The sequence below is a fragment of the Phalangium opilio genome, unplaced genomic scaffold (genome assembly GCF_054372755.1).
Source record: "Phalangium opilio isolate 3A_F unplaced genomic scaffold, DU_Popi_V2 ptg000230l_1, whole genome shotgun sequence".
Classification (NCBI taxonomy): Eukaryota; Metazoa; Arthropoda; class Arachnida; order Opiliones; family Phalangiidae; genus Phalangium; species Phalangium opilio.
Window position 1 is genome coordinate 113,699 of NW_028324221.1, and position 72,089 is coordinate 185,787.

Below are 72,089 nucleotides of genomic sequence, written 5' to 3' on the forward strand. Positions count from 1 at the left end.
CGGTCCATTGGGACAAGAATGCATGCGCATATACACCCGATGGAACTAAAATGAATTTAATTCCCGGGAGCGCAAAGATTGCTTCTTTGCAAGTAAACAATTTCTTTGACTTATAATAAAATAATGGTCAACAGTAATGTTTTGGAAAAGGCATATTATTTGATAAGTCAATGATGCTAAACATCAATATTTTGGAAAAGGTGTAACATTGTTAAATGATTTATAAAATATTACTAAACTAACTTAACGAAACCTAACCTAATCTATCAGTAATGATTTCGAAAAGACATATTATTTGAGAAGTCAATGAATAAATATTTTGGAAAAGGCGTAACATTATTAAATGATTTATAAAATATTATTTGAGAAGTCAATGAAGCTTAACATCAATATTTTGGAAAAGGCTTGACATTGTTAAATGATTCATAAAATATTACTAACCTAACTTAACCAAACCTAACCTAAAAAACCAAAATGAAATACCCCAGCTATAACATCCAATATGTAATTGAACCTAACAAAGCTATATTTCTCGTTGTGAAATCCTTAATACTGCTGAATTATAAATTCGCCTTCTAAATTCAGCACCTGCAAGGAAATTAAATTCGATTATTATCGATTATTCAGAATTATACTTATAATTCGATTTTAGTAAACTCACCTTCCTGATTGAGATTCGAACGAAGATTTTCTGCGTGAAGATCCGACGCTTTACTACTAGACCTTGGTGCTACGCAGACCACTTCGACATCAAATAAACTAATATACTAATATACTAGCTTGGAACTTTCGGCTGAAGGGAATTCGTTCCAATGGGATTCGATTGAATGGGAAAATATTCCCTGTTTAATGGAAAACCGCCATTGGGCTAGATTTTAAAATACTGGCTAGAAATTTTCGGACGAATAGGATTCGTTCCAATGGTATTCGGTTGAATGGGTCTTATTTTAGTGAAACATTGTTCTACAACGCAATAGCTCTCATATATTTCTGATTGAAGAGAAAACCGTTACAAAGCAATGGAAAAGTAGTAACAAAAATTTCTTCGCATGCTCAAACATTCATATTCAGAGAGTGAGACAGTAAATATGCTTGCCATAATTTCACATTTACGACTATGTCAGACTTTCCATGCATGTAATAAATAATTATCATAATTGCGCCAACAAGGAGTAAGTATTTCACTCGGAAAAGGATAAAAAGATCTGCGTGTTGGTGATATTCGCCAAAGGCTTCATTACCGTTAACCATCTGCACAAGTTCATAATTACTCCTACTTAAAGCAGAAAATTACACTTTACATAGCCCGCTCCTTTTTATCTTTATCGCAAAGGAATTGATTAGTTTTCACGTGAGATTCGCTGACTCTTACATAATCGACATGACTAGGTTACCTTCGATATACATAAATATAAATTTAATAAAACCATTTATGGCTTTGCATTCTGGGAAAACGTTAGTACTGTAACAGTTCCGCATAAAGTTTTTTCACTTGACACATGCAAAAACTTACAACTTTCCTAAATCATAGTATTTGTTCATGTCTTCGTACAAAACATTGATTATTTTTGACCTATTCGCTTGGAGAGTAACAACAGGATTTGCTTTCTTGATCAATTTTTCAATACGTCTTCGGAGTTTTGGAATTTTATAATTTATCGCGATTTTTCCGATCAACGAGCATGCATTCGTTTCTGTGTTGCATGCACAACATACATCATTGGTAGAAGATGTGCCCAAAATATTATAATTATAAGCAATTAATCATGGGATATAATATCGTATTTATGGGACCAGGGAAAAGCCAAGAACAAAACATGTTCCATCCTATACAACATTTCTCTGAACACGATAGTGTCATTTTTAAATAAAATAGTGGAAAAATTATGTGAAATTGCGTTTTGCAGATGAAACTTAAAAGAAATGTATTGCATGTGGTTTTTAACCTGGAACTTGAGTATGGTGGATTAATCATATAAATGTAGTCTCTTCTAATTTAGAAATGTACACTACAGTGTTCATAGCGAAAACAGAACATGCATGAATGTGAAATTTGTGGAAAATATATATTATCGTTTATAAAAAATGTTTGATGCTTATTTTCCCAAGTCCTTGAAATTTTGAAACGCTAACAATTTAAATTCAATAGATCAAAATACTTACCTAGTTTTGTGATTATTTGCTGATGAAACTTCTACCACTTCAATTTCCCTAAAAACGTTCAGCTGAGATTCAGTACGAGGAAGCCCATTCTCAAGATAATTGACGATCTAGGGCTATGACGCCCTACAGCTCCAATCTAACGAACATAAATTAATAAAAAATATACGCTGATAATAAAGTAATAGACAGGGATTGGTGGATTACTTTCCCTCCATTCGAGTTAAATTTTTAGAAACTTACGTAGTTTGAATTTAAATAGGGGAAGAGTGGGCTGGGCAACTACTTCAGTAGGAAGGGAGTTCCAGATGGGAACAGTCCTCCTGAAGAAGGAATGCTTCATAGGGTTTTAGCGCGATAGCTCTATTTTACTGCTTACTTTCACGCTATTTCTCTTTTACACGTTTTTCAACAAAGTTGCTTAGCATAATGAAGTCATTGACGAAAGTTAATGAGATAAGATTTTAAAGCCACAGTCACGGATTAGTGTAACAATTAATATGAAAACGGATTTTTTTAAAAAACTTTACAATATTAAAGTACACTTAAAAACCATGATGCCATTTTCCCCCCCCCCCCAAATTGATTTTAAAAAAATTTTAAAGGTTTTTGCGTTCCGTGTGGCTGAGTGAAGTGTTAAAAATTCGTACTAAATATAACAAGTTGGGAAAACCAAAATTTTACCTCTCCGAGTCAAGAGGTCTACTACTACAAGCTTATTTCCCTAGATATGGAATTATTTCTCTTTTTTGAAGTAAAAATTTACGAATTATTGAAGCAGTATTCCAAGCATTGCGAATATACAGTAAAGCAGACGACATTTTACATCAAATAAGGATAAATCTTGGACACATGGAAATCAGTCAATGAGGAAAAGAACAGACTGGTGTCCGTGTGGGATGGACAAAGACCAGAAGATGGTGGTGTGAGATCTCTAGTAGAGGAGCCATTTCCGTGACTGTGAAAGCAGTTCGGAAACTGCGAACGCGGTCACGTGGGTGTAACAACAGACACACACGATCGTTACAGAACCTCTCCGTGACATACGTCACTCGGAGAGGTAAAAATTTGTTATTCGGCATTTTATGTTACTATTTGACAAAATTTATTGGGACATGATCATTAATGTTCACGTGTATTTTTCTCTCAAGGTAGATATATATGTACAAGTTCTTTTTAAAGAAAAGGCAGCTTGTTACACGCAACTTTGAATATTCCATTCCAGGTAAGGTTGGTTTTAATTGCGGTCGGTACACTTGGTTTATAGGCATGTAGGTTAGTAAAAGTGGCCGCCTGTTGATTCTAGGGATGCACCGATATGGGTACAGCCGATATATCGGAAATTCGTAGCCGATATATCGGCCGATATTATCGGCCCATACAAAAATATTTCTCCCTGAATATCGTTATCAAGAATAGAATCAACATTTCTAGGACCATTTACGTTTTTACTCAGTTTTATTAGCGACATGTGTCAATTCTCTTTCGTTTAATGTGGTACCGATACATATTTTAGCCTTAACCCCCTTTCTTAAAAAATGGTGTGGTCTAAGTTCCTTGGGTTTTAGCAAAAATGCAGCTCCTTTCTTTTTTCAACAAGAGGTAGCGTTATAAGAAAACTTGTGGACCACAAGTGAAAAGTTCAAAGTGTACATTAGTGACACCAAACGCATTAGAGAGCGTCAGTGTCGACTTAGATTGTTTGTGGCAGTTTTGGAAACTAGAGAAATTACTTTCTCATAGTTGTGAACAACGGAATAAAACTGAGATTGTGGAAAACCTGGAATTATTAAAGGGAAATGTTAAATTGTGGGAATAAATTTGTGTGATGTACTTCAATTAGTATTCATTGAGGACCATATAACTTGTCAAGTTTTTCCCGAAAATATCGGTGCACATGAAGCTGATATTGGCCGATACCGATATGAAAAAAGATATGCTGATATATAGGTGCAACTCTAGTTGGTTCAAATATTTCGCCTTGGACGAGTTTTAATTGGTTCCTGTGTCTGCGAAGGTGAAATCTGTTTGTAGAAATATTAGTGAGGATGCTTATGCCGAAGGTCTCAAAATTTGCTATAAATGGACGTTATTCCAAAAATGAAAATTAAAATTTAAGGTCTATTTTTTGGTCTGTAAAAGAAATAAAAGATTTACAATTTTTTTACAAATTTGCGTCTGTCAACTTTGAAGATATGAAAATAAACATATATTTCTATTCTTTGCATGTGGAACAGAGATAGTACGTTTCATTTTTGTAGCTTGAAAAATTTTCACTTTGGTCATATAACCATCTTCTACAACTAACGCACATGACGTAATGACTTGTTTTACCAAACCCAGGACAAAAATCGGCATCACATTTGATGACGCCCTTTTTATGGTACTTTAGAAGCCACGTACTCACTTCATTTTCGGTTTTGGCTTGATTGCATTTTAATTTATTCCATAGCCGTAGCCATGTCGATGTCGTTTGTGGAATTGAAATGCCCTCTTTCGCCTTATTTCTAGGAATTTCTTTAATATCATGAAACTTTAACGAGTTAACATGAAAGGCCCATTTTTTGCCAATCAAAGAGGATGACGGCGCTTCAGTTTTTTGAGTTTTCAAAAAAGAAAAGAAATAATACAAAACGTAGACACCATAGTCGTTGGTACTTGCCTGTTGAGTAGGACCATCCACGCTAATTTAAAAACCCACGATTGAAACTTAATTTAGCCATGTGTAATGTAAGAATAACAAAGGTTAATAGCCTTTTCATGTGTTTAATAAGCTCGTTCGGATCTGTGTGCAGGCCATCTAAGACGCAAATTTTCTTTTCTCGTGAATTAATAAGCCCTAAAAACCAGGGCCTTCCCGACGTATTTGTAATATCTAAGGGAAACAGAACAGCCAGAACATCTTTATTGGCGGCTTCATTATGCTCTAAATATTGGAATGCTGACTTATAGTAACCTTGACTGGTGCTAATTTTTGACACCAAGCCATGTAGGGCTTTGTGCAAAGTTACAAACATTCCACTTTCAATAACCAATACCTGATTTTCAGCATGATGGGCTTTCACCAAATTAGCCATACAATTATGTATTAGGAAACCAATAACTGGTTCGTTTAGCTTCAGAGTTTTTTTTTTGCTCATTTTCATAAAAATCTTCACATCTAACGAACTTGGCAGCATTTTCGTAATCTAAAGGTATTTCACTACCGTCATAGTTAGCGCATTTCAAGGAAGAGCCGCAACTTACCAAATCTGAGGAAATGCTTGATATGATTTCTGAGTCAATAATGTTATGAAGGAAAGCTTGCCCGTGGTCAATGATTGGCTCTTTTTCTTTTACTAACGTTTCAACATTTTCGTTTTTCAAGTACAGGGGATTTTTCGCATTTCGAGGAACAGCCGGAACTTGCCAAATCTGAGGAACTGTTTGATATGATTTGTGTGTCAGCTTCTCGAACATTAGACTTCTTAAGCTTGTCTATAAGGTTATAAAGGTAAACATTTCCAGACCCAAAAATCGTCGGTTGCTCTAACACAGGCATATCTATTAAACTTTCATTTGGAGTCTCTATGGTTGCATGACATTCCAATTGAAGTAGAAAATTTTCTTCAGTTGCTGGAAAGGTTTCATACGTTTTATCATCAGTTATTTCGCTTGCTTCGTTTTTGGACTCTACGCAACACAAATATATAATGCTCTTCGCTTCGGTTAAGTTTGAACTTTCATTTGGTAATTGGGCGACTGAACTGCTCACTTAAGTGACTATTTGATTAATATTATTTTCGTGTGGAATGCTCAAAAATTCATCATTAATCAGCTGTTCATCATGGCTATCAAGCTCCATTTCGTCGTGAAGCAATTGATCCTTTTCAGCGTGTGTTAAAGAAAAATCAATTGTTTTCAAACCTTCCAGGTCATTACCAGTATTTTCCACGACATAAGTAGAATCGGGAGCTGCACTAAATGAATAGTCATAATCTTCTCTTCTTGGCCTCTTGCGACCACTCGAAATTTTTGGTTTTAACAGCGTCGTAGAATTGATCGCTTGTTTTCCCACTTCTCCAAGTAATCGCTTTACTGCAAATGTATGGAAACAACCCAAGTGCAAGAATCTTTGGTTAATTCGACAGCGTGAAAAACCTTGTCGTTAAGGTTTCCAACAATGTGACATTGGTTTTGGTTCATACGTTATTAACTGTTTTTCTATGCACAAGGATGCTAATGCGTTATTTCCAATATTGGTTGTTTAAGATGATTTCCTTTTCTTAAGGCTCGTTTACACAAGTGCGAGGTTCTCTAGCTGAAGCGGAAAGTAGGTTCCGAAGTATGATGTCGTATCTCGCGCAAAAAATTGGTTTCGGCGTAAGCTTGTTCTCTACGCGAGGCCTATCGTTCACATAGGCGCTTCAAGTTAGCGTGCTTTTGCGAGAAGCCGAGAACGTAAACATGCAAAATGGCGGCGGGACTAGAAACGACCTTATCATTTAATATAATATTAATTGCCTGTCATTTTAATTTCCCTGGCAATGGCTTCCGATTTTAAGTTTTGCAAGTCCCTGTCTCGATAATTAATGTTGGACTTGTCCCAAATCTCCTACTAATCCCGAATTATATTTATTAAATGTAACTTTCTTTCTTGTCCTTTTTTCTATTTTTGGCTTTTAAAATATTTTCATGTTCGTTTTTTCTTCAAAGACATCGTTCTTTCTATTCTGTAAAATTTAACTCTCAAAATCAAGCGTGAATGACTAGCAGACAAAGACAAAATAACCACCGACCATGCGCCGACTAAACAAATGCTTGTCATTGGATAGCAAAAGTCACATGATATTCCGATTAAGCTGAACTCGTTCGAGAAAATCTGCCAGAGCAGATCGCGAGCTTATTCGGAAAATCAGCTTCATCTCTAGGCAAAAGCTCGTTCAAGTGATATTCTCGCGGGCATGTGAACGGTCACGCGAGAAACAGAAACACGGGTCAGCTTCATCTCTCATCTTTAAGCTTCATATTCTCGCGCTTGTGTAAACGAGCCTTTAGTATCATTATCTGAGCAGGATCTTAATTGATCAATTACATCTTTGACGGTTCAGTGAATTTTTGTGGCAATATTTTTAAAGCCGGGTTTTGGTTGCCTTCAAGTTCTGGATTTCTTAGATTTGTTTTTAAAAAATACGAACCTATACTTGAATATGCTCGGTTTATTTCTTTCAGTTTTGATAATTGATAGTTCACTATGGCAACTACAACCTCATTTACACTTAATTATTTATTATCAATATATGCTTTGAAGTTTGCGTTGAGGATTTCACTGACATTATTTGTTGGAACACAATTCCAGAAAGCTGCAAATCTCTTTGTTACAGCTTTTATGCATCCTTTGCGCAAAGCTGTTTTAATGTCTTTGTCGGCGTATTTCTCAAATTCTTTACTCCAAGTTACTTTACATGTGTCATATAATTCATCGAATTCTTCTACTGTCTCACAATTTATCAAGACATTTAGAAACTCTGAGTACACCTTTTTATCTTCAGCACTGGCATTCGTATTAGCCGGCCAATCGGTAATATTTCTCTTTGTATGGTTATGGCAGAAGAGAAGGTTTTTTTCGGCCAATTTCACAACTTCCTGAAATGGCTTGTATCAACCCAGCTTCTCTGTCACAAATAATAGGAACATTTTGACCATATTGATCCAGCTCCAATGAAGGAGCTACAAAGATTTGGAAAAAATGACTGTGCATTGCCATGAATTTGCGATCATGTACCATAGCAAAGACAGGAATTAAAGGGTTTCCAACAGTTTCGGTGTTTTTCATTGCTAAAAAGGAAACATAAAAATTTCCCACTTCAAAAGTTGTGTCATAGGACATCACCTGTTCCAAGTTTGGATCATCAGCTGATGCTCTTAACAAGCGAGAGCTCTAACATTTCTGGAATGGTCAAAATTACGCGAAAAGTACTGTAACCTATTTTCAATATCATTCCATGAAATGATCCGTTTGCTAGTTCAATTAAATTGCAATACGGATCATCTGATATTTTTCTCTCTCTTTCGACATTGTATTTGAAATTATTATTATGAAGTAAACGCTTCGTAGTATTGCAACGCAAAGGACCTTTCTCAAAAGTTCTAGTTATAGCCTTAGAGGTACAGTGAGAGTTTGATATTTATTCATCTGATGAAGATCCAGAATCACTTGCTTCTCCCAAGCTTTCGTCCATGTCTAGTGTTTTGTTAACATTAGATATACCCTTTTTCTCAATGGGTCTTTGAGCTTTTGAGACTGATGGCTCAACGTTTTCTGTAGTGGTTAGCTTTGCTAGGCCATCCATGGTGTTTTAGGTACCCAGCTTGTCACTGGGTTCAATTTTTTGTATCGGAGTGTTTGGCTTTGCTAAACCATCCTTGTTGTTCTTGGTACCCAGCTTGTCACTGGGTCCAATTTTTTTATCGGAGTGGTTAGCTTTGCTAGACCATCCTTGTTGTTCTTGGTACCCAGCTTGTCACTGGGTCCAAGAAGTTTTGGCATTGTAATGTTTACCTTTGGTAGACCATCCATAGAGTCACTGAAACCTGAATTGTCAAGAAATTCAGGTATTTTAGTTTCTTTAGTAACAAACTCTGAAAATAAATTAAAATAACTCAATTAGAATGAAAAAAATATAGAACAAACCAGCGTCCAGTGGAGAAGTCCAAGACAAAATGGCGAACTCCACACACCAGTGACACCAGCTTGCTTGCAGCCGTAAGCCCATAATCGAGTTGGCTCTGGTCAACCGAGTGCTACGGGGTTCTTTGTGGTTAATCCATGAACTGACTTTTTGGTTTATTGTTCGTTGTATTAGCTTTTGGTTTGACTACGGCTGATGTATGCGGAAAGTGTGGTGCCGAAGATACCCCTATTGAACTCTGCTCGGGCAAAGCGAATACCTGGATCCAGTGTCATGACTGTTCTCAGTGGTTCCATGCAGAATGCCTTAATATCAGGCCTGCAAGTGTCGCACGCTTAGCCAGAACGGCTTGGAGGTGTCCCTCATGTGCTATGGCTGGCACCTGTAATAACGCCATAGCGCTGTCAAAAGTTACGGGTGGTATTACTGCCACCCCCTCTACTGTCATGAAAGGGGCTTTGGTCAATATTGGAAATCGCCAAATTGTTTTAAGCTCGTCTGCTGCCAACAATAGGGAAGGTTTCACTTTAGACTCTTTATTGAATTCCCTGGAGCTGAAATTGAGCGATTACCAGGATAACGTGATGGCAAAAATAGACAGCTTAGTGATGTATAATAAAGCGTTAGACTCTAAGCTGGATACTGGATTTGAAAAACTAGAAATGCGTCTAAACAAACGCCTGGATGCTAGGGAGGAATTTGTCTCAGTTTAGTTGGAGGAGCTGAGGGAGGCGAGTGCCATCCAGGCAAGTGTCACTGAGACTCTTCAGGAACAGTTAGCTGCCTTACAAACTGACATGCAGTCTATGAAAGACCAGGTTGAAGCTGCTGAGGGGGCAATGCCTCGTGCAGCCGGACCTCCGAATACCAATATTATCGCTTTTGGCTGCAGCACTGCTGAATTGGAATGTCCTAAACGGGCGGAAGATTGGCTCCGTAAACATTTAGAGCTGGGAGAGGACTCTCCTGTACAAGTGCTCAGCTCTGAACGTTTTGGACGAAACAAAGAACTCAGCAAGAGACCAATTAAAATCACCTGTGCCTCCACCCAAATGAAAACCCATGTACTAAAGCAGGCAAAGTTATTAAAGAAGAATGATGACGAGTTGACCCGTCAAATAGTGTTGAAGCCAGATAGGCAGGAGCGAATGCGGTCTTGGTACCTCTCACGCAACGTTGGTGCTACACAGCGTAAGCGTCCGGGCAATGGTGACCAGAATGTGGCTAACCCGCCAGGGGAAGGCCAGTTAAAAATCGCAATGATGCCTGTTTCTAGGGCAGCAGGCGCTGTTTTAGACTCTGTATATAGTGTAAATAGTGTATATAAATATAAACCAGTTTATTCCGTGGTATTGCATGATTTTTTGCCCTCTTTGGCCCAAAGTGCGCCCTTAACACCAGTGCAATTCAGACCTCTGGTCGAAGCTGTTTCTGAAGCTGTGGTTGCGGCACCAGATGATTTACGTCAGGGTATATCTGTATCTCACGGCCAAGTACACAAAAGGCGCCAAAAACGAATGACAAACAAGAGGGGGAAACGGCGTAGTCAAAGGACCAAGAAAACCTTTCGTTTTGGTTTCCTGAATATTCGGGGAGGTCGGTTCGAACAGAAATGGGCGGAACTTGGGAAATTGTTGATCACAGAAGACGATTCTGGTTGTAGCTGAAACTCACCTAAGAAATGGTGAGGAATCCTCTTTACCTGAGGGGTTTCAATGGATTGGTTTGAATAGAGTCCTGAAAGCAAAAATGGGTGGCGGCCTGGGCGTTATCTATCGCAAACGAGTTCGGTGGTACTAACTAAATGCTGTCAGGAGCATATGTGGTTCCAATGCTAGGATTACCCTGGTATAAGCTTCGCGATTGTATACTGTGCAACGGGTACAGCTAAATCGATTCAGGAGTGGAACTCGCGTATCTTTGATTGTCTCCAAAAACATGTCCTGGATGAAAAAGCGAAAGGAAACTTCATTTGTATAATGCGTGACTATAACGGGCATATTGCCGAGTTTGGAACGGAGGATGTTAACGGGAAACTCCTAAACAAATTTGTTGAAAGAAATGCACTCCACATTTGCAACTGTCTCCCCATCTGTGAGGGAATTTCTACTTGGCAAGGCCCGTGTTTAGTTTCCACGATTGATTTTGCGTTATGCTGCGACGTTCTTGTGGAGCGTATATCTTGTTTGAAAATTGACGTTTCAGGGCGCCTCAATATTGATAGTGATCACAATCTTATCACCATGGAGTTAATCGGTACCCACTTTCCACCCCCTTTACCACGGGCCAACACTGGTTCCAACCCTAATTTTTTTTGGAAGCTTGATGATGAGGCGAGTCTTGAAACCTTCTCTAGAGAAATGGAAAGCGGGCTGGGAGTCTTATGATTTATTTGAGGCAGATATCCACCAAGCTATGTCACTTACATTGCAACGACGCAGTGTCCCTACTTGTTATGTTTATTAATTAATAATGTTCTTATGTTATGTTTAATTAATAATGTTATGTCTAATTATAATATGTCCGAGATTAACTACAGCATTTAAATTTCCCGACAACTAAAATTACAAAATGAAAACACTTAGTCATTCTGATCTCGATATCTATTCTTGGGAAAATAACAAGGCTACCCATCCATACTTGGATCCAGGAAGTTGTCTGTGACAAGGCAGTTCGCGCCTAGACTCGGAGTAACAAACATGTATTATCTCAGTTCCTATTAAACAGTTTATCAATTGAAATTCCCAGATTATTAATCTTGTTTATCAACTCAAAATTAATATAGAAAGAGTAATTTACATATTACTTAAATAACTGGTATTGCAAAGTTTTCTAAACAAATAATTTACAATATCGTGTATTTGTGTGCTTGGTTTGCCTAAAATTGCAAATGACCCAATTTGGGTTACTGCAATAACCATATCTTTTGGGTTTGATACAACCCCATCCCAAACTACCAGGGAATGTTTATTCAACTACTACTGGGCTATTTTTTAACCAAATTGTAGTTAAAATTCAAATAGCCCAACTCATTGCACCCATGAGTTTTAAGCGTGTAGTTAATTTACGATCCCTTAGACATATTTATTTTAACGGGTAATTTTTCACATCCATTTTGTCTGTAGAAACAATATGCTTTAATAATTTCCCTTCTGAAGGTAAGCGGTCTAGCGCAAGGGCCCAAAATATTTAACATAAGGAGGCCCTTTCAGGGCCTTATTGTGCCTCTAACAGCGTTTATGGACCCCAAAAAGAAACGAAAAGTAGGCTATAGCCTGTGTGGCCTACCCCTGGCACTGCCACTGCAAACACGGCTCCATGGTTATGATAGTCGTCCGAAAAACTCGCAAAAACAAGTGTCATTGCATAATCAAACAACGGAAGACCGAAATAAACCTAGACTAAAATTACAAGCCTTTAACACGTGTAGATAAGAGACAGATTAAGTAAAGGGCGAAAATACGCCTTGTACAAGTCTGTAAGCTCAAGTTCACTTTATGTAATAGAGATATGAATTCGTATTCATATCTTTATTACAGGAAGCGAGCTTGATCTTATAGTGATGCTAAATAGCACAGGATTGAAAGTTTTGTGGAATTAATGATCACGTGCGCCCGAGGGGCTTCTAACTCGCGAATTCGGTGTACATCACTGGCTGAATTCAATGTGAATTCCAAAAACAAACTTCTGAATTCCACGAAGTATTCCATGTATTCAAGTGAATTCCAATGAATCAAGAATAGCCCTTTGAATTTAAGTGAATTCCCAAGAAATTTCATGAATTCAAGCGGAATTCCTGATCAAACTTTATGAATTCTTAAAAATCTTTGGCAAATTTACTGAATCCTCCGAAATAATTTGGTGAATTCTTTTGAATTCCAGCGTATTCCTAAATTTTTTAATGAATTCAATTGTATTCCCGAAAATTAGCATGCATTCATTTGAATTCAGAAAAATGAGCTCGAATTCTTTAAGAATGCATACGAATTCACTCAATTCCGCAATGAATTCTTTGATATTCATTATTTTTTTTCGTGTGTTCATCTTTTCAATGAGATATTTTTGTAAACGGTAGAGTATAAATGCCACTGGGCCCAGTTTAATTCATTAAAAGTATTGTTCAGTGTATTTGATTTGACAATAGCCCACTCGATCACGCACTCGACGACGCAAGCTGCTCGCGCTATAGAAGCCCGTTCAAAGAATTCTATTCACAAGTATAAGCGAGACTTTTGAAAAAAATAAAAAAAAGCTAAGTTCTAAGGGAAGACGTAGATTTTTTTGTCAGATCCTTGGTCCTATTGATCGAAATGACCTGATGTTTTAACGAGACGCGTGTTTTATTACACTTAATAGGATTAAAGCTTCTAGAGTTGATAGCATTTTTTTATAAAAAGTTATTTTCCAAAGTCAAAATGATGGGTTCAGGCCCATGACAGAGTATATCTTCGGATCTAATTTTCTAATATTTGTAAACGTGCAGAGGGGCAGATTACTCGAAAACCCTTGGGGTGATTCCCAGCCATTTGCCATTTTTCAAATGTTGTTCTTACTTGTTGGGCGCGACATTTAATTATTTTGGTCTTCTTTTACCAAACAAACAGGTTAGTATTAAGGGATAGAACTAATTTTAAAAGTACTTTCTTGCTGTGTCTCTTATTGGTCATCTGATACTTTCATCCAACTTTTTTCTGAAATATGTGATAAATACAGTTTTTAACTAAAATTTCGTTTACACAGTAAAGTTTACTTGGTGGAAAAGCAGCTCCAGGCCCATTGGGCCGAATCGCATTGGACCGTATGTCTCATTCAACCGAATCCCGTTGAACCGGATATAGCCAAAATGTGGTGTATTTATGATCTTAAAACTGTTAGTGCTATTTAACGATATATTTTAATGCCGTTTATACAAACGGAATTAAGGATTTTTTCTTTTGGTTTTATTAAACACCCTTGTTCTAATGCTTAAGTCTATCAATACACTTTCCAATATAAATAATGACACTGCGATGGTCAAATCACAAGTTTACTAGCAAGTCTCTATTGTAACCTAACCGAAGTTAAGCTAATCTAAAACGGTGTAAAAACCGTAAAAAAACCCAAAAGAGAGTTTTATTACCTTGAGTTTTTAGGGGCCAATTTAAAGTGTAAATTCGGTGTAAAATAAAACTATTAAAACACCGTTCGAAATTAAACATGAAAAATTATAATACTGCGGATTTCTTAGATTAGGTCTCATTTAATTTTCATTAATGTTTTAATATTAATAATTAAGTCAATACAAACAGTAAAAAATTATTGAAAAACGTAATTGTTAAACCTTTTTTAAAGACGATATTCATGAAAGAAAACAGTTTTATCCTTTAAATAAAATTAACAAAGAAATTGGTAATCTGGCGGTGTTGTACCTTCATAAAACTATGCTAAACGTGTTAGGCGATACTCTTAAAAAACGAGACTAGGTTAGGGACTGGCCTCACAGTAGGGCCAGCTTGAGAAGCCAAAGTGGGGCACTTGCTTTTGTGACATGTTTTATCATTATTTTGAGAAAAATTAGAGTACTAAATGGATTTATTTTTGTAAAATCTGTAGTGCAAATTAGATTAAACGAGTTTCTGGTGCTCGAAAAACTCATAGTGAAAAGAGATTATTAAATTTAACAAGAACGTCTTTATCTACTGCTTGAATATTATAGCCTCCAAAACTAATTTAATACCCTATGTATTTGTACGAATTGAAAACTTTCTGCCTTTTTCAGAAGTGTATAAACCCGTAAAAATGACAATATATGCAAAAACCCTCGCTTTAAGAGGTATGGTTCTGCATGCGAGAACTTACCTCCCTATAGGTGATGAAGTTATCTCAAGATGGAACCTGCTATGAATATAGCATTAATTGCTAATAATACTGCGGAATGGCGGATAATCAAAATTTAATTAACAGGAAAACCATACTCGATATTTGAGTTATGCCTCATGAGTGGTCAAAATGTAGCTACTATATTGTTTTTTACGTCATCGGTTTTGCTCTTAAGTCTAGGAAAAGTACTAGAATTTCTACTACTATCCTACCAAAAAATCTCCCACTCTTAAAGGTGTTACGCGACACTCTGAAAGGTGCTATGCCGCACCCTTTAAGGAGTTGCACAACACTAATATGAGAGTAAAAGTTCACTTTCAGTGCGATATAAGAGTTAAAAAGGTGTTAAATTACACCTCTGTTGCACAATTTTATACTTATCTTTGCCACCAATTGCTCAAATAAGTGTTATTAAACTCTTTCAGGGGTGTAAATGAACACCTGTAACGGTGTCAAATTTGGACCCATATAAACTACTTTTAAAGGTGTTAAAGCACATCCCATTTTCTTAGAGTGTATACAATAATAAAATATGTAGGTCTAGTTCAATTACTTTTTTACGTTATAGACACTTTTCCTTGCAAAAGTACAACAAATGCCATGTTATAAAATATACCAATATACCAATTAACATTTATCGCGAGATTTATTTATTTATCCATTCAAGAATTTGAAATATTTCAAATTTTAGTTGTGCATTTGAAATGACAAATGCTGAAATCTCTTCTCGGATTATTTCCAAGGCAAATGAGTCTTTCAAAATGAATTTTATTTGTATTTGCATACATACATCATAGGCCTGGCCAAAATATCATCCTTATTTATTTAATGATGTTAATTTGTCTTTGGCGTGGCTATTAGTTTACAATCAAGAGTCCTTCAATAAAACACAATTATATTTACTATATCAGCAATTCGATATTCATTTATGCTATAGCACTACACTTGCATGTACTTTAGAACTTGATTAACACTATTTAATATTTAGTTTAGCAATACGCACACTAATGCGTCTAAACTTTAGCTATTATGTGCAGTGTGAAGCAGAGTCCTGCACGGGCCGGGCTCAAGCCCGGGCCGAGCCGGGCTTTCCACTTTTGAAAATTGTATCGGGCCGGGCCGGGCCGGGCTTTCCACTTTTGAAAATTGTATCGGGCCGGGCTTTCCACTTTTGAAAATTGTAACGGGCCGGGCCGGGCCGAACTTGATTCTCATTAAATCCAAAGTTCAAATGAAAGATAATTTAAATGAGTATAAGCTTCTAAGAACCAATGTAACGAACTATTATCAAAAGAAGTGAATAATACACGACGCTAAATCAGATATGAATTCAAAACCTTGATTTTATGTAAAAAAATATAAAAATTACAACTGAAATACGTGTAACGGGCCGGGCCGGGCCGGACCTGTTCAATTCGTGCAATGTGTCGGGCGGGGCCGGACCGGGCTTGGTTAATGCATGTAACGGGCCGGGCCGGACCGGGCCGAAAAACCAACTATGTACTCGGGCTCGGGCCGGGTTTCGGGCTTATTCAAAATGCTAAAACCGGGCCGGGCTTGGGTCGGGCCTGAAAAACTCGGCCCGTGCAGGTCTCTGGTGTGAAGTGTTTCCTATTTTCGATTACAATAACTGTTTCTAATGCTAACTATGTAATTTACATTGTACGTTTAGAACAAGATGAGCCCGTCAAATTTATAATTTTGTGAAATTTCCATCAAGTGAAATTCGTATTATTTAAAAAAGCAAGAGCTTTCCTGGATTATACAAAAATTTCTTGGTTTGAACCAAGGCCGAAAAACAAACGATATGAGTGAGGTTTATCAATTGACTGAAGTTCAGATATTGCAATTTTTCTTTAATTATTATTATTATTATTAACTTAATCCTTAATCACAATTTATTTCTATCAACTGATTTTACCGTTAATCGATTTATTCCCTCTAAATTTATTCAAAAAATTGCATATCTTCGCTTTTTCAAGAACAATTCCATTCTCCGATAACATTATATCATGAAATTAATTATTTTGAAGGGAATACGTATTGAGGGATCAATAATGAATATTTGAAATATTCTGCTCACTCCCTAAAAAGAGAAATTAATTTGTAGTCATAGATTATTAAGGTTGGCAGGAAAGTCCAGAGAGTCACGTACCGTTTACAATGTGGAAAGATTTGGATCTGACCGCGTGTTTTGAGCGGGTTCTGATGACCCATACACTGCAAGCTCTGATAATTGCAAAATTTTATATACTAAGAATATTTTGGAAGGGGCGGGATTTAGTGTGCCCTCCTTCGCATAACTCGTTTAGAATGGAGTGGTTTATGTATTAATTCCGAAGGAAAAAGATATAAATATCATTGGTACTGAGAAGTTTTCTTTTCTATGGAATCTTTACCCTAACCTTTGTTATGCCTATATAATATTTTTTCAGTCCATGAAAAAAGCGCTACCTACTAAAAGAAACCACATGGGACATACATTGTTCCTATGTCTTAAGTAAACGGCATTGTTTTATTAATTTGTCCGTGCAAAATAAATTCTCTTCTTCTACTTATATTTATGGTTTAAACAATCCACTGTTGGTAACAAATAGTTAAAATCTAGGTTTAGGATATGTTTCTAGCAGGAAAGGAAGCAGACTACAAACAACAGAATTCCAAAAAGGAGCTGGAAATTAGCTTTTTTAATAATCTTTAAAAAGGAAAGACACTATAAAGACTATATTACAGTCTTTGCAGAGACTTACTTAGCTTTGACCGTAAAGCTGACCGAACACGTATCAACCATTTTGGCCAATGTCAATCACATTGGTAGTTGACGTTGATAAGTAGCGCGAAAACACAGTCCTCAACCTTATCAATATTGATGCTGTTTGTTGAGATGGCCATACACTGTTAAAAATAAGGGTTTGTTGAAGTTCTCAAAAAGGAATACTTTCAAAAAATAAACCCTTTGCTTAACAATTTATAACCCCAAGGGTATGAAAGGGTACTAAAAATATTTTTAAACCCTGTAAAAAATACCCTTTTTACATATAAACCCCGAAGGGTTTAAAATAGGGGTATTTTATTAATCTAATCCTTTTCTATCCCTTTAAGATTAATGGTATTATAAAGGTTTTATTAATTTTTAAACCTTTTCTAAGCTGTCTTTATTCCTTTATTTTAAAGGTCTACAAAACAACTTTTACAGTTAAAACTGTTTAAAATCCCTTTTCGATACAATACTTTGAAGGTATTTTAAAGGATTTTATTAATCTAATCCTTTCCTATACCTTTAAGATTAATGGTATAATCAAGGTTTTATTATTTTTTAAACCTTTTTCAAGCCGTCTTAAGTCTTTTATTTTAAATTCTAAAAAACAACTTTTACAGTTAAAACTGTTTAAAATCCTTTTCGATACAATACTTTTGATGGCATTTTAAAGGCTTTTATACATATAATCCTTTTTTAAAACATTTCAATTCCTTTATTTTCAAAGACATGATACAAAGGACAGTTACATGGGAAAAAGTCACGCTTTTGAAATTATATTTAAAACGATCTTTATTCCATTTTACGCGAAAAATGGATAATAATAAATACATTAACTTTCGATATTTTTATGGTCACCCGAAACTCAATCATTTAATTTTAAATTAAATTTAAATTTACATTAGAACTATGTGATATTAAAATCGGTTTATATCAAACGTAGCAAAGACACTGAGAAATGGTGGAGACAACACCGAATTCCTGAGCAGATAAACTAGCATCAAAAACCTACTTAAACCATTAAAAAACCAAAGATAAATTGTTTTCATTTTAACATACGAGCTCGAAGTGGCGAATGTGCATTGTATAGCAATACTCTACTCCCGACGCACAACCCCCCCCCATATTAGGGGTATCCACTCCTTTCTTGCTCCACGGCCTTCCACACCTCAAAATCCGGCCCCGATTATTTTCACACTATGCATATGTAAACGCTTTTGCCTTATTTAACAAATTTTCTCTAGAAATCTATAGAATGTTTTTGAGACTACAAAGTCCATACCTGTCCACCATCGCTTGGGCTCAGCTCAGCTCACGTTACTTTATAGAAATTGACAACGAGCTCACCTCAAGCTCAAAATTGAAACAATGTTTCCTTAGAGCTCAATGTGAGCTCAAGCTCAGTTAGTTTTTATAAATGAGCTCGCCTCGGGCTCGGGTTCATTCGCATAATTTTGATGGGCTAAGCTCGAGCTCAAGCTCTCTCTAATATCTTTCGCGGGCTCAGCTCGGGCTCAAAATTGATAGAATTTAAGGCTCACCTCGAGCTCGGGCTCATTCAATTTAGTAAGCTCAAGCTCGAGCTTGGTCTCATATTTCCGGAGAATATTTCTTCCAAACAGTGAAGATGTTGAAATAAATAATTTTGCAGCTATTTTTACGCGATAAATGCAAAACTACAATACATATTTACTATCCAAATGACTTGCACTACATTTGTATTAAAAAAAATTTCAAAACTTCATCTACCAATGAGTTACGCTAGTTTCTGTTGGCACTGAATACGGCGCTGAGCCAAGCTGAGCGCAGTCTCAAAACAGTGAGCGCCCTTTCAAAATGAGCTGTCTCATAGTTTTCAGTTGGCCTCGCTCGAGCTCAGGAAAGCCAAAACATTTGTAAGAGAGCTCAGCGCAAGCCCTCGTTGATTTTACAGTCGAACCTGGGCTCAGCTCAAGGCTCACTTTGTTTGTGACGTATTGTGAGCCCGGGCTCAAGCTCAGAAAACTTTTTCATAAACTTTCGGGCTCGGCTCGGGCTCGTGACTTAATCAATTATTTCGAAGAGCCTCGCTAAATTCGCGCTCGGGCTCGCTAAATTGAGGTGAGCGCGGACAGCTATGCTACAAACTACTTTTATCCCAAACAGCGGATCGCAAAGTTATGAAATATTTTCCTCTCAGATTGCAAGAGTCATGCATTACGTGGTAGTTCTCGTTTCCACACATTTTAAAACACCAGCTAGATTCCTCTGGTAGTGATATTTCGTAACAGTGCAAATCTGTATTAAAATGTGTTGCTTTATAAATTTGCCCCGCTAAATATACAAATCCGTTAACTGAAAATATAAACGCAATTTTCATGAATTCTGTTACGGTTTCTCCCTAGACGTTTTCAACTAAAAAGCAATACAGGGTATAAGTGACATTGTTGTATGTCACGGTTTTTAACGAATAAAGGGCATTTGGTAGATTTTGAGGGAATATTTCTTGTAGTTTTATAGGCAATTGCTTTTCATCTAAGAATTTTCCCATAGAGGTTTGTTTGGGAACTAGTAGTGTCGTTACAAATGCCGTCGTTTTTGCGTAAAGGAGAAAAACAAGTAAGCACAAATGAAGTAAACCGTTCCCGGAAAGTTACATACCTGAGATGGCCTGTCGAAGCAAGAAACGGACATTTGCAAACCATCTTCAACATTTTCCAAAATCGTATTCACGTCCACATGATTCCATACATAACGAAATTGCTTCACCTAGCCGCGGCTCTCATAAATGCTTATCATCCAGAGCTACACTACAACGGCAATTGGGAAGAAGCTGTGGATAAAATGGTGGCGTCTGAAAAGGTTGAACACCCTCTAAAACCATTGGTTGAAAGCGGAATTCTTCGCAGGCCATCGCAATGGCATAAGCTAGACGAATTGAACTTAGATGACTTTCCGGTACTAAGTGAAACAGACGTGAAAGACATCGTTATGAGTGAATTCAAAACCAGGCGAGCTGCGTCGTACGTAGCTTTGACAGTTGAAAATTCTGGTTCGTTCACCGTTGAGGTTTGTCGAGTGCACGTTGACCTCATCCGTGTTCGGGTGGCCAGTCAATTTTCAAGTTCAACCACCCATCAGGCTTTAATTCGATACGTCCCCAATGGTTTAGGCGTAGACTCTATAAAAGAATGGTACTGCACCTGCAAGGGCGGCTACTTGACCCTCGGCACGTGTTCTCACATTAGCAGCGTAATTTGGTACCTCGGCTATCGACGCCACGAAGAAAGGGGCAGCTGGTACCAGTCCTAGTTAAGTGCAGTTTGCGATGACGCTACCGCCTTAGAAACCCTACCTAACATAGTTTAAAATAGCATATTTGTATTGTAATTGCTTTTATCTATGATCATGTTTGTGTAAATCAATTGAAAAGTATTATTAGAATTAAGAATAAATCTACTACAGCAATCTTATTGGTATTATGTCTCTTAGGTATATTTGATCCACTAATTCTGGGGAACACAACATAGACTAAACAAAAAACCTAAATAGTTTTTTGTTTAGCCTTGAACGGTGGCGACAAAGCACAGAATTAGTGCTATTTTTGCGATGTTAAAATATATAATTCATCAAGATGTTATGTATATACCCGTGTAGTAGTTAATTTATAGTACCGCTTTCCAACAAACATCCAAGTGCTCTTCTCTTAGTTGCTGACAAAACCAAATCATGGTGGAAATGCCACGCTTAATCTGAGATAAACGCAACTGACTTGGAACTCTTACCTAATATGGTTTAATATATATAAATAAAGGGATTTTACTCATTCCTAAACTTGTAAATAATGTAAATTCAATGCTTATAGTGTACACAATATTTAGTATGTCCATGATAAAAAGTCTAATGATAATATAGCCTACGTGTTAAATATCACTTCTGGGAACATTGTTGGTATTATTACTCTTAGTTATTTTTTACCTACTATTAATGGGGGGAAAACAAAGACTATACAACCCAGCCTATATAGCTATATATATGTTCTTTGGGCAGCCCCTTGATTTCGCTTCATGCGCAATACATTGGTGCCGTGCGTGTTAAACATTTCTACAGGCGTTTGGTCTAAAAGAGCTGGAATTGGGCCAGATTTCTGGGACGTTTTTCTCGGTGTCCCTTTGCAGTTACAAAACGAAACTTTCCCAGAATTATTATTGATTTAGAGTTTAGATATGTTCCGACTTTCAAGTCATTTCAGGTGGGGGAAGACAGTCTACTCCGAGGTTTAATCGGCCTATTTTGCCTATCTTTAGCATTATGGAGCGAAACATAAAATGACCAACTCGTAGATTCTTGAGATTTATTGCCTCTTTTTTCAACAAAACGATGGAGACCCAAGCCACGTAGAATACGCATGTAGAAACACCGCAGCAGCGAACAAAAGTTTTTTAACATTAGCTCGCCCAAAATCCTAGGTAACACTGTATTGAAGTTTGAACATAGAATGAGTACCCAGAAGAAATTTTCTAATGTATAGTGCCTATAAAAACGACATTAGCAAATATTTTCTTTTTAAACGCTGTCAGCGATAAAAGTATGTAAATATTGAATATAAGAATACATGCAGACGTCTACTATTAAGAGGTACAATGCTTATAATTTGGAACCGTAGGTCTCAAAGACACCTAAACTAACTGTTACATTTGAATTTCGTACCTATTAGTACTTGTAATAACTTCCACTAGAGGACGCCATCCTCTTAACAAGGATGACGTCATCTAGGAGAGGAGTCCGTGGAAGGCTCGGCTAGCGGCCGGCACTCGGACTCGCGCAGTCATAGACTCCAGTTATGCAGTCGAATAAACCATATTAATTCTTAGAGCAATGTGTCATTTAATCACACTTAACACTAACCTAAGCCTTTCCTAACCCTAACCTAACCTGACCTATAAAACATACATTATTCTACAAAAGGCATGTGTTTATTGTTTATAAACCTTAATAAATAAAGCCTTTATTGTTCAAGGACCTTGAAAAAATACAGCATTTATTGAAAAAGGCCCCGGGTTTATTATTCAATGACTAAATATTAATCTCGGTTCGTACAATAAAAATAACAAATCTTATGCTATGGAATATTTGCAAATGAGCAATAATGTATTGGTAAATTTTTTAAAAATTGTGCAAACAGGCTTCAGAAAGGTTTTAAAGTGGTTCGTTGAAAAGTAAAACATGCTCTTTGTTAACACAATCTGAATCGACCAATAGAGTTATTTTGGATAATTTGAACAGCATTAACTTGTAGTCGTATTCATTCGGGTTTGATATAATCGGAAAGCCTTTAAGGTGTACATACATAACAGGAAAGGTAGTGAAGTTCCACTGAACACGACTATAATATTCATGTAAATCAGGCATTATGGTCCTGAAATAGGATGAATAGCTTGAAACAGTGGTAAATAATGGGTTTGATATGAGATGAAATGGTAAATAGTAACTTGAAATGGCGTAAATACGAACTTGAAATGAGGGTAAACAGGCACTTCAAATGGGTAAATTGGGTTTGAAAAATGATAATTAGGAGTTTGAAATTGAGCAAATAGGAAATTTAATTGGGGTAAATAAGGATTTGAAATGGAGTAAATAAGGATTTTAAATGGGTTAAATAAAGGTTTGCAATGGTGTTTATATTTGTAAACGGAGTGAACCGATGCACTATTTAAATTTCATATAACAATTGGTGGCTTCTTTCCACCTTTTATTTAATCTAATGGCATTTAAAAATACAGCTTCATTTTCAAGTTAGTTTAGCACTTTTTATTGTGGTATTGGAAGGTTTTATTTTATTTAATTTAGATTTCATTTGCCCACCTTCTAACAAATAGAGTTTTTTGAGTCATTGTTCCACCTTATATGGAAGTGTATGGTTTTTTTAAAAATTAAACACCAACGGTGTTATTTAAAGACATTTAGGTATAATTTTAGCACCTTTTATCGAATGATGTTTGTGGAACCCTTTTTTAAAAAACTCATTTTAGCTAAAGGTGTTAATAAAATATCGCTCTATTTTCACTTCATTTCAACACTCTGTCAAGGTGCACAAACAGTGAAGACTAAATTTTACACCACTACAACACCATTTTTGGTACCATAATGTTTTAGAGTGCATGTTAATTGCCATTAACAATGTGCTAGTTCCATGTTATTATAAACACAGTTAAAAGTAGGATTTATATTTTGCTCCATGAGTAAGTGCAATTACCCCAGATATATGGATTGCAAAAGCTGCTGTGGCCGCTGAAACACAACGTAAAATACATTTTAGAAAGTCGTTCTCTCAATATTCCTTGTATTTTATCTTTAACATGAATGCCTTGTTTTCGAGATTTTCAAAAGCGATTTATATTTTTGCAATTATTCCCACCACGAAAAATATGCATCATAACATTGTGAAATTAAACTATATCGACCGTTGTAACACAATTTAAACTGCTTTGAGGCAAAGGACAAGCGAACGCGTTCGATATTTCCTCCATCTTACTGACAACGGACGCAAGCTCATAGTTCAGCTCTACGAAAACTTCGAAAACTTCCTCCGTCATTAAGGTAACGTGAGAAGTAGTCTATAATGCACAGTCACAGATTTTGAATTTAACGTTTATTTTTCCAATATTTTGATAAAGAGTACCGTACCGCTAATCGCGAAAGTATATTAAGCTGATTCAAAGATTTGAATGTTAGTTAAACCGTTTCAAAACATCCATTTCGACGAAGCCAAAAAATTTCGTTCGCCAATACGATAAGTTCAAACACATCTTCAACTAAAACGTACTTTATTTGTCAATAATTTAAAATCGAAACATACTTCAAAAATTGTTATGCATTTTTTTGCTTTGCTATACGTTTTCAATCGAAAGTTTTCACAATAACTGGGAGAATACTTTAAGCACTTGCGCCGCATACCTGCTAATGATAAGTGGAATGTGAATTCGTAAAAGACGGTTCTTAAATGACAACTACTGCTAAATTTTTCGTTGCGGGTTTCATGCTCTATTATTTCTCTAATTAGACGCTGGCTGTCATATATAGCTTTTAGTGGTCTCTATTAAACTTAGTCGGATTAATTCCCCTTGTATGCCCCGAGAGACTAATGACCCCCCTGTTTACATCGCAAAAGCTTAGTAGGAGTGAAAAAATGCTCAACAAACAAGTGTTGAGAAGTAATAGTGGTTTTATTTGATTTAATCTGAATAAAAAGAAGTAGGAAAGAAGATTATTATTTCTGAAAAAGGTTTTTGTAATAGAACTGACGCACATTTTAACATAATTAATCACTATAACCAATTTAAATTAAATTTGCCGTAAACTTGAATATCTATAATTGTAGCTCTAAAACCTAGTCCAATTACCATTATTTTTCCATCGCCGAGGAATAAAAGCCAGGCACGTTCAAATTCCAAAGATATTTCCCTAGAAAATGCCCAAAGATGTTTCCATAGAAAATGCCCAAAGATATTTCCCTAGAAAATGCTCCAAGATATTTCCCTAGAAAATGCTCCAAGATGTTTCCCTAGAAAATACCTCAAGATGTTTCCCTAGAAAATTCCAAAGATATATCCCAAGAAAATTCCAAGGATAAATCCCTAGAAAATGCCCAAAGATATTTCCCTTGAAAATGCCCAAAGATATTTCCCTTGAATATGCCCAAAGATATTTCCCTTGAAAATGCCCAAAGATATTTCCAAAGATATATCCCAAGAAAATTCCAAAGATATATCCCAAGAAAATTCCAAAAAATATTTCCCTAGAAAATTGCAAAGATATTTCCAAAGATATTTCCCTAGAAAATGCCAAAAGATGTTTTCAAATGCCCAAAGTTATTTCCAAAGATATTTCCCTAGACATTTCCAAAAGATTTTTCCCTAGAAAATTCCAAATATTTTTCCCTAGAAATTTCCAAAAGATTTTACCCTAGAAAATTCCAAATATGTTTCCCAGGAAAATGCCAAAGATATTTCCCTAGAAAATGCTACAAGATGTTTCCCTAGAAAATGCTCCAAGATGTTTCCCTAGAAAATACTCCAAGATGTTTCCCTAGAAAATACCCCAAGATGTTTCCTTAGAAAATACTCCAAGATGTTTCCCTAGAAAATACCCCAAGATGTTTCCCTAGAAAATACCCAAAGATGTTTCCCAGGAAAATTCCAAAGATATTTCCCTAGAAAATTGCAAAGATATTTCCCTAGAAAATGCCCAAAGATGTTTCCCTAGAAAATGCCCAAAGATATATCCCAAGAAAATTCCAAAGATATTTCTCTTGAAAATTGCAAAGATATTTCCCAAGAAAATTCCCAAAGATATTTCCCTAGAAAATGCCCAAAGATATTTCCCAAGAAAATTCCCAAAGATGTTTCCCTAGAAAATGATCAAAGATATTTCCCAAGAAAATTCCCAAAGATATTTCCCTAGAAAATGCCCAAAGATATTTCCCTTCAAAATGGCCAAAGATGTTTCCCTAGAAAATGCCCAAAGATATTTCCAAAGATATTTACCTTGAAAATTCCAAAGATAATTCCCTAGAAAATTGCAAAGATATTTCCCAAGAAAATTCCCAAAAATATTTCCCTAGAAAATTCCCAAAAATATTTCCCTAGAAAATTCCCAAAGATATTTCCCTAGAAAATGCCCAAAGATATTTCCCTTGAAAATGCCCAAAGATGTTTCCCTTGAAAATGCCCAAAGATATTTACAAAGATATTTACCTTGAAAATTCCAAAGATAATTCCCTAGAAAATTCCAAAGATATTTCCCAAGAAAAATCCCAAAAATATTTCCCTAGAAAATGCCCAAAGATATATCCCCTTGAAAATGCCCAAAGATGTTTCCCTTGAAAATGCCCAAAGATGTTTCCCTTGAAAATGCCCAAAGATATTTCCAAAGATATTTACCTTGAAAATTCCAAAGATAATTCCCTAGAAAATTGCAAAAATATTTCCCAAGAAAATTCCCAAAAATATTTCCTTAGAAAATTCTCAAAAATATTTCCCTAGAAAATTCCCAAAGATATTTCCCTAGAAAATGCCCAAAGATATTTCCCTAGAAAATGCCCCAAGAAATTTCCCTTAAAAAAAGCCCAAAGATATTTACCTTGAAAATTCCAAAGATAATTCCCTAGAAAATTCCAAAGATAATTCCCTAGAAAATTCCAAAGATAATTCCCTAGAAAATTCCAAAGATAATTCCCTAGAAAATTCCAAAGATAATTCCCAAGAAAATTCCCAAAAATATTTCCCTAGAAAATGTCCAAAAATATTTCCCTAGAAAATGTCCAAAGATATTTCCCTTGAAAATGCCCAAAGATGTTTCCCTAGAAAATGCCCAAAGATATTTCCAAAGATATTTACCTTGAAAATTGCAAAGATATTTCCCAAGAAAATTCCCAAAAATATTTCCCTAGAAAATTCCCAAAAATATTTCCCTAGAAAATTCCCAAAGATATTTCCCTAGAAAATGCCCAATGATATTTCCCTAGAAAATGCCCAAAGATATTTCCCTAGAAAATGCCCAAAGATATTTCCCTAGAAAATGCCCAAAGATATTTCCTTAGAAAATGCCCAAAGATATTTCCCTTGAAAATGCCCAAAGATGTTTCCCTAGAAAATGCCCAAAGATATTTACCTTGAAAATTCCAAAGACAATTCCCTATCAAATTCCAAAGATATTTCCCTAGAAAATGCCCAAAGATGTTTCCATAGAAAATGCCCAAAGATATTTCCCTAGAAAATGCTCCAAGATGTTTCCCTAGAAAATGCTCCAAGATGTTTCCCTAGAAAATATCTCAAGATGTTTCCCTAGAAAATTCCAAAGATATATCCCAAGAAAATTCCAAGGATAAATCCCTAGAAAATGCCCAAAGATATTTCCCTTGAAAATGCCCAAAGATATTTCCCTTGAATATGCCCAAAGATATTTCCCTTGAAAATGCCCAAAGATATTTCCAAAGATATATCCCAAGAAAATTCCAAAAAATATTTCCCTAGAAAATTGCAAAGATATTTCCAAAGATATTTCCCTAGAAAATGCAAAAAGATGTTTTCAAATGCCCAAAGTTATTTCCAAAGATATTTCCCTAGACATTTCCAAAAGATTTTACCCTAGAAAATTCCAAATATGTTTCCCAGGAAAATTCCAAAGATATTTCCATAGAAAATGCCCTAAGAAATTTCCCTTGAAAATGCCCAAAGATGTTTCCCTAGAAAATGCCCAAAGATGTTTCCCTAGAAAATGCCCAAAGATATTTCCCTAGAAAATGCCCAAAGATATTTCCCTAGAAAATGCCCAAAGATATTTACCTTGAAAATTCCAAAGATAATTCCCTAGAAAATTCCAAAGATAATTCCCTAGAAAATTCCAAAGATAATTCCCTAGAAAATTGCAAAGATATTTCCCAAGAAAATTCCCAAAAATATTTCCCTAGAAAATGCCCAAAGATATTTCCCTTGAAAATGCCCAAAGATGTTTCCCTAGAAAATGCCCAAAGATATTTCCAAAGATATTTACCTTAAAATTGCAAAGATATTTCCCAAGAAAATTCCCAAAAATATTTCCCTAGAAAATTCCCAAAGATATTTCCCTAGAAAATGCCCAAAGATATTTCCCTAGAAAATGCCCAAAGATATTTCCCTAGAAAATGCCCAAAGATATTTCCCTAGAAAATGCCCAAAGATATTTCCCTAGAAAATGCCCAAAGATATTTCCCTTGAAAATGCCCAAAGATATTTCCCTAGAAAATGCCCAAAGATATTTACCTTGAAAATTCCAAAGACAATTCCCTAGAAAATTGCAAAGATATTTCCCAAGAAATTGCCCAAAGATGTTTTCAAATGCCCAAACTTATTTCCAAAGATATTTCCCTAGAAATTTCCAAAAGATTTTTCCCTAGAAAATTCCAAATATGTTTCCCAGGAAATTTCCAAAGATATTTCCCTAGAAAATGCTCCAAGATGTTTCCCTAGAAAATACCCCAAGATGTTTCCCTAGAAAATACCCCAAGATGTTTCCCTAGAAAATACCCAAAGATGTTTCCCTAGAAAATGCTCCAAGATGTTTCCCTAGAAAATACCCCAAGATGTTTCCCTAGAAAATACCCCAAGATGTTTCCCTAGAAAATGCCCAAAGATGTTACCCTAGAAAATGCCCAAAGATATTTCCAAAGACATATCCCTAGAAAATGCCCAAAGATATTTCCCTTGAAAAGGCCCAAAGTTATTTCCCGAGAAAATGCCCAAAGATATTTACCTAGAATATTGCAAAGATAATTCCATAGAAAATTGCAAAGATATTTCCCAAGAAAATTCCCAAAAATATTTCCCTAGAAAATTGCAAAGATAATTCCTAGGGCTGTGCCAATAGTGGTTTTCCAAACCGAGTCGAATACGAATCGAATAGTAAATCTCCTATTCGAAATGCGAATCGATTACTCGTTCGAACGAATATTACTCGTTTTCCAAAAAATCTAATTCGAGTATTCGTTTTTTTCAAAACGAATACTCGAAAGTTCGATTACTCGGTTTTTGTTGACGAATATTCGATTCCAAACGATTAATAGTTTTTTTAATACATATAGCAGTTTAATGAAAGTCAGGGATATGTAGAGAAAACGGAACTTCGCTTAATAATTTAAAGAAATATAATTTTACATATTTAAATAACAATTTAAATATGTAATACAGAAAAATAATAAGAATTGAACTAGCACTTATCTTAAGACCTTAAAAATTTACTTTTCAGTTACAAGTTTGTTACTTATTTTGTACTTTCAAAATAGAAATTTATGTTCAAAATGAAAATATTATGCAGTAAACTGAATAGTGAAATTGTTTGAAACAGGAGGGTAACTTAGCTTCTCCACGAAAAAAAGAAAAATACAGTAATGGAATGGAAAATAGAAATGCAGTAATCTTGCTCATGTTATTTTTAAAAAAGTTAAGGAGCGTAACTTAGCTGCTTAAAAAAATAATAGAATGGAAAAAATTAAATAAAGTAATAGTTTCTTCACTCACAACTAAGGCCCTTATAAGAGATTTTACTATTAATTCTTCTTGAAAATGTTGTACTGATTGCGAACCAAATTTTTATGGAGAAATACAAGCTTCTCAACATTTTCAGGAAGCAATGATTTCCTCCCATCAACGATGTTTTCAAACGTTGAAAATATTTTTTCGCTTGCAACAGAACTTGCTGGAATTAAGAGGTACAACCTGGCCATTTCAGCAAGCTTTGGGTATTTTTCTTTTTTCATCTTCCACCATTTAAGGATTACGATGGTTTCCGCGTTCAAAGCGAAAGGTCCAATTGGGTCCTCTTCGAGATATAGTTTAATCATTTCAGATTCGCTTACACCAGCAGCTCTACAGGTTTTTTCTTTCTACTTTTGATAATACAAGTTGAAGAGTGAAGATCTCTGGCCGTATATTTCTGCTGACAAACAAAAATGTAAATAACCTTTAAATTAAGCACACTTGAAAATTAATATATACCTGAAGTGTTGATGTTCAAGTTAGCGTCACTAAACGTTTGTTCAACAGATTCGTCTTCGGTAGCTGAGTTAACTGAAAAGCTGGCAGCTTCTTCTTTAAGTAAATTGATTGCAAAATCACTGGACTCTTTATCCTTGAAAATAATCGTTTTAAAACGAGGATCCAAAAGCATTGATAGAAGGTAAAACTTGTTTTGTCTCAAGTCCGGAAATCTGCGTCTTAAACTTTGCAACAAGGTTTTTGACTCATCTTCAGAACAGAATGGTGGAGTAGTGAGAGATATTTCCAAACTATCAAGAATCACATAAATCAGGGACAATGTAGGGTAAAGAGTTCCACTTATTTGGACTGTTGCTTCCTCGAAAGTCTTCAGAATGGAAACAAGATAAGAGACCTTGTTCCATTCCAATCCTGTTAAGTTGTCAATTTTTGTGTTAGAAGATAACTCCATTGATAGTGGCTCCTTTATTTCGAGAAGTCTTTTCAACGTGTAATATGTCGAATTCCATCTAGTTGGAACATCTTGAATGACCTTGAGTGGTTTTAAAATTAAACTCTTCTGCCTTAACTTAAGGCTCTCATTTGCAATGTAACTCATTTTAAAATGGCCAACAATTCTTCGGCATTTGCTCGAAAGCTTTGATGTTCTGGGTCTTCCTGGATCTTCATCTAAATCTTTCTTCTCAGGACTCAGGGTGTCCTTCACCACAAGATTCAGAGTGTGTGCGAAACATGGAATATGTGTCCATGTGGACATCCTCATCGCCTTTACATTATTCTTTCCATTGTCAGATATAACAAAGATAGGCATAGATGGCCTTAGTTTCAAATCATTTAAAGTGGTTTTCATTCATTCGAGAATGTTTTCACCCGTGTGTTGTTGAGTGAACGAATAGCAATTAAGTGTGAGTTCCCTCATTTCAAAATCTCTGGTGATGAAGTGACTAGTGAGTGACATATAAGAGTCCAATGCACTTGAACTCCAAAAATCAGTTGTGAATGACATTGATTGAATTCCTTCAGTATGATTTACAATTCCTTGAATGCTTTTAATATCTTCATTGACCAAGTTTTTGACTTGTGCGTACAGCTCTGGTATTATTTTTCTTGAGAATGTGGTTCGTGAAGAGGGCTCATACTGTGGTTCCATAGTATGAAGCACTTTCAGGAAACCCTTCCTTTCCACAATTGAATACGGTTGCATGTCAACGGCCATCAAGTATTCGTAATTGATTTTGCTTTAGGGTGCTCAGATTGCCACTTCTGACTCTTCTCAAAAAGTGAAACGATGTTTTCAATCTGGGAACTTGGTTCTACTTGTGCTCCTTGACTAGTTGATTTCTATTTCTTGGCCAACTGTTGCTCTTCTATCATTTTGTAGCTCAACGAATGTTTCAATTTTAGATGGTTTAGCATCGAACTCGTACAGTTGTCTATCCTTTTCAGTTCTTTTCCGCAACCTTCAATTTTGCATTTGGTAATGAAAGTGCCACTTACTGTACCACAATTTTCAAAGAAAGCCCATACACCACTCCTGTTTTTTCTTGTGCCGTCGGAACAAGTGTTAGCAGGCACTTCTGTCTCCAAAAGGTTACACGAAGCTAGTGTTGAATTTGCAGACTGGTCTTCTTCAATGTCATCCTCGTTTGATTTGCGACAACGCTTCGCCATTTTTTAGATTTTTTCAAATAGGAGTTAAAGCTTTAATTCAGTTTTAACATAACCTAAGATAGCGAGTTGCTGAACAGGCGACCGACAACTACTTTGCTCCTTTAACTTCTAGTTCTAGTTCCCAGAGTTTTAGTAGTAGAATGGAATTTATTTTTTCCGTTCTCTTTTGGTTCCCACGAGTTTAGTATAGAATGAAATTTCCCACGCTAAGACCTTGGAGGAAAGAGATGAGATGGAGTCACATGATGATAATGTACGATCTGCGGCATTAAGTATATATTTTGCCGTTAGTTAGGGACGTAGGGTCAAGGTAAAGGGACTCTGGGAAAACTCTGACACGCTCCTACCGAAACGGTGAATATGCTGGGAGGACTTCGTTTCCGTAGTTGAAGGTAGAGAGGTCAGGCATTATTCCATATCACCTACTTCCTCCAAGCAAAAACTGGATATAGCGAGAGAGAAAAACCGAACACCGCGATCTGCGCAATCGCGTTGAAATTCCAAAAATAAACGCTTGAAATACATTTGGGTCTACTACAATACCTCTTTTCATTTACGAAGATAAAAGGATTTTGAACATTTTACAACTCTTTTACATATTTACATAACGTTTTCTACTAAATTTAATTCTATAAGCCCAATCTGTCCGGTATGATTCTCAACCGGGATGATCGACGTAGTGACTGATTTTGGGTATCAATGTCCGGCGGTTTGTTTGTGGAACCTCTCTTTCCTTCTGTATCTGCTGTGGTTAAATGGCTCTCTGGTTTGGCCAATGAGACTAACGGCTGGGCGACCGGAAGCAACGAGTGGGCAACCGGAACCGACGAGTGGGCAACCGGAACCGACGAGTGGGCAACCGGAACCGACGACTGGGCAACCGTAACCGACGACTGGGTAACCGGAACCGACGACTGGGCAACCGGAACCGACGACTGGGCAACCGGAACCGACGACTGGGCAACCGGAACCGACGACTGGGCAACCGAAACCGTGTCGTACCTTTTCCGTATCTGGTCGTGGTGTCTTCTTAATGTGCCTCGAAGCGTTTCTATGTCGTACATCGTAGTTCCTGTTTTCCCGTTTATTCTGCCCTTAATCCATTTGGATCCTTTGCCGTAGTTCCTAGCATATACTGTTTCCCCTTCCTTGAAGGAGTCGGTGTTTGGTTCTTGATTCTTTTGTTCCATTTCATCGTTTTGGGGATGAATCAAGTCCAACCGTGTCCTCATTTTTCTCCCGAACATCAATTCTGCCGGTGATTTCCCTGTGGCTGTTGGTGTTCTCCTGTGGTTTATCAGAATCTGGCAAATCTTCTGTTTAGGCTTCCGGACCCATTTTCTTCCAACCCCTTTTTTATCAAATGGACCGCTTCGAGCTTCTCTCCGGATATCTTCTTCAACGCACTTTTGACCGTCCTTACGTTACGCTCTGCGAGCCCGTTCGACTGAGGATGATAAGGTGCCGTTAGTACGTGCCGTATCGCGTTCTTTGTCGTGAATTCCTTGAATTCATTGCTGCTGAAACACGTGGCGTTGTCTGACACTATGGTGACGGGTAGACCGAATCTCGCAAATATTTGTCGAAGTGATTCAGTAACGGTCAAGGTGGACGTTGTGTTACAAATGGATACCTCTATCCATTTGGAGTAGGAGTCTACGACTATTAGCAGGTATTTCCCTTCTATGGGACCAGCGAAGTCTACGTGTATTCGGGTCCACGGTGCTTCTGTTTCTCTCCATGGTGATAACTTCTGGGCAGGCATCGGGGCATATTCTTGGCAGACTGGGCACTGTTTGACTGTCTGTTCTATTAGAGCATCAAGTCCTGGCCACCAAACTTTCGACCGGGCTACTGCTTTCATGTGCGTCATTCCTTGATGTGTTCCGTGCAGCTCTCTTATGATTGCCTCTTGGTATGTTTGTGGTACGATGACCCGATTGTTCCAAAGGAGGATGTCGTTGGTCATGGATATTTCATCCTTGCGTCTTTGATATTCCTTTAAATCTTTAGATGTCGTTCTCGGCCATCCCCTTTTCGTGAACTGGAGGATTTGTTTCAGCAGTGGATCATTTAAAGTTGAGTGTCTGATGTCCTCGCAGGTAACAGCAAAGGATTCGCTGAAGGTTGACATGTAGAAAACATGCTCCTCCGGTATAGGCGTTTTGAACTCGGGTGTTGCCAACGGTAACCGGCTTAGGGCATCGGCATTCGCGTGATGTATTCCCTTCTTGTATCGGATTTCGTAATGGTAGGCTGATAGCGTCAATGCCCATCGTTGTATTCTTGTCGCTGCCATTATAGGTATGTTTTTGTTTTCCGCAAAAAGGGTTATGAGTGGCTGATGATCCGTCAGCAAAGTGAATTTCCGGCCCAGCAAATAGTTCTTGAATTTCGCTACGCCGAATACAATGGCCAGTGCTTCTCTCTCGATATGTGGATAGTTTCTTTCAGCTTTCGTGAATGATCTCGATGTGAAGGCTATGGGTTGCTCTTGGCCTTTTTCGTCCAAATGGGATATTACCGCGCCAATGCCATACGGTGATGCGTCACATACTAGGACGACCGGCTTGTCCTGGTCGTAGTGGACCAGTACATTTGAGGTATGCAGTGCTGTTTTGGCGTCTTTGAATGCTTGTTTTTGCTGTTCGTTCCATTCCCAATTTCTTCCTTTCTCCAGTAGTTGGTGCAAGGGGGCTAACCTCGTTGATACGTTCGGGATAAATCTTCGGTAGTACCCTAGCAATCCAAGGAATGACCGCAGTTGCTCAACATTTATAGGTTCCGGCGCGTCTGATATTGCTTTGGTTTTGTCGTCCAATGGGTGTAAACCTTCTTCGTCTATACGATGTCCGAGGATCTCGACCGTTTTCTGGAGGAATTGACATTTTTCCTTGCGCAACTTCAATCCAGCCATTTCCAGCGCGTCTAGGACTGCCTCTAGTCTTTCCAAGTGTTCTTCCACCGTTCTTCCGCCTATTGGAATGTCATCCTGAAAGACTGCTGTTCCTTTTAGTCCTTGTACAACCGATTCGATGTGTCTCTGGAAGAGTGCGGAGGCTGATGCCACTCCATATGGTAAGCTGTTAGGTTGGTACAATCCTTTGTGCGTGTTGATGACCACGATTTTTTTTGATTCGTCATCAAGTTCCAATTGTGTGTATGCTTCTCTTAGGTCCAATTTGGAGAAATATTTACATCCCGTCATTTCAGCAAATATGTCTTCGGCTCGCGGTAAGGGGTATTGTTCTACGTCGATGACCTGGTTTGCCGTCGTTTTATAGTCCCCGCAGACCCTGAGACTTTTAGTTGGCTTCACCAACGGTACTATAGGCGATGCATACTCTGAGTGTGGTACGCTCTCAATGATGCCTTCCCTTTCTAAACGTGTGAGTTCTTCGTCCAGTTTCTCTCTCATCGCATATGGTACTGGCCGAGCCTTGCAGAACTTTGGTTTGGCATTTCGTTTGACATGAAGATGCACCTTGACTCCCTTCAACCGCCCTAATCCTGGAGTGAATAGCTCTTGATGCTTACGCAATATGTTCTTCAACGCTTCGTTCTCTGTTTCGATATGATCCACCTTCAGAGTGCGTGTGTCCAGACTAGTCCTCAAGATGTCCAACTTGGAGAAGATCCATTGTCTACCCACGATCCTTCATAGATCAGCAACGGTAGTGTCTCGATTCTGCTGTCAAATTCCACTTTGACGTTAGTTTTCCCCAGAATCTTCACTTTATGTCCTGAGAATGAGGTGAGGTTGTTGTGGAATGGTTCTAGTTTTAAATTGTGTCCGTCCATCGTGAATTTGCTTCAGGCATAAGAGAGTACGCCGACCCGGTGTCCAGTTCCATCTGGATGGGGAAATTGTTGATGCGGCACGTGATATGTATAGGATCCATGGCTTGACTATGAGTCGGGAAGTTGCCAGCTTTAATGTGATACATCGAGTATTCGCTGGGTGTCTCGCCGTGCTCGAGGGTACATGGTTGGATGGTGTGAACCGTTTCGTGCTGTTCGGATAGTGGCATGATGCTGTGTACTTCGCGGTGGGAATTCGTTCTGGCTCCTCTGCGGCAGGCTCTTTGCAAATGACCCTTCTTCCTGCAATTGTAGCAAGTGTACTCCTTGTATGGGCAATGTATCGCTTGGTGCTCGTACGATAGGCATCTCATACATTCCGTGGGTCTACGTGATAGGGTTTTATCAGACCGTCTGGCTGGCCGGCCTTTATGTTCTTCCCGTTGCGATATTTTGTTGATTGCATCCATGTGGTTTCCATTTTTGCCCTTAATCTCCTGTGTGCTTTTAGCTGCTGCCTCGATTGATTGCGCTAGTGCTAAGGCTTGATTCAGTGATATGGAATGTTCCGAGAGGAGTCTGTTCTGAATAGTTTCGTCTTGTATGCCGCATATGAATCGATCCCGCAGCATTCGATCCAGAAATGTGCCGAAGTTGCAAAATTCCGTCATTTTGCGAAGTTCCGATAAGTACATCGTGGTGGATTCCTCCGGTAAGCGGTTGCGATTTAAGAATTTGAACTAGTCCTCAAGATGTCCAACTTGGAGAAGATCCATTGTCTACCCACGATCCTTCATAGATCAGCAACGGTAGTGTCTCGATTCTGCTGTCAAATTCCACTTTGACGTTAGTTTTCCCCAGAATCTTCACTTTATGTCCTGAGAATGAGGTGAGGTTGTTGTGGAATGGTTCTAGTTTTAAATTGTGTCCGTCCATCGAGTCTGTTCTGAATAGTTTCGTCTTAAATGCCGCATATGAATCGATCCCGCAGCATTCGATCCAGAAATGTGCCGAAGTTGCAAAATTCCGTCATTTTGCGAAGTTCCGATAAGTACATCGTGGTGGATTCCTCCGGTAGGCGGTTGCGATTTAAGAATTTGAACTAGTCCTCAAGATGTCCAACTTAGAGAAGATCCATTGTCTACCCACGATCCTTCATAGATCAGCAACGGTAGTGTCTCGATTCTGCTGTCAAATTCCACTTTGACGTTAGTTTTCCCCAGAATCTTCACTTTATGTCCTGAGAATGAGGTGAGGTTGTTGTGGAATGGTTCTAGTTTTAAATTGTGTCCGTCCATCGTGAATTTGCTTCAGGCATAAGAGAGTACGCCGACCCGGTGTCCAGTTCCATCTGGATGGGGAAATTGTTGATGCGGCACGTGATATGTATAGGATCCATGGCTTGACTATGAGTCGGGAAGTTGCCAGCTTTAATGTGATACATCGAGTATTCGCTGGGTGTCTCGCCGTGCTCGAGGGTACATGGTTGGATGGTGTGAACCGTTTCGTGCTGTTCGGATAGTGGCATGATGCTGTGTACTTCGCGGTGGGAATTCGTTCTGGCTCCTCTGCGGCAGGCTCTTTGCAAATGACCCTTCTTCCTGCAATTGTAGCAAGTGTACTCCTTGTATGGGCAATGTGTCGCTTGGTGCTCGTACGATAGGCATCTCATACATTCCGTGGGTCTACGTGATAGGGTTTTATCCGACCGTCTGGCTGGCCGGCCTTTATGTTCTTCCCGTTGCGATATTTTGTTGATTGCATCCATGTGGTTTCCATTTTTGCCCTTAATCTCCTGTGTGCTTTTAGCTGCTGCCTCGATTGATTGCGCTAGTGCTAAGGCTTGATTCAGTGATATGGAATGTTCCGAGAGGAGTCTGTTCTGAATCATATGAATCGATCCCGCAGCATTCGATCCAGAAATGTGCCGAAGTTGCAAAATTCCGTCATTTTGCGAAGTTCCGATAAGTACATCGTGGTGGATTCCTCCGGTAAGCGGTTGCGATTTAAGAATTTGAACGTTTCCATGATCTCCGACGGGTTGGGATTGAAGTGGGCGGATAACGTGTCTGTCAGTTCCTTCGTTGTTTTGTCCGTGACTTTGACTGGTGCCAATAATCCCCGCAGAAGACTGTACGTGGGACCACCAATGGCCGTCAGGAACATCGCCCTCTTATTACTTTCCATTTCTTCCGTGTCGATGTCATTGGCTGTGAAAAGCAGCTCTAATCTCTCGGAGTAGACTGCCCACGTCTGCGATGACTCGTGAAATGGGTCGACTTTGCCAAACATAGACATGCTGATTTCTTTGGTCGTTTTCTTTTAAGCGTTGGAAAGTGGAAGTCCCCCACAACGTGGTGAATAAGTTCTTCGTGTAGTTATGGCGATTCGTACTGGTCACAATTATCACGATCTCGCCTCCGTCGCCATTGTTGTGTCTATTGCTTAAAGTAATCAAGACTGGTTTTAAATCAACGTTTATTTATTTGGTTCTATGTTTTAGTGCAATACACCGCACGCGTCTCTGTACAATATTTACATCTAGCCGTGACCCGTCAACTGATAATTTTAAGCCCGTCTGCCCCTGTTTATATACGTTGCTCGTTATCAGTTTTGGTCTACTGTTGTTATCTCTCGCCCAGGTCTACTATATATATTTTTTTACATTATGTCTACTACAGACATGTGACCATAGTTCCTCCCATTTTTAATCGAATACTCGATTTATATTCGAATTTAACCCCATGAAAACGATTACTCGGTTAAGGAAACAATATTCGTATTTAAATCGGTTATTCGAATTTCTTTTCGAATAATCGTTTTGTAATTCGAATACTCGTTTTTCCCCAAATGTCAAATTCGATTCGTCGAAACGATTACTCGATTCGAATTAAACGAATACTATTCGAAAATTCGAGTATTCGCACAGCCCTAATAATTCCCTAGAAAATTGCAAAAATATTTCCCAAGAAAATTCCCAAAAATATTTCCCTAGAAATTCCCAAAGATATTTCCCTAGAAAATGCCCAAAGATATTTCCCTAGAAAATGCCCAAAGATATTTCCCTTGAAAATGCCAAAAGATGTTTCCCTAGAAAATGCCCAAAGATATTTACAAAGATATTTACCTTGAAAATTCCAAAGATAATTCCCTAGAGAATTCCAAAGATAATTCCCTAGAAAATTCCAAAGATAATTCCCTAGAAAATTGCAAAGATATTTCCCAAGAAAATTCCCAAAAATATTTCCCTAGAAAATGCCCAAAGATATTTCCCTTGAAAATGCCCAAAGATGTTTCCCTAGAAAATGCCCAAAGATATTTCCAAAGATATTTACCTTGAAAATTCCAAAGATAATTCCCTAGAAAATTGCAAAGATATTTCCCAAGAAAATTCCCAAAAATATTTCCCTAGAAAATTCCCAAAGATATTTCAATAGAAAATGCCCAAAGATATTTGCCTAGAAAATGCCCAAAGATATTTCCCTTGAAAATGCCCAAAGATGTTTCCCTAGAAAATGCCCAAAGATATTTACAAAGATATTTACCTTGAAAATTCTAAAGATAATTCCCTAGAAAATTGAAAAGGTATTTCCCAAGAAAATTCCCAAAAATATTTCCCTAGAAAATGCCCAAAGATATTTCCCTTGAAAATGCCCAAAGATGTTTCCCTAGAAAATGCCCAAAGATATTTCCCTTGAAAATGCCCAAAGATGTTTCCCTAGAAAATGCCCAAAGATATTTACCTTGAAAATTCCAAAGATAATTCCCTAGAAAATTGCAAAGATATTTCCCAAGAAAATTCCCAAAAATATTTCCCTAGAAAATTCCCAAAGATATTTCCCTAGAAAATGCCCAAAGATATTTCCCTAGAAAATGCCCAAAGATATTTCCCTAGAAAATGCCCAAAGATATTTCCCTAGAAAATGCCCAAAGATATTTCCCTAGAAAATGCCCAAAGATATTTCCCTAGAAAATTGCCCAAAGATATTTCCCTAGAAAATGCCCAAAGATATTTCCCTTGAAAATGCCCAAAGATGTTTCCCTAGAAAATGCCCAAAGATATTTACCTTGAAAATTCCAAAGATAATTCCCTAGAAAATTGCAAAGATATTTCCCAAGAAAATTCCCAAAAATATTTCCCTAGAAAATGCCCAAAGATATTTCCCTTGAAAATGCCCAAAGATGTTTCCCTAGAAAATGCCCAAAGATATTTCCATAGATATTTCCCAAGAAAATTCCCAAAAATATTTCCCTAGAAAATTCCCAAAAATATTTCCCTAGAAAATTCCCAAAAATATTTCCCTAGAAAATTCCCAAAAATATTTCCCTAGAAAATTCCCAAAAATATTTCCCTAGAAAATTCCCAAAGATATTTCCCTAGAAAATTCCCAAAGATATTTCCCTAGAAAATGCCCAAAGATATTTCCCTAGAAAATGCCCAAAGATATTACCCTAGAAAATGCCCAAAGATATTTCCCTTGAAAATGCCCAAAGATGTTTCCCTAGAAAATGCCCTAAGATATTTACAAAGATATTTACCTTGAAAATTCCAAAGATAATTCCCTAGAAAATTGCAAAGATATTTCCCAAGAAAATGCCCAAAGATGTTTTCAAATGCCCAAACTTATTTCCAAAGATATTTCCCAAGAGAATTTCAAAGATATTTCCCTAGAAATTTCCAAAAGATTTTTCCCTAGAAAATTCCAAATATGTTTCCCAGGAAATTTCCAAAGATATTTCCCTAGAAAATGCTCCAAGATGTTTCCCTAGAAAATACCCCAAGATGTTTCCCTAGAATATACCCAAAGATGTTTCCCTAGAAAATACCCAAAGATGTTTCCCTAGAAAATTGCCCAAAGATATTTCCCTAGAAAATGCCCAAAGATATTTCCCTTGAAAATGCCCAAAGATGTTTCCCTAGAAAATGCCCAAAGATATTTACCTTGAAAATTCCAAAGATAATTCCCTAGAAAATTGCAAAGTTATTTCCCAAGAAAATTCCCAAAAATATTTCCCTAGAAAATGCCCAAAGATATTTCCCTTGAAAATGCCCAAAGATGTTTCCCTAGAAAATGCCCAAAGATATTTCCATAGATATTTCCCAAGAAAATTCCCAAAAATATTTCCCTAGAAAATTCCCAAAAATATTTCCCTAGAAAATTCCCAAAAATATTTCCCTAGAAAATTCCCAAAAATATTTCCCTAGAAAATTCCCAAAAATATTTCCCTAGAAAATTCCCAAAGATATTTCCCTAGAAAATTCCCAAAGATATTTCCCTAGAAAATGCCCAAAGATATTTCCCTAGAAAATGCCCAAAGATATTACCCTAGAAAATGCCCAAAGATATTTCCCTTGAAAATGCCCAAAGATGTTTCCCTAGAAAATGCCCTAAGATATTTACAAAGATATTTACCTTGAAAATTCCAAAGATAATTCCCTAGAAAATTGCAAAGATATTTCCCAAGAAAATGCCCAAAGATGTTTTCAAATGCCCAAACTTATTTCCAAAGATATTTCCCAAGAGAATTTCAAAGATATTTCCCTAGAAATTTCCAAAAGATTTTTCCCTAGAAAATTCCAAATATGTTTCCCAGGAAATTTCCAAAGATATTTCCCTAGAAAATGCTCCAAGATGTTTCCCTAGAAAATACCCCAAGATGTTTCCCTAGAATATACCCAAAGATGTTTCCCTAGAAAATACCCAAAGATGTTTCCCTAGAAAATACCCAAAGATGTTTCCCTAGAATATACCCAAAGATGTTTCCCTAGAAAATACCCAAAGATGTTTCCCTAGAAAATGCCCAAAAATGTTTCCTTAGAAAATGCCCAAAGATGTTTCCCTAGAAAATTCCAAAGATATATCCCAAGATAATTCTTTAGAAAATTCCAAAGATAAATCCCTAGAAAATTCCCAAAGATATTTCCCTAGAAAATTACAAAGATATTTCCCTAGAAAATGCCCAAAGATGTTTCCCTATAAAATGCCCAAAGATATTTCCAAAGATATATCCCAAGAAAATTCCAAAGATATTTCTCTAGAAAATTGCAAAGATATTTCCCTAGAAAATGCCCAAAGATATTTCCCTTGAAAAGGCCCAAAGTTATTTCCCGAGAAAATGCCCAAAGATATTTACCTAGAATATTGCAAAGATAATTCCATAGAAAATTGCAAAGATATTTCCCAAGAAAATTCCCAAAAATATTTCCCTAGAAAATTCCAAATATGTTTCCCAGGAAAATTCCAAAGATATTTCCCTAGAAAATTCCAAAACATTTTTCTCTAGAAAATTCCAAATATGATTCCCAGGAAAATTCCAAAGATATTGCCACTATTGAGAGACACTAGAGTTTTGCTAAAATCCTTGCAGAATTAGCTATCCATTACAAAAACTTTAGAGTTCTTTAGAAAATTCCTTGGGAAGTTCTTTAGGCGTTTTTGGGATATTGGGGAATATTGGCCTCTTTTTCTTTTGAAATTGCTTTGGAAGTATCTTTGGAATATCCTTGAAAAATAACTATGGAGTTTTCTTTGGAAATATATAGGGAAAATTATGGGACGAATTTAGCAACGAGGGTGAGACTACTTATTAGGTCAGGCATTTAATCGACTTACAAACATCCGAAAACGGTAGAAGGTTTTGACCTTGAGAAAATGTATGGGGTACTAAGAGGGTTATGGATGCTTCAATGGTGAAGACGTAGATACAGACGTTGTTCTTAAATGTTATTTTGTATTTTCACTTTGAGTTTAACGAGTACCAGATAAGTGTTTTACCTAACATAATCAACAATATTTTTTAAAAAAATATTCTCTAGTTGCACTCGAAATAGATAAAACATGCCACAAGGGAATAAATTTTATGTTAAAGGAATGGGTCACCCATAAACATTTTTTGCTGTAATCCCTTTAATTACACCCAAAACCAAGATTTCGAGAGTTGAAAAAATTTTACATTAAGTATATTTTAAATTAAATCAGAAAAACTAATTGCATTGAGGACCCTATAGCGCCTGTATGGTGCTTTTCCGCAAAGCCAGAGAGAGTGCGATACGTCACTCTCATATATTAATTCAGTCCTCCATCTTATTGGCCGAGGTATCTATAGGACAAGCTTCTACTAAAAAGTAAACTCGACTATTACGCGGTTGAGCGCTAGACCGGCGACAAGGTACGTTGGCAGCGCCCGTAGAGAGAGCCGTAGTCAAGCCCGTAGCAAAGGCCTAGCTAGTACGCTAGCGAATCGTGGCATATCGTAACCATTTTAATGCACTATAAGGGTACTTACAGTGATCGGGAACAGTATAAAAACTCACCGCACACCTAGAGTTATCACTGACAGTCTTTTATAATACAACTTGGCATTTTGGCAATTAATTTTGATTCAAATTGATCAACGAAACGACTAACGACGAGAGCTAACATACTTGAAGACGAAATTGTCAGACACAAAAAAAACCGACCGAAATTCTTCTGCTTGGAGTGCTAAAATCTCATTGGCTAAACGCTATTTAAACCAGCCAGTCATCTGGCAGGTCGGCCAATCACGACAATGAAGTTTAGAGATAGGGGTTAAGGGTTTTGTCCATTTAAAATTTTATTTTAATTATAAAATGAAAACTAATGCTAATAATTTAATTTCAGTAGTACCACTATCTTTATAAAAGTACTATTGACGCTAAGAGACAAAAAAAGTTTATGGGGGTACCATTCCTTTAATTTTGCTTTTCAAAAGTGAAAGTTCGTATAAGCAAAAGTTCCGACTGCCAGCTTATATTCCCTGTAAATCTAAATATCACGATTTTAATTACGCATATTTTACTTTTAATCTATTTTATTCTTTGCATAAACCCCTAACGGATTATTATAGGCAAAAAAGGTAAATATAATAAACCATTTCAGCACTTGCTGAGCTCTAGCTACGGGACAAGCCTTTGTGAAACGTTTTTAATTTTTTAACCATCAAGTCAATGTCGGTGTAGGAAATCTTAAGCTAAACCATTTGGGTAAAAATATTTTTAAGTATCTATTTATGTTTTTTTAGCGCCAACTGTCAAAACCGAAAGGCCGCCCAATGAAGCAGAGTGGACTCCTCTAACGAATTTCACCGCTTTTCGCACCGTTGCAACGAATTGAAATTGATTATTTCGTGTTATCAGAAAGTGGAAACCAGTAGATTATTGTTGGGATAGATTATTAAAGTAAATGGGTGGGATTCCTGGCAAACACTAGACGCCATTACCTTATCGGCAGGAAAAGCCCCAGTACACGAGGTTGTTTTACGACTCGAATCCCATTGTGCGCTGAAATAAAACGAATATGTCCCAGTGAACAGGAATTCACTCCCATTGAAAGTGAAATTTTCCCAATATAAGCTAGCAGAATGTTGTCGAATGAGTACATAACTATTGGCAGAAGTGGATCATATTACAGCTTCCTACAAGGACTGGACGATATAACATCGCTGTGCATCAGCATTGTTTTCCAGCACTGAAGGGAAAAGGGTATATGCGAAACGCAACGTCGAATTTGTGAACTAAACCAGAGGAATGATTTTGACGCGAAAGGAATTTTTAAAAAGTGGGGCAAGCAAACGGAAGTGGTAGCCAATGAGGCAATGTTTGAGAGAGAAGAGTGCGGAAGGAAACAAGTTGTTCCATTCATAGTGTTGGGTTGATAATATAATAGTAGAAGTCCACTTCAGTTTTCCAATTTTAAAAAATAATTGGCGGTCTATAGGTATTTTTAAACGCTTGTGTTGAAAAGGAAATTAATATGAATTCAAATGATCAAAATAGCCTTCATCATGCTAGAACATTTTAATGCATCCCTAATACAGCTCTGAGCTTCCACCGATTTAAAGGTTTTTAGCGGAGATAGTTGGACCAATTTATTACTAATTAAGGTTATGTGCGTCGACAAAGAAACTTGTTTTCCTTTTTTAAGTCTGAAATTTTTTTCCAATGCTTTAACGTTTTCCGTTTGCGAAAGATGCTGGTCAATATTTTTCAGTTTTACAAAATGTTTTAGACGCTTACGGTTAAGTGCTTTTAATGTCACATAAATCGTGTTTAGATTGGACTTTCATTTGGGCATGCGGCGATTGTAATTATTTACATTGATCCTAGGTGTTTTTCGTAATTAGCAAAGAAACATAAGCCATTCTAAATAAAATTATAACGCAATAACAAGTCTCACACTAATCCCGACACTGACGGTGGTCTGACAGCCATGACCATCCACCGGAACCTCCGTAGGTTAAAGTAACTCCAGATCAGGGTTAATGGAAAAACTATACTTGCAAAACTGAGCTATAGATGGCGGGCTTGGATGTCTTGGAAGAAAACGCTGTTTACAAAAGCATAACCTACGTCCAGTACTTATAGGGAGCGGTAATATGATCCACTTATGCTATAGGATTACATTCTGCTAGTTTTTCACAACCTTCACTCATGACGATGTATCCCAGTCAATTCTGAATCGAACCAAAACTACTATTGTAATACAGATTATTGCTCCATCAATTTAAAAATCGTGGTAGAATTCAAGACTTTTTAAACGTCTGTCGAAAGCCTGGATTACATAACCATCAAAGGTTTAAAATCGTGTCTCGCTTTTGCAGCAATCTAAAGTTTTCGTGATCGAAAATTGAGAGCCTTGCCGTATGTTTCTTTCGAAATAGCGCAAAGTTGGAACGTGATTCCTCATTCGCTACGTCCGTGTCAGTCAAGGGACCTCGGAGCACACCATGAACGATTCCTTGAGATTTGTGGTTCAGAGTGTGAGTATCGCGTTTGCTTTGGTGCGAATTATACAAAACTATGATATATTATGTTAGGGGCCGTGTTGCTGTAACGCTTTTTCGCCAAAAAGAAAACCGTGTTTTAAAAATGTACTATTCGAACAAATTAGTTTAGGGACGGGGGAGCTTTAGAAAACAGTCCGCGTCCAAGGCATGCTGTCAGACTGGAGCGGATTCATTTTAAATAACCATAAGCGGATAATAACAATAAGTGGGGCATTTTTCGGAAAATGCTGAATAATATTCTGTTTCAGAGGGATTTTGCAATCGCAAAAACCATAAGCGGAATTACGGCATTCCAGAACCGGAATACTTAGTAGCTCTACGCACTCAACGCTTTGGTCCCATTGAACCGTATTCCCATTCGACAGAACGGCTTTTTTTGTGGTGTCCCATTCGACCGAACGTAGCAAAAAGATGCGATTTTATTATAGTCCCATTGGACCGAAATTCTATTGAACTGGAAGAAGACATACTGTGTGGTTTTGCATTAAATATATTTTTAATTAATAGGAAAATCTTTTGGAACAGGTGGCAGCTAACTAATAGTAGAATATTTTAGAAAAGGTGGTAGCTAATTAAAAGGAAAATATTTTGGAAAACGTGGTAGCTAATTAAAAGGAGAATATTTTGGAAAACGTGGTAGCTAATTAAAAGGAGAATATTTTGGAAAATGTGGCAGCTAATTAAAAGGAGAATATTTTGGAAAATGTGGCAGCTAATTAAAAGGAAAATATTTTGGAAATGTGGCAGCTAATTAGTAGGAGAATGTTTTAGAAAAGGTTGCAGCTAATTAATAGGAGAATATTTTCGAAAAGGTTGCAGCTAATTAATAGGAGAATATTTTGGAAAAGGTTGCAGCTAATTAATAGGAGAATATTTTGGAAAAGGTGGCAGCTAATTAATAGGAAAATCTTTTGGAAAAGGTGGCAGCTAATTAATAGGAAAATCTTTTGGAAAAAGTGGTAGCTAATTAAAAGGAGCATATTTTGGAAAAGGTGTCAACAAATTATTGGAACCAAACCAAACCAAACCTAACCTAACCTAACCCACCCGAAACCAAAATATTAGAATTTTAATTTAAAACTTAAAGACATTGATGGAACTACCATTAAGACTGTACTTCATTTTAAGCACAATTTGTTTATTAATTCTATATACCTCTTGCCTTGAAAGGAATGAAAGTGAGCGTTTTAATTAGTATCACGAAACATTTACTTTTAATATTACTAACATACCTTTCGGAGATTCGAACCAACAACCTATCGCTTCGCAGTCCAACATCGTCTCCACCACACCACCGAATCGCTGACGGCTACAGTGTTTCAAGTTATATTCATGTAATTTTTAGGGGCGTATTCGGACGATTGGGATTTCGGTCCATCGGGAATATAGCCATTGGGCTGGAAATCTAAAATGATTGCGGGATATTCGGTCGAATGTGATTTCGGTCCCTTGGGAATTCGGTTGAAAGGAACGATACCCACTCAACGCGCCTATAGTTGTTAAAAAACAGATAACTCCGCCGACCGTCGAGAGGGTTATCTGTATAGTAACAGATTTTGCTTCATTGCATTTTGAAGCTTCACTTTTACAGTTTTTACTAACAGATTCTTTAATTGCAAGGCTCAAAATTGATTTTGATTAATTTTTTTGGATAAACTAATCATGTGTTAAACTTCAACATAAACGCGATAGCGTCCGCAAATCGAGTTGGCCGGTCATAGTAAACAACCCTGCGATTTCAGTGGTGTACAATTTCCATAAGGGTCAAAATCATAGGTAGAAAATGAAGTTGAACTAACAACAAGGTAGATGGTCCTAGATCAGTCCGTTTTTGTCTCGTTCTTCATGAAATAGACATTCAATGCAAATTTTGAACAGATATAATGTGTACTGTCCCACTTTTTGTTATTACACGCTTATTCTAGAACTCAATATGTTGGCACATAAATGATTTGGGGATATTGGAACGTTATTTTTTATTTATTGAAATGAATGATTGCCCGAGAAGTAAACAATGTGACGTGTAAATGGGCATCGTACATAGATACAATTGTCAAGGAGAAAAGAGAAAAAATACAGGAGCGACGGTGTTTACAACAACTTAAGAGAAATTGGGTGTAAATATAAAAATAGGAAAAAAATTACGCGTAAGTAATCTAGAGCAATAAATACAATAGCATAGGACACCAAATAACATAACACGAGATTAAGGCAGACCATGTATATGTAGGAAAAAAATAATAATAATAAGATAAGGATATAAAATGGTACAATAATAAGTTTGTCAATAGGAAAAAACCTACAGAACGGTGAGGATCCTAGGGAATTAAAAGTTACAAGGTAGAGAGAAAAACGTTTATCAAATGACGACGGAATTGAGTTTTGCTAGAGAGAGTGATAATAAGATTGGGCAGAGAGTTCCAGTCATCAATGACAGAAACAGCAAAATGCGTTTGGCGGAAGGTAGTCGCGACCCGTGGTTTAGTTAATTTCTGTGAGTGACCACAGTCTTGGGGAATGTGCAATAAAAGTTCGAGATGAGATTAACCAGGTCCATTTTGATATAAACTCCGTCTAACGTCAAAATTGAAGCAATTAAGCATGGTGATATCGTTAGCTATATGTTTGAAATCAGCCATCGCATTGTACCTCGTGCATCGGACTACTCGTGACGACCTAATTATCTTTCTTGGCGATATGCGTTACAAAATTAATTGAAAGTCTCATTTTAGAACAAGTATGATTTCATGAAGAGAACTATGGAACTGAGATATTACCGCCAAGGAGAAAGGCTCATTGATGAATTCGTAGGATATCCGAAAGGCCGGTAAGTTTTGAATAAGTTAACGGCCTACTGGCGTTTAGGTTAAGTGTGAAATATATTTTGGCAGTATTAACGTAACGTACATTCCCAGCGATAACGTGTATAAAACGGTAAGTCTAAAATTCGGACTAAACGGTCTTAGTCGTGCAGGTGAAGCTGCGAAAGGAAGAAAACAATTTAATTTCTTTCGTATCCTCTTTTAGGAAGGAGATGTTTATTCTTCTATGTTATATGTTTTCGCTGAGTATTTAAAATATTTGGAAACGTTCAATCGAACTTTAAGCCACCCTATTTGGTTTCACGAACATAACATGTTGTCTTATTTCCAAAAACCCGAGTACCAAATATCACTGAGTGGAATCATTGAAGTCTATCTGCCGAAAGTGCGTGCATGTTTCATCTTTAGGAGACTTATTATACCAAAAGCACTGTCTTTTGAAGGTGTGGACGACGATCATTCTGTTTCTCTTCTTTTTCAATTTCTTGACACTTGCCAAGCGATTCGTACCAAATGTACACCGATTCCTTGTCGGTGTCTCCGACAACTTGTAAGCTAGAAAATAAATGAAAATTTTATTCAAAATCATACACTTTTTGAAGAAAGTGTGGAACTTTTCACAATGATAAATAAGGGTATATATATATATATTGGAAATATGCGAAATATATGCAGCCTAACAGATAAAGTATCTCAGATCTACGAGGGGGGCTATTCTAGTGTACTAGGGAGAAGTTATAAGATGCCTTAGTATTCGCGCGCCATAGTCAAAGTCCCCCTTTCGAAATAAACGGGGGGGGGACGTAAAATGAGGCCAGGCTACTTCGCCTCTCCTCAGTCGGAAAATACGTAATTTTTATCAATCGCGTCGCGCTGACGTGAGTTTTTAAGAACCAATGACATGCTGGGGCGGGAATGAACTCCGGACCTACGTTTGGACTGGGAGATAAAGCTAGAAATGTGGCGAATTTATACCTTCTCACTAGTAAACTAGGTATCGCTTCTTGTTTTCTGTTATTTATCACTGTGCGAAGTTTCATGAACTCCTCGCAAAGTGCCTGATTGTTTCCCTAATCCTCCAGTCTATCGGGGAACACGTACGAAACGGCCAAGAAGGTTATTTTGGCCAGCTACTTCGTCGGCTGTTTCATTTTGATGGAAGTCTACAAAGCCAACCTGTCGACAAAATTGACGGTGGACATTGATCGCAACATTAACACCTTCGATGATATCTTCAAATACCCCAACATGCGCATTGTTTTTCAGGACAGAGAAATCATAAAAGATTATCTTAAGGTATGATATGTTCCATAACTGTGTCAGTGGTTAATGAGAGCTTCTCTTGAAGAGACGTAGTTTAAACATCATAGATTCAGGCTAAAGCGACGACTGGTGAGGCGCTGTCAAAGGCTAAGTACAGACTAAATACGAAGGCAGACAGCAAAGACGAGTGTAGTCAATTCTCGCGTCGTTCTCGAACTAGCTCTCACTAGGTCTCTAGCATTTACAAGTATAGGTTGTGTCATACTTATTTAACATATCGTTTGATATGATTTCGTGTTATTAATCTGGGTGGGGCTAATCATATTCAAGAACCCCAAGGTTCGAAATCAGTAACGATTTTTCTTATATCTCCTTGATTATTCTTATTCTCGTATTCTAAAAGTTGGTACAATTTCGGTATGAGTGAATAAGGTTTTAGAGCGAAATCAATCACACCATTCGATAGAGCGTAAAATTTAGATCTAAAATGGCCGCCGCTTTTTTCAAATTTCCAAAAAAAAAGTCTTATCCCCTATAAGAATTGCCACCTTTTCCAAAATATTGATGTTTAACGTTAGGGCTCATTTTCACTTAAGAGGCCGAATAGGTTAGGGTTTGTTAGGTTAGGTTAGGTTTGGTTAGGTTGGAAACGGTAGCAAATTATTGGCCCTCTGATGTTTTCCACACTGTTTTTGACCTTGTTCACTTATACTGCAAAATTTTCTTTTTTGGGTTTTTTTTGGAAATTTGAAAAAAGCGGGGTTTTTTTTTAGATCTAAATTTTACTCTCTATCGAATGGTGTGCTTGATTTTGCTCTGCAACGATTTTTGACCTTATTCACTCATACCGAAATCCGACCTAAAAATTAGTATATAAATAAAACGCTTTTTGTTTAGCTCTACAAATATAACCAATCACTAAATGTCATGGAGGGGGTTCTGTTTCGGCCGTATCTGTGTGTGTCTGTTGTTACACCCTAGGTACCGCGTTCCCAGTTTGCAAATCAAAGTAAATGTGTTCACCATTTAATTGTTGTATAAATAGTCGAATTTATCAGTTTTAAAGCACAGATCTTTCACGCGCACCGATCCAACTATGTAGAAATAGGGGTGAATTATTATGCTGTACAGTAAAAAAGAGCAATAATTATGCACATCATTTAAGCGTATGTCTGCAAAGATACAAAAATAATCAGTAAATTTTAAAAGTTTGAACTGCAAATCAAGGGCACATCACTCGATGGAGCTACCTGTCATCGACTTTTTTGCACTGCTACTACAGTAACAGGGGTTTTAATCGTTTAATCACAAGATATTTCGAGCTCCCCAACAATGCACAACCTTTGTGTCTCAACTCATTACGATTTTATATAAAGAGAATCCTGTCAGCGATTTTCTATTTATACACAATCGGAAATCGTAATGATAATCTCTAAGAAGCTTAACATTACATTATATTAAAATTTCAAATCACGCTCTCAAATTCACCATTTTATATTCTCTAATTAAAGTACATGATTTTTCTATAACCCTATGAGTCTACTTTTAGTCCTGCTAAACCGAGGGTTAAATTGATCACAATGAAATTTTTGGTGATTTTTCCAATTATCAGTTGGTTTCACGTAGTTGAAACAAATATTTAGCATAGTGTGCTTTTATACAGTGCATTGCGTTTTCCGACCATTCCAACTGTAAGTTACGATTGAGTTTGACAATTCCAGAACTAATTTGCTTCATAAATAACGTTTCACCCCGAAAAGGGACAGATAAAAGAGTTTTGCTTTGCAGTTCTTTAAAATTTATACACAATCCTTGGCGAAACTAGGGCACTTTTCACACCTAATTTTAATAATTCGAGGTGGAACAGATAAGAAGAACACTTATTTCGAGTAAAAAGACGCTTGACTACTCCTAAATTGAGATCCATCATTCTTATTTGTGGCTTTAAAAACGGTGTCGCATTTTTGACATTTATCATACATTCAGAACAGGTGTTCTTTATGTGTGTTGTTACACCCTGTATGAGTTTTAATTTTCCAAAACGCCGCAATGTCTAATCATAACAATTGTTGTAACTACGCAATTAAATCCAATTTTCTCATGTCGATTAAACTTAATTTCAAACTGCATTACACATAATAATTTCTGGCCCCATTGGGGTTTGAAAAAATGTCGCGAAGGATTTTGTTTACCTGTAGAAATATAGCCATGCAGTAAATGTCAAGCTTTTTACCTCTCCGAGTGACGTATATCACGGAGAGGTTCTGTTTCGGCCATGGGGATGGGTGTGTGTGTGTGTGTACCACGTTCACAGTTTTGGACACAAATCCATACTTCTTGGCTTCTCACACCATCATCTTCTGGTTGTTGTCTATTCCAGATAGACACGGTTGATCCGATTGATTTTTCATAATATTTGAAATCACATACAAAGCTAGAACTTATGTAACGTAGTGTCAAGATGCAAAACATGAGCTGTAGCAATAGTATCACTTGCACTGGTAACCGTTGATCGACTTGAGCGTTATTTTTATGACATTTCATAACAAAAAAGAACAGCAGGGGCTTATATACTTCCATCATATTATTACTTCACTATGTTTCCTTGAATCGAGAGGGTGTCCACTGGTGGTGATTTGACCCCACTACCCCTTCCGTCACCTTCAAAGTAAAAATCATTTCCTTCCCCCGCGTATTTGCATTACCAATTACTTGGAATCTTACCACACTTGGATTATACGCTATACAATTAAAATATGTAATTTTCATTCTGGTTAGGCATACCACAAAGACATTTTGCAAGAATACGAAAGAAGATTCCAAAAAATGAATCGAAAAAAGGGAGACCGCGATGACGTCTTCAATCAAGGGAACGCCGTCTACTTTGGCACCGTTCATCATTTGGAATACACTTGCAATTGGTTTTACAAAGCGGGAAAAGACTTGCATTACGGTAGAGATCCTTTCTTCCAGATCTCCTTCGCTTTCCAAGTGTCCAAGGCAGCTTCGAATACATTAAAAGACATAGTCAATCTGAGGTAAGACACCATGTTATTGGAAAAATAATTTGCTGAGATTTTATTTACGCGAAAGAATAATGAACTATTGGGAGTCTGGACATGATATCAGAGCCAACCTTCTGTTGAACAAGAACGCCTGCTCAAAATACTTGAAAACAAAGCAGGGCTTAGCGTTTTCGAAGACGTCTCTTGATGATTTTGGAGCCATATTTCTCGTGTACATCTCTTCAATGGTCATCTCGTTTTTGGTAATGCTCGTAGAGTTACGACACGGCTTCAACAATTGACATCTGAAACAGAGTTCTAGAACTAAGTAACAATAGCATGAACTAAAAATTTTAAATTGAAGTCGACTCTCCCCTTTGAAATTTAAAAAAAATATTGGTTAAAATTTGTTGGGTAAAGTACTTGTTACAATATAAAATTTATTTTTTTTAAATTTGTTTTCTATAGTGACATAGAATGCTTAAGACCGTGTTTCTCAAGGACAAAGACACGTTCTTGTGTCGTGAGATTTTTAGATCAACTTTTAATTGTGAGGTCAAAAAAATGACAAAATATATTACTCCCAAACATGCCACAAGGTGGCTCATTATGTCATTGTTGGATAACTAATAATTATTGACTCACAGTCTCTAGGCGTCTAGTCAAGTGAGTGCTTGTTTAACACAGGCTATAAAATTCATATTTTCACCACCATATCTCGGTCGTATAGAGCAAAATCAAATATAGAAACGGTTCAAATTATAGCTCTCTGAAATTTAAATGAATAAAATTAACGTTTAAATAAGAGTCATATATTTATAATTGGACTAAAGATGTCTATTTGAAAACTTGACGAAACACAAATATTGGCTTAAAATTCACTCTCCTTTTCGCCCACCATTGGGAAATGCCTGCCTCCTGGCTATCGACATTTTTAAGTATATTCATTTAATATGGAAGTCTCTAGCCGAATTTAACTAATCGTGTTTTAATTAGAGCAATGTTGTAATCTTTTAAATAACTTTGATTGTATTAGACAAAGTCTCAAAATTAAACAAATCGTTTAGGGCTAATTAAAAAATACTGTCCTAGTAGACAAAGACATACAAAAGTAAACGAAAAGCGGACAAAATGCATACTTTTGAAAACATGATTATAATTTTCAATTATTTTAAAAAATAACTTCATTAGTTTTTTTAATCAATTCCATTTTCCGATGATATGTTATGATGAAATGATATCATACAAGTTTCAGTGAAAACAGTTATAGCCCTGGACTTTTAGGGTTTGACCTAGAACATTTGACGAAATAGATGAAAATTGGTACATGTGTTGTTTTTGACCCAACAAAAAATATACTAAAAGTCCCCTGCTGTAGAGCGCGGGTTTTCACCGCCATCTTGGAAAATGGCCGCCGGGAATGCCAGCTACAATGTATTCCACGTTCTTCTTCAAAATTATGAAAAATTGGTACACAAAATGATGGAAACCACATGAATATCATGGCAAAATTTTACAGCTCTGTGTTCAATAGTTTGGTCGCCATATTGGAAAATGGCCGTCGTGAATGCTAGGTACGGTATATTTCACCATGTTGTTGGAAAGTTATGTGAATTGATAGGTATTATAATCAGAGTTGTATGAACCTCATAGTAAAATATTGAAGCCAGTAATCAGATAGTTTGGCCGCAATGTTGGAAAATGGCTGCCATCAATGTCATTTAGATACAGTATATGGTTCTAAAATTATGAAAATTGGTAATAGTTATGTTGAAGACCGTCTAAACATCATACTTGAATATTGAAGACGTGCTACTGATAGTTTGGGCGCCATCTTGGAAAATGACTGCTTGAAATGCCAAATATATTTCAAATATATAAATCTTTTTGAGATTCCTATTTTGAATAGATGATTTTCATTAACGTAATAAACAACAAAAAATGGATATCTCGAAATTGAAATTATCGACGCCATCTTTAAAAATGGCCACACGAAAATCATTGCGAGCCAAGGCAACACCTGGGCGGGGGCGAAGCGGCCGGGCAAAACCTTCAGGGAACCTCCCGAACCGTCACACCGAACTCAGACCCCTCCGCCACGACAAGTCCTTTGAGTTAAAAAGGTTAAGAGAACACTTCTTTCATTTACGTGCTGTAACTGGGTGTGGTTATGATAAGGCGTGGTTTAAAGTATTGACAGATAATCAACATCTTACAAATTTGTTGCGCTAAGGAAGCCATAGCTGCTGCCGAAGAGAGATTTCTTTTCGCTTTTTTAGGGGAATATTTGACACGTCACGCTTCAACTATGTAGATATTACACGTATAATGGAACCGTTGCCATATATACTGTCAAGTCCTCATTTGATCTCGCTAAGCTTCATCCAACAACCGACGCCGCAAAATTACATTTTTTCCGAGCGTATCTTCAAGTCCAACAATAGCTAGGAAACGATTTAATCCCGATCAGTGGGGATTGGTTCGCGATCGCGAAAGTCGAAGACCCATTCACACCATCCTCCTTCCGGCATCAAATGAACTTATAACACTCATCATTTGTACCTGCAGTTTGCAGAACATCTTGTATAAAGAACTGTGAATGTAGACTATCTGGATTAGCTTGCTGGGCAATGTGTGGTCATTGTCAAGGTATTTCCAACAACATGGTGAAACATATTTTACCTAGCTATTAATTTTCCAATATGGCGACCAAACTATTGAACACGGAGCTGTAAAATTTTGCCATAATGTTAAGTGATTGCAATCATTATGTGTATTAATTTCATAATTTTTGAAGAAGAACGTGGAATACATGGTAGCTAGCATTCCCGGCGGCCATTTCCTAAGATGGCGGCGAAAGCTCGCGCTCTACAGCAGGGGACTTTTAGTATATTTTTTGTTGGGTCAAAAACAACACATGTACCAATTTTCATCTTTATGTTCAAATGTTCTAGGTCAAGCCCTTTTTTGGCCTAACTGTCCTGGCCTATTAGTTGCCAGTTTTTTATTACCTAGTATATTTTTAACGAATTTTCCACTAAATTAAGAGCAATTGTTTTTACGGTTCCTTGAAACGAGCTATAACCAAATTCATTTTGAATAGAGGAACGACGCCAAGATTGGAGATTGAGTAATTCTCATAATGCCGTGTGACATGAAGTTCTGTAAGAGTCGACAAATTAATAGTGAAAGCTTGATAGATTGTACATATTGTATATTAAATAGCATTAATTTCAAAATTAACCCATGCAGCACAAGCACGAGAAAAACACTGTGACACTTTGGGGTTTGTCAAACCCTCCAATAGATAATAGTAACTAAGAATAGGCCTTTCCGAAAAACGTTTTAGGGGTCGGGAAAGTTTGTTGAAATGGTGCCACCACGTGCGTATAAAGTTAATAAACCTGAGCGCGTGAGGTTTAAGTGTTGAAATCAGGTAAGTTCTTCGTTTTAACTACAGAGCCATCTTTAAATTACCGTAACTGCGCTAGCGATTGTAGCCATAAGACCACCCACCCAGGATTCCTTTCGATTTATTCGGCAAGGCCTATTTCATAACTTGTACGGTAAGAAGTTTAACACGATTCAATACCATTAACACTGGATTGAGATCTTTCAAACCGTTTTAATTCAAAACACAAAACTGCCCATGTATAACTCTAACGTGTCAAGATGCAATTTTATGATATTACTGTTGTAACTTTATAAAATAACTAAATGTACTTGTAATTGCTTCTGTGTACAGTTGTTCGGTATTCGATTAAAAACATGTATATGTAACGTAACGAAAATAAGTATGACACTTGATTTAACACGCTTATGAAGGTAAGTTTCCGCCAATTAACATGTTATTTTTCAAAACTCGCTTCAGTAGAATAACCCCTACCATATCGTTTAGTACATGTAATTATTGGTTGGAACATGTACTCAGCCGAAACAAGGTGAAGACCCATTCGTTCGGTAAAATACTCAAAATAGCTTTTTGAAATGTTTTTAGATGTTAGCTACGACTTGCCTGTCTTAGGCTGTGTCTCTACGAGTGTATGCATAAAATGATTGCACTTATAAATGTCGCTGCAAATGCCTTTGCCAAGCCAAAAGTGGAGTTCGTAAGGAAAGTCAACTTGTATGGGAACAACGTGACCCTCGCTTTGCTTTAAAAAGCTGACTCCTTTGACCAGAAAGTTAATAAACATTTTATGTAAACAGAGTGAGAATGACATTTTTGATAAGAAAAGGCTCTTGGTCGTTTTAATAGACATTACTTGTATACTCAATACCTCCCCCCCATTGTCGTCCATCATATTCCCAATTGTACCTGCGGAACCGCCGTCAAGGCACACGGGGACGTCCAGCGGGCCCGACAATGTCACTTGAGCAGGTGACTGAAGCCGGACACCGTCAGCGGCGATCCCAGCCAGGAGGTGGTTGGCGACGGGGACGGGCTAGGGCAGCAGAAGGCTCGAGGGGACGGGGAGGCCCCTCCGATTACAGCCCTGCCATACGGTCCAGACGTGTATCCACGACACATAGAGGGCTGCTAGGAGCTGGGGATGAGCCAAAGCAACAAAAAGGCGGGGGGAAGCGGCCGAGCAAAACGTTCGCGAGTAGGTAGAATATGCCGGTTCTAACTCAGTGGTATTCAATGGGGTATACTCCTATTGGATAGAATCCCGTTGGATCGAATTTAGATTTCTACAATTGTAGCCAAATTTAAAACAATTTATAGCCCAAAGAGCGATTTTCTACTGAATGGGAATATTTATATGGCAGAGCTTTCGACTGAATGGGATGGGTTTACACATATAAAGTCATAGCGTTTTCCTTGAGTTGCCGAGCTCCAGTAGGGCAATGGATAAAGTGATTTGGATGATCGAAGAAGTTAAGCAGCATCGAGCGCCGTCAGTATTTGGGAGGGAGATCTCTTGAAGGTAATGTTAGGTTACGTTAGGTATGGTTAGGTTAGGGTTAGACAATTTCCAAAAATGGTAGTTATTTTCTGAAATTTATTGAAGAATGTTATTGGTGAACACATATTATTTGCTGCAATATCAAGACGTTTAATAAGAAAATTAATTTTATTTTTAGGTTAGGTTAGGTTAGGTTAGGTGTGGTAAGGTTTGGTATGGTTTGGTTAGGTTAGGTTAGGTTAGGTTAGGTTAGGTTTGGTTAGGTTTGGTTTGGTAAGGTTAAGTTAGGTTAGGGTTAGGGTTAGGTTAGGTTAGGTTAGGTTAGGGTTAGGGTAGGGTAGGTTAGGTTAGGTTAGGTTAGGTTAGGTTAGGTTAGGTTAGGGTTAGGGTAGGTTAGGTTAGGTTAGGTTAGGTTAGGTTAGACAATTTCCAACAACGAAAATTATTTACAGAAATTTATTGAAGTATGTTATTTTTGAACATACATATTATTTGCTGCAATATCAAGAAGTTTAATAAGAAAATCAATAGAAAAATAGGAATGAAAGGAAAATTCATGATTGGAAAACCGCCCAAATTGCGGTATTCGGTCTAATGGGATACTGTCGAACAAGACATTCGATCCAATGGGATTCGACCCAATGGTAGACAATCATTCAATGGTATCGTTGGTATCGACGCCATTTTTTTGTGGGCGCCATTTTTTCTGACGTCATCGTTTCTTCTCGGCGCCATCTTGTTTTTTCTCTGACGTCATCGTTTCTTCTCGGCGCCATCTCGTTTTTTCTCTGACGTCATCGTTTCTTCTCGGCGCCATTTTTTTTCTCTGACGTCATCGTTTCTTCTCGACGAGATTTTGACAATTTCCAAAAATGGAAGTTATTTTCTGAAATTTATTGAAGAATGTTATTGGTGAACACATATTATTTGCTGCAATATCAAGAAGTTTAATAAGAAAATTAATTTTATTTTTAGGTTAGGTTAGGTTTGGTTAGGTTAGGTTAGGTGTGGTAAGGTTTGGTATGGTTAGGTTAGGTTAGGTTAGATTAGGTTAGATTAGGTTAGGTTAGGTTTGGTAAGGTTTGGTAAGGTTTGGTTAGGTTAGGTTAGGTTAGGTTAGGTTAGGTTGGGTTTGGTTAGGTTAGGTTAGGTTAGGTTTGGTTTGGTTAGGTTAGGTAAGGTTAGGTTAGGTTAGGTTTGGGTAGGTTTGGTTTGGTTTGGTAAGGTTAGGTTAGGTTAGGTTAGATTAGGTTAGGTTAGGTTAGGTTTGGTAAGGTTAGGTTAGGTGAGGGTTAGGGTAGGTTAGGTTAGGTTAGGTTAGACAATTTCCAACAACGAAAATTATTTACAGAAATTTATTGAAGAATGTTATTTGTGAACATACATATTATTTGCTGCAATATCAAGATGTTTAATAAGAAAATCAATAGAAAAATAGGAATGAAAGGAAAATTCATGATTGGAAAACCGCCCAAATTGCGGTATTCGGTCTAATGGGATTCGGTCGAACAAGACATTCGATCCAATGGGATTCGACCCAATGGTAGACAATCATTCAATGGTATCGTTGGTATCGATGGTATCGACGCCATTTTTTTGTGGGCGCCATTTTTTTCTGACGTCATCGTTTCTTCTCGGCGCCATCTTGTTTTTTCTCTGACGTCATCGTTTCTTCTCGGCGCCATCTTGTTTTTTCTCTGACGTCATCGTTTCTTCTCGGCGCCATTTTTTTCTCTGACGTCATCGTTTCTTCTCGACGAGATTTTGTTTTTATTTGGGCTGGAATTTTGAAAATGTTAAGTCTTAAGGCCCATTTACACTAGACTAAAATCTTACGTTCACGTCGGCGAAGTCGCTTTGTTCGCTTCATTAGACTGTTCACACTTGTCAACGACTACGTAATATATTCGCGGGTTTAAGGTTGAAAAAATTCAATTTCGCCGATCAGTGTCGAGATGGCAGCACCTCTTTTTAGCGCCTTTTCTTTAGCAGACGGCAGACGCGCTCTAGGGCTCTACTCAGTTTTGACCTTATTGGAATGCGATTCGGCTATTTTAGGATTTAAATAAGATGGACAAAAACAATCTGTATTCTGACGAAAACACGGAAAATCTCAATAATGTGCGTGAGTATCCCGAATTATGGGATACTAGGAAAAATATGTATAGGAAAAACAACAAAAAATATTTGGCTTGGAGAAAGATTTCGGAAGAGATGGGTTTTCCAGGTAAGCTAAGCCTTTGCAGAAAGTGAACTTTAAATTGTTGTCAGTGGCTGGAGAATGGAAATATTAATTTAATCCGACAGTATTCCAAAAATAAAGGGTCTTCCCTAATTTCAAAAGCCATTTGAAGTTTTGATATAAGATTATGAAAATCTCCGTCTGTGAATCTATCTGCGAAGACTTCTCTCACCCAAATTTGCCTATTTGATTGATTTTTCGCTCTTCTAATGAAAAAATAACTTGCTAACCAATTATTATTTTGCAAAATTAGCGCAGTAGTCTCTTCGGAGTTCATACTTGTTCGAAATAGGCCTAATTCAATGCAAACGTATTTTTTACTTGCAAAATTTCCCGCCTTAACTGAACGAGCTCCTGATTGGTTCAAAAATCAGAGTATATCTCACTCACTTTTTGGTCGTCACTGTTGTCTGCTCTCTTGTCTGAACAGGCATAGGAACGTTCCGACGTGACCGAAACGAAGTTAACGACACGACCGACGCGAACGTAAGATTTTAGTCTAGTGTAAATGGGCCTTAATCTGACTTCAATCAAGACCAAAGTTCGTTGTGATATTCAAAATCCCGGGCTTCAATCATTTGCTGATAAGGAAAGCAATCAAAGATTAGGTAGATATACTACAGTTGTAATATATTAGAAGGTCAACTTCTTATATACTACGTTATTTTGGGAATAGTGACAGACGGCATACGCTCGAATTCAAACCTTAATCCTAATTAATGTATACCATTTATAATAATTGTATTGACTTAACAGGGTGCAAAGCACGCTAACTTAAATAGTTGTCGAAGAAAATAATTAATATTAAAGGGTATGAGAAGCTTCGTTTGAAAAACCTCTGATTTATATAGCAAAAGATGGAATTAATTACTGTGAATTCAAAAATATCAAGCTTTTAATTCTCCGATTTCTAGTTATTTGACAATATGCATTTGAAAATGCTTCATATGAAATTATTTAAAATCCACTTTTTAAGAAAGGCTACAACGTTTTATTGTTTTTGACGTCACACACGCGAGATGGTGCCACTCACTCCGCTATGAAAGCATGGACAGAGCTCGAGACGCGTATAGCTTGCGCTTGCGCGTATAGGTTTCCCGCGCTTTTTTCCTCAACGTCATAGTGATGTCATAAACCTACCGAACAAGCTGACAAGACAAAATGATTTATATATCGAAACTGAGTTTTCGTGATTTTCCAATGGTTTTTAAAATAGAAACTTTGGTTCAATTATATTAAAAACTTTTTATTTTGAAAGTAGAGACTTGAAAGTGTAATATAATACAACTTTCGTGCTAAAATATGATATGAAATTGTAAATTCTTATACCCTTTAATTATATTTATTTAAATATTTAAGAATAACTGGAAACTCAAAACACTTTCTTCAAAACTTTGACATGAAATTTGAAATTGTTAAGCCTTTGCGTGGGTAATTTTAAATCTCGGGTACAAAACAAAACCAAACCTAACCTATTCTAAAGGTTGTTGCACACTAGGCTGTTTCTCGTGTCGGCAACGGTTGCCGCTAGTAAATCCGTTGCTGCTATAGGCAACTCGTATCGCACACATGAAGTAAAAAACAATGCTCGCGTCGCCGATCTGGCGCTCGGACCAAAAACCTGTTCAGTCCCGAGTTCAGCTAGCCCCAACTTTTTGCCGCTCCTCTTGGCAACCGCTCTGACGTCAAGGCATACCTCACTTTTTCAACCAATTGGAGCCGGGTCCTACGGAATTTTTTCTATTGCTCCACGTTTGAAAAAATGAAACCTCGCTTTGATTTTTTCTCACTTTCTTCTGAAGTTTTGAAGGAGTTGTTTTTATTTCATAGCTTTCTTTCGTGAAAAATGGCAGAGCATGATATCATGTCTAAAATTTTAGAAAATGAGGGAAATAAATTAGATAAAACGGAATTAGATGGCGACGAGAAACTAATTAATTTAATTAAACAAAAAAGATTTTTGGTGGATTGTGCTTTAAATACTTTTAAAGATAGGCAAATGAAAAGTAATGGGTGGGAAGAGGTTGCGGAAAAAATGGGAAAAACAGGTATGTGCACAACAAAAACGTAACAGCTATACCAGAAAATTACAGCAAAATAATGAAATTATAATTTTTGCAGCTGATTTCTGTCAAAAACGGTGGAAATCGTTAAGAACTAGATTTGGACAGGAGGTAAAATGTTTGAAATTACCTAGTGGGTCCGGATCAAAAGGAAAAGAGAAAAAGCCCTGGCCTATTTTGCTGCACATGATGTTTTATAAAGATTTAATGATTGACAAAGAGTAAAGTTTCCATTGATAATTTGGTAAGAACATTCAGTAATTATGTATTTATTTTTAGAACTTCTAGTAAACTGAGGATGGAAGAAAATGTTATGGGGCAATCACGGTCAACAGAGAACTTGGTGGAAATCCCTCCCCGCCCTTCAACACCTGCTGGTTGTTCTGGTTATAAGCTACGATACACGAAAAGTTTCGAAATGTAAATAAACGGATGCGCGCGCATTCACGTTCACAAGCATTCGGTACCAGCGCTTTTACCCAGTGCGCGAGTACTCTATAAGATCGCCAGAACCGACGCGAAATCTTCCCGACGCCGATGCCGAAATATTTCCTCCCCCAAAATTTGTTTTGATGCTAGTAACAGCGTCACGTTTTTTTCCTCTAGTGTGCGACAACCTTAAGCCTATCGCACTGCGAACACTCGATCTATTCAAATCTCTACACTTGATCCCTAAGTTGATATTTTCAAATCTCGCGCCAAAGCGGAAATGCGATCGGAAATCCTGCTGTCTGTCCAAAATGTTTGTTTAAGAGACTCTAGTCGAACTCGGGATGAAGCCAATTAACTAATATAGATTTTAAATAAACCACATATTTTAAATTAAGCATAAGTTAAGTGGGCGTTGCTTGTCTCCGCAACGCAACATACGGATAATAAGAAATCTTGGTAAGAACTGTTTGTAAATATAAGTTATAAGATGAATATTAAGCCTCGGATCTCTATTTACAGTCGATATGCATCATTTCACCTATAAAATAAATTCAACTTACTATTTAAGACGAAGTGTATCTTTAAAACCATTCCGGAGGAGAATTAAAATGCTAAGACTGGTTTACACGTGGTGGTGGTTTGAAATATCTAGATACGTGAATAGACACGTTGCCGGCAATAAACAAGAACCGATAAGAAATCTGGAATCTTTTATCGATAAGATATGTTTCCGAGTGGTAGGAAAACTTCCAGATAGTAAACTAGAACCTAAACTAGAACCATTTATCGATAAGATATCTTTCCACGTGGTGGGGGTAAACTAGAACCGAAACAAGAACTGTTTATCAATATATTTCCACATGGCAGGGGGTAAACCAGAACCGATAACTGATATCACTCACGCTATTTCCAAACTTATCGATGTCTTCATCGGAACTAGAAATCTTATCGGGTTTATCGATGTCTTCATCGAAACTAGAAATCTTATCGGGCTTATCAAAGGTCTCCGGTTTATCATGTATAAAAACTCGTGCACGTGGTGATATGATCATTTTACGGCTAACCAAGCTCTCTCCAGCAACTTAAGTACCACAGCAGCGGAAATCAGCAACTATAGTCCCGCAGGAAACTCTACGTTTTAAATTTCTTAGTTTGTAATTATATACATATAGTGCATGACCATAGTAATTTAAATTACTTAAATTAATGTATATTAAACTATGTTTTATTTCTATAATTATAGGGACACCTCCAATATTTTCGAAATCTCATCGACAAAGTCAGTCTCGGTTACCCCTGACTGTAAGGTTAGACTAGGACTAACAGACTGTACACATTGACGGAGGTGGAATATTATAAACTCCATGGAATGCGGGAACGGGTTACCCATTACTTTCTGAATGACGATGCTACACCGTCATCTATGATCTTTCAGGAGTCAAACCTGAAGCGTATCGAGCTGAAGATGTACCAAGATTGGTAAATTCTCAACATTCGTGAAATGAAGGCTGGCAGTGGGTTAAACTATGGAACTCTATACCCTACGAGGAACGGGTTCACAATTGGAGCCACACTTTGGAAGAAACTTTTGGAGAAGCACGATCAAGTGGTAACATTTTTAAACGCAGCTAAACGAGTGTCCACTGAGGTTAAAAGCATAGTTAATCAGCAACTGACTAAATATATTAAAGAGGCTTGCAATGGTTGTATTATATCCCACGGATCTCAGCTACAGCATGAGTGTGTGACTATGGACTGGGCTGAACGCGTGAATATTCACTATGAAAATGCTGTTAATAATTTGCATATTAATTTAATTACTCAATTGTTTCATAATTCAACATTTCTTAGTTTGGATTTTTGTAAAAAATTGCTACAATAGTAGTATGTAATTCAAAACTTGATTTGTGAATAAAACTGGAAAACTATTTAATTCTTGTCATTTAGACACTTAAGTATGTTTAAATCAGGCTGACTTAATTATTTTTGGGTTTTTCTCCGTATTAATGAAATTAAATAGGTTAGTTAAAATTAGGCTTATTTAATTATTTGTAAGTTTTAAACCCCCCTCCCCCATAATAGTGAAATTTCTATTTCAAAGTATTTACCCATAGATAGTATGGGGTCATAAAGGTCCTGAACCCTAGATGTAATAGTCATCAGTGCTTGGGAAATATAAATGGGAATTGCTTTATTTAAACAATAAACCAAAACCAGGGAGCAATACTCGGGTTTGGGGAACTTTAGTAGGGTCAAGACAGAGATTAGAATAGTATAAATAGCCGGGAATTTTATACATCAATACCATTCCTCAGCTAATCCCTAACAGAATACCTCCTGACTCTGAGAGATTCCTCCAGATAGTAAGTTCTTAGTTTATTTTCTCTAAAGTTAAACTAGTCATGGTTATGTGCGATGTTTGCGGCGCTAAATATGCTAAGAATTGTAGTCGTCTAAGACATAAACGCTAAAAACATGAGAAACTTAGTTTTCCATGTTCGGTTTGCTTGCAAACGTTTACAAGACGTGATATTTTAAAAAATCACGTAGATAGAAAACATAGTTTAGTAGTGTCTGAAGCAGGGAGTAGTTGCATCTCACGATCGAAGCGTGGAGCTGACGATGACAGAGATGTCCTAGTTAAAAGGTCTAAGCTCTCTACATCGGAACCCTCCACGTCCGCCGCGGAACAACCAGTAGCTGTCCAAAATGATTCCCTGCCCGCCTTGAGTACCCAAGGAAATACCGACATTCATAAATTCATGGATGGAATTACCGAACAAGACCCGCAATTCACCCTGGACCTCCTCAGCACCCAAGAAAATGCCGACATTCATAAATTCATGGATGCATCCGAACAAGACCCGGAACCCTCCTTGGACCCCCTGAGCACTCAGAAAAACGCTGATCTCCACGCTTTCATGGATAATTTCGAGGAAGCGGAAGAGGCTCAACGGCAAGATCCGATCATTACTACCCCGACAAACAACCCCGTCCTCGACGGGATAGAGGAATTGGAAGTCTTAGGACACGCGATTTTCTTCTATTATAAAATCTTAACTTGACCATTTAAGAGTGTATTTAACTTTCGGCTCACTCTGAACCGTTGACGTCTCTTCATTTCAGACACGAAAATCAAAACCCAAAGTTTACTTCAACTCAGGCCTCAATTATTTATTCTTTGTTTCACTAAGCCTGAGGATAATACTTGATATACCCGCCGGAGTCTAGGTCTTAGCTTTCTTCACGAAATCACTAAACCAAGGGTTATTCGATATACAGATGTAGTATAGCTTAAGTAATATATAAACAGCCATTTTAAATAACTATATTAAAAAAATCTTTGGAATATAAAAATGAAACAGAGCTTTAAAGCTACAAAAGTACTAAATGCATCATAATTAGAAAAAATATTTCCACATATTCACTTTATATTATGGAAAAAGTGAATATTTAAGGTTCTGTAGGATTTCTTTACACATGAAAACAAGGCAAACTTCTAACGCAGCGCATTAGTGTAACTACGGACGGATACACCGCGTCAAACACACACACAGCTTTTTATTTCATTCCGTATTAATTTTGAGTTTAGACACAAGATTATCTTAAATACTAAAACAAGATTATCTAAAATATTAAAATAAATATAATTAATATTTAATATTTTCATCGTTAGATGTTCGCCTTATTGATCGTTACATCGTTTTAAAAAAGAACAATTAAACATTCTTGAGAGACTTGACTAATATTGACGTTTGAAATGAAGCATACTCCTTTTGCTTAACCTTACTCAAATAGGTAGTATATAAACGATTCGAATCGTAGCTGTAGATAAGAACATCGCAATTGTGGAACCTTTGGAAGAAGACCTCGCCATTGGAAGGCTAGGCGTTTCTCGTAACCCTAGCCGATCGCCGCGTGCATCTTAACCTTAATGATGATGGAGTAGAAACCAGTATGTACAGTCTGGCGTCCATGTGGAACGGACAAAGAATAGAAGATGGTGGTGTTTAGAAGCCAGTAAGTACAGACTGGTTTCCATGTGGGGTGGACAAATGAAGAGTTGTTAGACAGGCAATGGAGTAATAGCCATTGCAAGTGGAATATATTTTTCCAAATTTCCGGGAACTGTCAATGCGGTCCGGAATTTGAGAACACGTTTGCTCCGATTTTCAAACTGCGAACACAGTCCCCTGGGGTGTAAGTCAATAACAACAGACACACACACCCACATACACATACACACCCACACCCCCCCCCACACACACACATGCCTGTCGATTTTAGAACCTCTCCGTGACATACGTCACTCGGAGAGGTAAAAATGCGAGACTTAATATAGAGAAGCCGGTGGACTGTCTCATAGCTAGACTATAACTGAAAATGCGAGACTTAATATAGGCTAGAGAAGCCGGTGTACTCTCTCATAAATAGACTAAAGCTGAAAACGCGAGAAGCCGGTGGACTGTCTCATAGCAAGACTATAACTGAAAATGCGAGACTTAATGTAGAGAAGCCGGCGGACTGTTTCATAACCAGTCTAAAACTGAAAATTCGAGACTTAATATAGAGAAGCAGACGGACTGTCCGCTGGCTTCGGTACATTTCAGTATCTGATATCCATTATTTAGTATTGTTATTTGATATTGTAGGTGTCATGGGTTTTTATTTTATTCATTATATCAGTCGCTGACTTCCTTGGTTTTATCTTGTAATGAGACACTCCCATGGCCATCCCATAACAAGTCTAAGACTTCCTTATTTTAGTACTCTAATCAGACAGTCCACTAGTTACGATATATTAAGTTTCGCGCGTGCTTAATTTAGACTTGTAATGGGACAATCTTTCAGCTGCTCTATTTTTGAGGTTCCAACGTCGTCGAGTTTGTTGGAATTTATCTGGATTGTATCCATATCATGTCAACGTTCGACGTTTTCAATTTGTTCCTTTTTTCATTGTAAACTTCTGTTATTTTATTTTAATGATAAAAGTTTATGGAATCGTGTGGTTTCCTTTTAATAATACTCCATGGTGACAGATAACTAGCAGCGGACAAATAGCGGCATGCTCGTCAAGTGCTCACGACTCCTACACTCTTCGTGAACTTCCCAAGGTGTGGAATTTCGGTTGAGTTAAAAGTTTAGAAAACCCAAATAATATCGAAACTTATTCTCCACTAAAGTTCCACGATTCTGCTGATGTAAATTTGAACTACAAGCAAAACTTTCTTTAAAAATCCATTATATTTCAACAACTAACTCTAAAATGTTAATTTACCCAGATTTTAATATAAATTTATCTTTATAAGCATAATTTTACAATAATATCAAAGAAAATGTTACGGATTATGGCTTGTTTCACCATTCCCTTATATTTACATAAGCCTTCAAATCGTTTGAAAATATAACTCTTTGCTACTCTGTTATTATTGGAGATTAAATAGCAATGAACACCTTCGATAAGTGCAGTCTTTAAAGCTATTTAACACTTTTCGAAAGTCGCCAAAACTGCAGGAGTTCGGTCCAATGGGCCCTCCCAATTATGGTTTCGATCGAAATGTTTGGAACTGTCCATTTGCCAGGCGATATGTTGTCCATTCGCAATCCGATATCTTGTCCATTTGCCAACCGATATCCTGTCCATTTGCCAACCGATATCCTGTCCATTTGCCAACCGATATCGTTTCCATTTGGCAGTAGATATCATGTTCATTTGGCAGTAGATATCATGTTCATTTGGCAGTAGATATCATGTTCATTTGGCAGTAGATATCATGTTCATTTACCAGCCGATATCGTGTCCATTTGCCAGCCTATATCTCGTCCATTCGCCAGCCGATATCGTGTTCATTCGCCAGCCGATATCGTGTTCATTTGCCAGCCGATATCGTGTTCATTCGCCAGCCGATATCGTGTTTATTCGCCAGTCGATATCGTGCCCTTTTCCCAGCCGATATCATGTCCATCCGCAAGCCGTTTTTCCGTCTATTCACCTTGCGATTTCATAACCGTTTACCAGTTGATTTCGCGTCCACCCACTAGCCAATTTTCTGACCGTTTGATTGCAAATTTCGTGTCCACTAGACTACCAATTTTGTGTTCATTCGCCTGCTGATTATATGACCGTTTGATTGCAAATTTCTTGTCCATTCGCTTACTGATTTCGTATCCATTAAGTGTAGTTTGCAATCAACCGTAGTAAACGTGCGTAGATACTGGGATAGCAAGACACTTATCTGGGCGGACATTTCGCACTGTAGGGTACGGTCTAAGGTCACAAATCAGAATATCCAAAAAACCGTCCAGCTATTTAAAATTCAGTACTGTCCCCGCAGTTGATTTTTGTTGCAGGGGGTCACTTAATAGCGGGAGCGTCTTTTTTCATTCCAAAAGGCCCTTTAGTTTTCAAGAATTGTTTTATGACGTTCAAGTTTGTACTTGCGCCATCGCAAACGATTCCCCTGACGTGGAAATCCAAGGATTCAAAAACACGGATTACATCCAATAAACAAGCAACTAGAACCTTAAATACAATAAACTGTATTGGATCTACACTTATATCTAAGGTTGTACAACTTACGTCATTTTTAACTGGGCCATTAGAAGTTATGTAAGGGCCTATTACATCAAAATCAAAGGACACGTCTCTCCAAAGGAACTGCAAGATATAATCCGTTGGCTTGTTATCAGCGTCGTTGCCAATAATATCATAAACATCAGTCAGACCAGCGTACTCTTCTGGCTTCATTGCCAGACCTTGTAATTTGTTGTTTGTGGAATTCCACATTACTTTATATATTACGCGGACTTCATCAAAGACAATAATTCCTTCGCCTAGAGGGGTAATAATCCCTTTGACAATTTCTCTTCTTTAATTTTGTCGTACAGTTGCTTTTGCTCATTTATATATATTCAAAGTTCGAAACCTTTTTGAAGTCTAGCTGTAGTAAAAGATCTCAGAGATGATTCGCTTGGAAGATTTAAAATATGAAAGCTTTTTAAAGCCTTAAAAGCTGATGGGCTTCTTATGTAAATAGCCAATGCCAATCTGTATGTAACTAATGACCAGGTATTGCCCCTAAATCCAGTTCGATTTCTTATTTGATCCTTAAAGAACTGTTCTTGTTGATTGGCGTGAACTGATCTTCTATCTTTATTTCATATTTGACGTAGCCTTCTAGAAACGCTAGCATTTTTGGATTGACTAATAGTATCGTTTAAAAGATGTTTATGTTCAGGGGTATCAATTGCATTTGTCAAAATCTTTAGTTCGTTACTGTCTGCGTCCGTTAACGATACTGTTAGGCTTGATAATTTCTTATGTAGTCTCTGAATTTTGATTTTTGAGTTTTTCCTATCCGATCTGATGTTTCTAATCCTAATGTGTCGAGATCGAGGGCCGAAAGTTGATATTTTGGTTCTATAACTCACATCTGTACGACATTTTTTCACAGTAGGTGTTTGAAAGTCATTTTTACATTCTAAATCTGAAATCGTATTTGTTGTACTAGCCTCTTCAACAGAGACAGTTTCTTCAAAGACAGGCTCGTTTGATTTTCTTTTACCGCTGGTTTTCCGTAAGTGTGATTTGTAGGTGCTAATCCACTTGCCACACTATTGACAATAATTGCAGTTTGCGCGGCGACCTGGTTTTATAAGAGAAGTGCACTTAGAGGCTTCGTACCTAGTAAAATGCAATTTCCTTTTAGATAAAGAATTGGCAATATCCTTTTCAAACCATCAGCGCTTAAATTAAGATCATGAATTGTAAATCCTTCACATAATTCATAGCCGCCATAACAGTAATTTTTTTAATAAGGTTGAAATTTCGAAAAAGGTTGGCATCCTCTAATAGAGTTGGTTCCGGTTAATTGTTTGCGGGTTATCACAGTGTTTAACTATCCTCGTTACACATTCAACTTCTTTACCAAACACTTGAAGACTTGCTTTCAAACTGTAACCACTTATTACAATTCTGATCGGATTTGTTACACAATTCAGGTGAGAAAACTCCAAGGATTTTTCTTCTAATACGGTTTTTTCCTTAGGCCTTGGATTGTCTCTTGGATAATACACGTGATGTTTTCGAGTAATATTAAACGCAAAAGTTCCAGTTTCCTTGTCATTTACAGCAGTTACCTCTAAGTCATCAAACGGTTGTAATACATTTCGTAAACCCACGTCTAAAATTTCAAAACTAGGCCTAATTTAAGGCACTAAATCACTAACGTCGTTCATTGCCGTCTTCTTTTGCCGATTCCGTACTCTCCCCGGGGGCCGGGGCCCGGAAGGGAATTGAACGACCAGACGAATTTTAGCCAACCAGTGAGAGGCGTTCAGACCAAAATACGATTTTTTCGTCAGTGATTGACGTCGTTTACGTAGAATAAGCCACACCCGTTGTTTCGAAGTTCATTTCACCCCTATGGGAATTTGCCCTTAGCCATTCCAACCCCTCCATTTATTCCTGGTATTACTCCTATGAAATTCAGTATTAATTTCTAATGAGCAACTTGTGCATGGCAAGATTCGTGCTTCGTTAGGTAGTGTTATATAAATTTCAATATTGTATTCAAAATTTGGTAGTAATATTTCTATGCAAAATTCAGTATTTCGTTCTCATTACATGTTCGAAGTACAATAAAAAACTGATTCTTTTAAAACTAGAATAACCTCGGATAAGATATCGTCTCGTCTGATTAAGTTACATTCCAACTCTGTCCAAGACTACTTATGTTCTCGCGGTGTAGCCGAGTTTTATCCAGTGTTCAACCTCTGTATGAGAGGGGAGCCAATCAAATCATCCCTTAGGTCGTAAACTTCAAAACGTGGATCCGTGATATCCAATCAGGTATTTTCTATAGTTTCTTTATGCCCCAACGGGTAGCGTTCAGGGTCATCCGATGGTTGAAAGATTGTAGAGTCTCATGACGTAGGCATTAAGGTGTTTTCCAAGTGACGATGTTGGGAACGGCGTGGAAACCCATAACGTAGGCTTGCGCGTTGTTTCTTACTCTTACTATATCTAGGCAATGGCCGTTTACAAATTTGGCATGGTTCGAGTTTCAAATAAGAAGCATACACACCGAGGGGCTGCTATCTCTCTCTAGAAGATGTACACCTGATTTCAGATTCATGAATTCCTTCATTTTCAACCCTATGAATTCATGATTCTCTACTGAATACAGAATTCTTAGAAATAATTCAAAGAATTCAAGAAATTTATCAATGTGTTATATGATTTCACGCAAGTAAAAAATGAATTCACATCCGAATTTATAGATTTTTTAGTGAATTCACGGAAGTCGAGTATGAATTCGTAAATGTTTAAGCTTCTCTCTCTCCAAATCGTGTACGCTTTCTCCGTATCGTGAACGAGTCCGGCAGAGGGACAGGGACAGGCTCTTGGGTCCTTTCTTAAATTTTACCGGAATTAAAATTCCTTTTAAAATTAAAAAATTAAAAGTCGTGCCCAACAAGTAAGAACAACATTTAAACAAGTTGGGAAAGCCAAAATATTACCTCTCCGAGTGGAGATGACTATCACTACCCCTTAAACAACCTAAATATATGCATCTATCGCTTTTTTTAATTCTTTGCAAGTGCAGGAATTGAATTTTAAAATAGTCACTTAATTACCCCTATATTATAAAACTTATCGACTTCATACTTGTATATTATCATCATTACTTGTCTTAAATTACCTTCGACGGCCGAACGAGGTTCATCTTACATAATATAGGGACGATGTCATATATTTTAACGTTCACTTTATTTACTTTTCATTTAATTCAAGACCATAACATTCTGAAAGTACATAAGGCTCAGAAGACAGTATTTATAATATTACATTAGTCTCAGAAGACAGTATTTATAACACTTCAACAATACTTCAATATATACAAAGAAATAAATAACATAATATTAAACTGTACAGTAAAAGTTAAATATAACCTAATTAAAACCATAAAACCCACAATACATATGGGAACAAAAGGTTCTTGAAAAACCATTAACAGAACAGTATTTATAATACTTCAACGTTTCTATCTATATACAACAATGAATAGTTATTTAACATTATATATTGGAACCTTCAGTATAATTTAACAT

The 72,089-nt window shown here is 37.2% G+C and overlaps 1 protein-coding gene across 1 annotated transcript; it reads right to left on the bottom strand.

Moving 5' to 3' along the window:
- Nucleotides 1–29,512: 29,512 nt before the first annotated feature.
- On the bottom strand, nucleotides 29,513–30,717 carry LOC149612848 (zinc finger BED domain-containing protein 4-like). Its single transcript, XM_089858046.1, has 2 exons — nucleotides 29,961–30,717; nucleotides 29,513–29,784 (listed from the first exon to the last, which is right to left on the bottom strand). The coding sequence occupies exons 1-2, from the start codon at nucleotides 30,715–30,717 to the stop codon at nucleotides 29,513–29,515; spliced, it is 1,029 nt and encodes a 342-aa protein (XP_089714172.1).
- Nucleotides 30,718–72,089: the final 41,372 nt, after the last annotated feature.

What these genes read in the sequence shown, in the direction of transcription:
- LOC149612848 (XM_089858046.1), bottom strand. Translation starts at nt 30,717, where the DNA reads ATGTCCACATGGACACATATTCCATGTTTCGCACACACTCTGAATCTT. An exon ending in CTTGAACATCAACACTTCAG is followed by an intron (nt 29,785 to 29,960) that starts GTATATATTAAT and finishes TATATCTCGAAG; the next exon opens with AGGACCCAATTGGACCTTTC.